Raw genomic sequence first — 71497 nt, 5'->3', positions numbered from 1 at the left:
TATTTTCCATAGTGGCTGCACCAGTTTGCATTCCCAGCAGCAGTGTATGAGGGTTCCCTTTTCTTTACACCCTCTCTAACATCCGTTATTTTTAGTCTTAGTGATTATAGCCACTTTAACAGGCACAAGGTGGTATCTTAGTGTAGTTTTGATTTGTATTTCCCTGATGATTAGTGATGTTGAACATCTTTTCATGTGTTTATCAGCCATCTGTATCTCTTCTTTGGAAAAATGTTCACATCCTCTGCCCATTTTTTGATCAGGCTGTTTGTTTTTTTATTGTTCAGTTGTGTGAGCTCCTTATATATTACGGAGATTAACCCCTTATCGGATATATGATTTGCAAATATTTTCTCCCAACTGGTGGGTTGTCTTTTTGTTTTGATCCTAGTTTCTTTTGTCTTGCAGAAGCTCTTTAGTCTGATAAACTCCCACTTGTTTATTTTTTTCTTTTGTTTCCCTTGTCTGAGAAGACATGGTATTCAAAAAGATCCTTTTAAGTTTGATGTCAAAGAGTGTACTACCTATATTGTCTTCCAGAACTTTTATGGTTTCAGGGCTTATCTTCAAGTCTTTGATCCATTTTGCATATATTTTTGTGTATAGCATGAGATAATGGTCTACTTTCATTCTTTTGGATGTAGCTGTCCAGTTTTCCCAACACCATTTATTGAAGAGACTGTCTTTTCTCCATTGTATGTTCTTGGCACCTTGGTCAAAGATTAGCTGTCCACAGACGTGCAGTTTTATTTCTGGGTTTTCAATTCTGTTCCATTGATCTGTGTGCCTGTTTTTGTACCAGTACCATGTGTTTTGGTCACTATGGTTTTGTAGAACATTTGGAAGTCAGGGATTGTGATGCCTCCAGCTTTCTTCTTTTTTCTCAGTATTGCTTTAGCAATTTAGAGTCTCTGGTTGCCCCATATGAATTTTAGGATTCATTGTTCTATTTCCATGAAGAATGTCACTGGGATTCTGATTGGGATTGCATTGAATCTGTAGATTGCTTTGGGTAGTATGGACATTTTAACTATGTTTATTCTTCCAGTCCATATGCTTTGAATCTCTTTCCATCTCATTATATCATTATCTATTTTTTTAAATAATGTCTTATAGTTTTCCTTGTATAAGTCCTTCACCCCCTTGGTTAAATTTATTCCTAGGTACTTTATTCTTTTTGTTGCGATTGTAAATGGAATTGTATTCTTGACTTCTCTTTCTGTAAGTTCATTATTAGAGTACAGAAATGCAACTGATTTTCCCTAGTATAAATCCCACTTCATCATGATGTATGATCTTTTTGATGTATTGCTGTATTCGGGTTGCCAGTATTTTGTTGAGGATTTTTGCATCTATGTTCATCAGTGATATCGGCCTGTAGTTTTCCTTTTTTGTGTTGTCCTGGTCAGGTTTGGTATCAGAGTGATGTTGGCCTCATAGAACGTGTTAGGAAGTGTTCCATCTTCCCTATTTTTTTTGACTAGCTGGAGAAGAACAAGTGTTAAAGCCTCTCTGAAAGTTTGGTAGAATTCCCCAGGGAAGCCATCTGGTCCTGGGCTTTTATTTTTTGGGATGCTTTTGATTACTGTTTCAACCTCTTTACTTGTGATTGGTCTATTCAGATTCTCTATTTCTTCTTGATTCAGCTTTGGGTGATTGTAAGAGCCTAAGAATTTATCCATTTCCTCTAGATTGCCCATTTTGTTGGCATATAGTTTTTCGTATTATTCTCTTATAATCCTTTGTATTTCTGTGGTATCTGTTATTATTTCTCCTCTTTCATTTCTAATTTTATTTATCTGAGCTTTCTCTCTTTTTTTTCTTCATAAGTCTGGCTAGGGGTTTGTCAATTTTATTTAACTTCTCAAAGAACCAGCTCTTTGTTTCATTGATCCTTTCTACTGCCTTTTTCATTTCAATAGCATTTATTTCTGCTCTGATTTTTGTAATAACAAAAATCTCCTTATGCTCACTTTGGGCTTTGTTTGTTCTTTCTCTAATTCAGTTAGGTGTAGTTTGAGATTGCTTATTTGGAGTTTTTCTTGTTTGTTAAGGTGAGCCTGTATTGCAATGAATTTCCCTCTTAATATGGCTTTTGCTGTATCCCATATGCGTTGGTATGGTATATTTTCATTTCATTTGTCTCCAGATATTTTTTGATTTCTCCTTTAATTTCTTCAATGATCCATTGCTTGTTCAATAGCATGTTGTTTAGTCTCCACATCTTTGTCCCTTTTTCAGCTTTTTTCTTGTAATTAATTTCTAGCTTTATAGCATTGTGATTGGAAAAGATGCTTGTTATTATTTCAATCTTCTTAAATTTATTGAGGCTTGCCTTGTTTCCCAACATATGGTCTATCCATGAGAATGTTCCATGTGCACTTGAGAAGAATGTGTATTCTGCTGTTTTTGGATGGAGTGTTCTATATATGTGTATTAAGTCCAACTGGTCTAGCTTTTCACTTAATTCCACTGTTTCCTTGTTGATTTTCTTCTGGATGATTTATCCATTGATGTGAGTGGAGTGTTGATGTCCCCTACTATTATTGTGTTATTATTAATATCTTCTTTTAGGTTTGTTCCTAGTTACTTTATGTACTTTGGTGCTCCTATATTGGGTGCATAGATATTTATAAGTGTTATTTCTTCTTGATGGAATGTCCCTTTGATCATTATATATTGCCCCTCTTTGTCTCTCTTTACCTGTCTTATCTTGAAGCCTACTTTGTCTGATATAAGTATTGCAACACCTGCTTTCTTTTGTTTTCCATTAGCTTGGCGTATCGTCTTCCATCCCTTCACTCTGAGCCTGTGTTTGTCATTGGAGCTGAGATGTGTTTCCTGGAGGCAGCATATTGTTGGGTCTTGTTCTTTAATCCATCTCACCACTCTGTGTCTTTTTATTGGAGAATTAAATCCATTTACATTTAGGGTGATTATCAATATATGAGGGCTTAATGCTGCCATTTTATTACTCGTTTTCTGGTTCTCCTGCATTTTCTCTGTTTCTCATCCTGTGTATTTTGGTCTACCAGTCAACTTATGTAGTTTTTTATGTTGCGTTTCTTTGTTTTCTCCTTATTTATTATTTGTGTCTCTGTTATGCTTTTTTGTTTAGCGGTTACCATGAGGTTTGCATTCAAAATCTCGTGGATAAGATAGTCCCTTTTCTGATGGCCTCATTTCCTTAGCCTAAACCAATTTAATCCCTTTCCTCTTCCCCTCCTAAGTTGTTTTTCTCATATCTTATTCCATCTTGTGTTATGATTTTGTAGTTAAAATGACAAGATTATCTTTGTTTTTGGTGTTTTCCTTCCCTTTGTCTTTAATGCTATACTTGAGTATTTGCTATCCTGTTCTGATTCTGTCTACCTATTTATCTCCTTACTCTATGCTTTGTAACCCCTTTCTCCCTTTTTTTTCAGGTATGAGGGCCTTCTTGAGGATTTCTTGTGGGGGGGTGGTCTCATGGCTACAAACTCCCTTAGCTTATGTTTGTCTGAGAAAGTTTTTATTTCTCTATCATATCTGAAGGATATTTTCTCTGGATAGAGTATTCTTGGTTGAAAGTTTTTGTCCTTCAAAGATTTGAATATATCATTCCAGTCTCTCCTAGCCTGTAAAGTTTCTTCGGAGAAATCCGCTGAAAGACTGATAGGGGTTTCTTTGTAGTTTATTTTCTTCTGCCTTGCTGCCCTTAGTATTCTTTCTTTGTCATCCACTTTTGCCAGTTTCACTACTGTATGCCTTGCAGTAGGTCTTTTTACATTGACATATTTAGGAGATCTGATAGCCTCTTCCACATGGATTTCCATCTTCTTCCCTAGGTGTGGGAAGTCTTCTGCTATTATTTCTTTGAACAAGCTTTCTGGTCCATTCTCCTTCTCTTCTCCTTCTTGAATACCTATAATTCTGATGTTGCATTTCCTAATTGAGTTGGCTATTTCTCGGAGACTTTCTCCATTTCTTTTTAGTCTTAGTTCTCTGTCCTCCTCTATCTGGAGCCTTTCAACATGTCTATCTTCGATTTTGCTCATACATTCCTCTGTAATATCCACTTGAACATTCAGGGAATCCATATTTTGTTTTATTTCTTCCATTGTGTCTTTCATCTCTAATGTTTCTGATTGATTCTTCTTTATAGTTTCAATCTCTTTTGTGCAGTAACTTTTGAACTCATTGAATTGTTTCTCTACATCCTCTTTTAATTCGTTGAGTTTTTTGATGATAGCTATTTTGAATTCTTTGTCATTTAGATTACATATTTCTGTGTCCTCAGGACTTATTTCTGAGTACTTGTCATTTTCTCTCTGGTCTGGAGACCTAATATAATGTTTGATATTGCTAGAGGGAGTGGCTCTGTTTTTTCACATTCTAGTGTTATTTGGTCACAGTTACTGCCTATTGCCACTGGGTCGGGGTCAAGAGCAGTGTATTCTGAGCCCTCTGACTTCAGTGGAGATCCCAGGCACAGGAGCCTGGGTGGGTGGGTGGGGGGAGGGGCGCTTCCTCCTGCATGCTTTCAGGTTTTCTTGGTCTGCTCTCGCTATCTGCTTTCTGGTGTGTTGGCTTGATGCAGTCACCCCGGTGAAACCTTTCACCCTGGTAGAGGGGTTCCCTTAGGCTGCAAGGGCCCTTGAATGAATTCCCATGAACGAATGTCCCCTCCCCTGTTCTTTCCCTCTCGGAGGCCTCCCATGGTCCTGGATTGCAGTCTTTAGGGAAGGGAGTGAAGTATTCTCTTACCATTTCCACCTCCTCTGAGGGGACCTGCAGCCTCTCTGCCCTCCATCATATGGCTGCGTGGGTCTCTCGAATGTTTTTTGTGTTCTGTTTTGATGTCCTCTGGTGGAGTATGAATGTCCTTTTCGTTGTATGGTGGAGGGAAGAGATTACCGGGAGAACTTACTCTGCCATGATGCTGACATCACCTTCAATCACACTCAATTTTTATTTCTAAAGTGAAATGTGAATTTTCACACTATAAATAGTCTCATGTGAGTTTGGATTAGGTTTAGCTACTGAAATAGTTTTCATCAAAACTACAAAAAGAGGTTTTGATGTTCAGAGCATTTTACATATCTGAACAGTGAATAAAGGAGTGTGGAGCTGTATAAACAGTCCTATGAAAGCAAGTACTTCCAACTCAAGGAGTAAAGGAAGGCTTTGCAAAGGAGATGGTACTTGAGCAGGGTCTTGAAAGTGTAGTCTTTTGATTAGCAGAAAATGGGGATTAGAGATAAGATAGAGAAAAGAATATTCTAAATAGCGGGAAGAATTTGAGCAAAGGCACAGAGTCATGGAAGTCCCTGGCTTGTCTAGGTAATTATTGGTAATCTCAAGTTACTGGACCACAGGCTCAGAGACGGAATGGCAGAAGATCAAGCTGGAAAAGTAGGTTGGAACTTGGACACCAAGAACTTTGAATACCATTCTCAAGGTTTGAAACTTTACTGTCAGTAGGGAGTGACATGGTCACATCTCTGCTCTTGTTAAATGAAATCTGGACTGGTTGGGTTCTTGCTTTGTGCCAGTGCAGAGGATTGATTTGAGTAGGGGGAGACTGAGGCCGGGAGGCAGTTGCAGTCATGGAGGAGAGGTTTGATGAAAACTGGTGCAAGCCCAGCAATAGGGAGAATGGAGATTTGAGAGCCAAGAATGGGCAGTTTTGAGAGCCAAGTTAGAGTCAATGGGACTTGAGTAATTGAATAGAGGGGTTGGAGGAAAGGGAGATTCAAAGATGGGCTCCTGGTTGAACCTCGAGGAAGGAAAGCAAGACAGTATATGACTGATGAAGATTGAAGGCTCAGGTATCCATCCACCTGGGTTTATACCCCAGCTCCCAGTTCCTACCTCTGAGAAGTCCTGCAAAGAGCTTAACCTTCTCCGCTTCTGCAAATGAAAATAAAAATAGCATCTTCCTGAAAGGAAAATAGTGTAGCTTAAACGAGTTAATCCATATAAATACCAATCACAGGCTGACACATAGGAAACATACCACAAATGCTTGTGATTCTTGTTGATGATTTTGATGATGATAATATTGAGTAAGACAGGGATCCCCAAAAGGTGTTTTAATTCTGGATTGTCTGTAAGATGAATTGTAGTTATAAGGTCATTACAGAAAGTTTCTCATTTTTACCTCTTTGAATATTTAATATCCTTGGTTTCTTCTAAAAAAATTATGGAGAGTAAAACAAAAACTTGTTGACATTCTTCAAAGTGTGATCATAGAGAGATGTTTCCTGGCCTTAAGATAACATATATACTCTACTCCTCTATCTATTATTGGTACTTTAGAAAAGCTATCAATCACCAAAACAGTGCTATTAACTGAAAAAAAAAAAGGTTACTAGAGACGATGGGTGCTATAGGTTGAAGGTGCAATGAAAGAAAAAGAACTGCCCATGGATATAATTTTATCAAGGTGAAATTCAGAAAACTAATCATAGATATTTAAAATGGTATTGATCAATATGAGAAATTTTGGAAGATTATTTGGAATTTCAGTCTAATTGGAGAGCTGACTATCAATTAGGCTTCCACAAAAAGCCCCACATGGCTTGGTCTCTTTAAAATTGTTCAAAAGAATTGCTTAGTCTTCTAAATAAAAAATATATCATTCGACACCCTATCAAGCAGTGTCCAACTCTCTCGAGCTTAAGTCAGATGACTTTTTCAGCTCTCTCCAAAGCAGAGATGCAATTTAGGCCTTGTGAACATCCTTCAGAAAGCATTTGTTGCGGGAAAATGGGGAGAGTTGATATAGATGTTGATCAAGGTGTGTCTGAAGTGGAACTTAAGCAAATTGTTGAAAAACTTCAAAAATCACTGACCATAATTAAGTACTTAAGAAAGAGTTGCGATTGCTGAGACTCTCTAGGTAGAAAATTCAAGTGCAGATTGAGAGACACGAGGGCAAATGTCTCTGTGGCAGTTAAGCTCCATATATATTGAGTTATGTAAACTCATAAACATTTAGAATAAAAAACTAGTGTTATCTATAAAAGACTTTCTCTTATGTACCATGTTGATTGTATAAATTTTTACAAATCTCGCATCATTTTTAGCAAAGTTTTCTGCATTCGGAAGACTTAGTTTCTCCTAAGTGAAGATAATGAAAGCTTTCTGATAAAGAGAACCATTATGACATTGTCTGGAGTTAAAAGATGTTTGAGAAGACAATTTTCTTTTTTATTTTAGGATATAATTCATGAACCTATTTTATAAAGAAGCCAGTGGTGACACTCATGTATTCAAAGTTAACAAATGTGTGTGCCTCCACTTGTCCAAGACTAAGATGAAGAAGTCACCAGTGTAGGGACAATGGATCGCCATGAAACAAAATCATTTTGGGGGATTACTAATACAATACAGTAGTAGGAAAGTATAATACCATGTTATATTTCCATATGGACCCCTGCATTATGGAGGAAATGTATTCTTCAGTGCCTTTAATATCAGAGAGTCATATTAACTCAGACTTGTCTCAGTTATTCCAAATAGGGCAAAACCCAAATGCTTTTGAAGCTATTTGATATAGCAGTTCTTACTAGAAATCCAAAGGCATCATAAGAAAAGCTACATTCAAGAAGCACTGTGAACATTTAACTTTTCACATTCTACACAGATGCATCAATATTAAACTAGAATAGCCATTACAAAGTCAAGTGGTATATCTTTTAATAAGCTATGTCTACCTATGATAAGTTAAGGTAAGATCTGTACCAATGATCCCGTTCATATAAGCAGCACTCTCCTTTCTTTCCCTTCTGTCTTAAAGATCTATGTCAATTTTCTTTTGGTCTCAAATTTGTTTCTTCATTATATTTTGCCTGTATAGATAGAATCCAAAAGAGACGATTAGAGATAACATTATTGAAATTAATATGGAAACACGCACATACCAACCAGGGGAAAAAAATCAACTGACTCTTTTGAAAGCTTCAAGACTATTCATATAATATCTAATTTGAAAATATTACAGGTAACAGGATTAGTGTACTTAGATTTAAAAATAAATCTCTAATCTTAACGAGAAGTCTCAGCAATAAAAAAGAAATATAAAGAAGCCTCAAATAAATGAAGACACGTGTTTTAGGGAAGGCTGGCTAAATTGGTAATGACAACTAATTCTTCTCAAATTACATAATTTTTTTTTTTTGGTGAGAAAGATTGGCCCTGAGCTAACATCTGTTGCTAATCTTCCTCTTTTTACTTGAGGAAAATTGTCACTGAGCTAACATCTGTGCTAATCGTCCTCTATTTTGTATGTGGGATACTACCACAGCATGGCTTTATGAGCCGTATGTAGGTCTGCTCCCAGGATCCAAACCTAAGAACCTCAGGCTGCTGAAGTGGAGCACATGAACTTAAGCACTATGCCACCAGGCTGGCCCCTCAAATTAGATAGTTTATTTAAGTCAATATAAGGTTCATTTTTGAGGACTTTGAGAAAATAGTTCTAAGGTTAACCTGAAAGAGATAAAAAAAAGGGCAGATATTGTCCAGCCAGTGATAGGAGATCCTCTATAAAATGTAAAAGCGTGCTTTAAAGCCAAGCTATGCAAAACAGAGTGGTTAAGGCGGCAAAGTAGATAAGGGTAGCAGAATAGATAGCTACGTGATTGTGATTGTACAGGAAAACATTTGATAAGAGAAGCAGCATAGATCAATAGAGAGTAGATGCATAGTCAATAAACGTCTTGAAAAAGCTGGAAAACTATTTGGGAGGAAAATATAGATTCTCCTTCTCTGCCAAAACTTTATGTAAATTTCTGATGAATTTAGAGTTAAACATAAAAAAGTAATAGTACTTGAAAAAAGTTTTATAAATATTTAATTGATCTCTAGAAGGGGAGACATTTTCTAAGCATAATGAAAAAAAATCACAAAGAAAAAGATCAGTATTTTTCAGCTTATAAACTTTTATCTCTAGGTTTAAAAAATGGCAAAATACTAAAAAGTAAACAAAATATATGAAAAAATAAGACTTCCAAATAAGATAGCTTTAAATTACAAAAAATTCATACGTTAGAATCCCTATAGACACATGGGTAAAGAACAAGAAAAGATAATTTTGCAAAATAAATATAAATGAAAAATAAATATGTGAAAAAGTTCAGTCTCATCTGTAATGAAAGAAATGTCAATTAAAATAGCTATGACTGACTGGGATAGCCCCTTGGCAGAGTGGTTAAGTTCACGTGCTCCACTTCCGTGGTCTGGGGTTTGCATCCTGGGTGCAGACCTACACACCACTCATCAGGCCATGCTGGGGAGGCATCCCACACAGAGCAACTAGGATATACAACTGTGTACCGGGGCTTTGGGGACAAAGGGAAAAAAAAGAGGAAGTTTGGCAACAGATGTTAGCTTAGTGCCAATCTTCCTCACCCAAAAGCATTAAAAAAAACCCAGTTATGAGATACCATTTTGCTTATTAAATTAGAAAAGACTGAAAATTGATGATGCTGTTGAGGATGTGTTGAGGCTGGGGCTTTTATAATGGCTGGTGGGAGCGTGAATTGGTACACCAACCTGGAAATGGACTTGGCAATGTGTACTGAGAGCAGAAAACGTTAATAGCCTTTGACCTGGTAATTCCTCTTCTAGGAAGGCATAGTGAGAAATAATCCAAAATGCAGTCAGAAATAGAGTTGTTCACAGCAATGTTATCATTATTGTTGTCCTATTAGCAAGTGTCATTATTTGGTTCATTAGAAATGCAACATATTATCTTTGTGTTTTACCAAATAATCAAATATTAAAAAAATGAAATTGTAGGGCTGGCCCTGTGGCCTAATGGTTAAATTTGGCATGCTCTGCTTTGGCGGCCTGGGTTCAGCTCCCAGGCACGGACCTACATCACTCATTGGTAGCCATGCTGTAATGGCAACTTCACATACAAAATAGAGGAAGATTTGCACAGACATTAGTTAGTCCAGGGCAAATCTTCCTCAGCAAAAAAAAAAAAAAAAAAAAAGGAGAAAAGAAAAGAAAAGAAATAGTTTGCAAATTTTGGCTTAAGACTTACCAGACATAAAAGGCTGAAAAACTCAGTGAATCAGTGCTGCTTTACAACCTTTCACACAGTGCCAGTTAGCATTTGAAAGTAAGTTTCCATGTGTTCATGCTTCTTTGAATTCAATTCAGTCAGTTAAGAGTAGAAGGTATGTTTAAGTCTAGGCTAAAAGTGATTCTTCTAACCAAAGACAAAGAAATACCCAGGTATCAACTTTATTAAACCATAGGTTTTAAAAAATATTTAATGGTATTTAAAAGTACATAGGATCTCATTGTGATCATTTCTAAGAAGTATTTTACTCTTCTTCCTGTTTTCCCCTTCCTTTGGATTTTCTCTTTAGCCAGAGATGAGAGAAGGTATGAGGGGGCAATAAATACCTCCAATCCTTTCTCCTCCTGCTCCCTCATCTTCCAACTGGGAGCCAGAGGGCACAGGAGCCCCGATAACATGGCTTATAGAGCTCAGCCTCCCAGGGCACAGAGCAGAGCCAGGCAGAGCAGGGGGGAAATGTGCCTGGGGGAGGGCCACACGGAGAATCCCCAGCAGCAAGACGAGGGACAAGGATTGCCTCTTCCCTGTGGATAGACACAGTTACTGTTCCTTTGTGCTCCACTCCACAGGCTCAAGCTATGCTGCTGATCGTTCTCAGCAGAAAGACAATCTTTGTGTCGGGGCCTCTAAACTCCAGGTCTTCCTCTCCTTCCCCCTTAATCTAGATGGAGAATAAAGCCCCGGACAGAACCCAGGTGGCAACTAGCCTTCGGAAAGGAAACTCATGTGTCTTCCACAAAAGGGACCCGCAAATCATTGAGAAGAAAGTGCTAATCCACAGTGCTTCAGGGAATAAGGTCTGACACCCAGCCAAGACACAAAAACTCTGACCTAGTAACTCATTAATGCACGTTAATAAGGATTATATGTTGCTTAAAAATTCTAATCTGGAAAAGCAAATAAGATGAAAATAGTGATCAATATATGCTCCTGTCCCAGAAATAATTGAAAGTTTTATTCAATACGAAGTCACAATAGTACTGGAAAATAAAAAAGGATCAGCAGTAATGAGTGAAAGCTTTTTCCAAACATGACTGCAACAGCTCCCTTCTTATATGCTCTTGTACAATGTGGTCTTAACATTCTTCCTGTCTGGTGGCAATGTGTATATCTCTTTCTGATGCACCTGGATGGGCTTTTGTGACTTAACCAATAGAGACAGAGTAAGGGATGTCATATGATGTCTGAAACTAGATCATAAAAATGCCAGGCACTTCTGCGTTGCTTTCTCTTTTTTTTTTTTTCCCGCTTTATTTCCCAAACCCCCCCTGTACATAGTTGTATATCTTAGTTGCACGTCCTTCTAGTTGTGGGATGTGGGACGCCGCCTCAACGTGGCCTGACGAGCGGTGCCATGTCCGCGCCCAGGATCTGAACCCTGGGCCACCACAGCGGAGCACACAAACTTAACCGCTTGGCCACGGAGCCGGCCCCCTGCTTTGCTCTCTTGATAGAGCTACCAAGTTGTGAGGAACCCAAGCAGCCTGTGGAGAAGTCCCTGTGGAGAGGAACCAAGGCCCCTCACCCACAGCTCTGCTTCAGCTCCCAGCTGACAATCAGTACCAAGTTACCAACTATGAGAATGACCGTCTAAAAGCAGATCCCCCAGGACCTAGTTGGACCTTCCTAGCTGATGCCACATGGAGCAGGGATGACCTGTCCCTCACCAACTGTATGCACATTGCAGATTCCTGAGCAAAATAAAATCATTATTGTTTTAAGCCATCAAGTTTGAAATGTTTTTTTATGCAGCAATAGTAACTGGAACAATGACGAATCCAAATAATGAATGTTTCCCTCCCAGCTTTATTGAGATATAATTGACACATAGCATTGTATAAGTTTAAGGTGTACACATGATGATTTGATACATGTATATCATGTATACACGATACATGTATAAAGGCGGAAGGCAAGTGGAATTGACTGAAAGAAGGAAGCATATCCCAAGGTATTCCTCTGGGGGCCTGCACGGGGCCACCTGAGGTTCGGAACCGGAAGCAGCCAGGGAGATCTGCCGCTCGCTTCTGCAAGATGTTGGGTAGCAGAGCAGAAGGAAGGAAATAATGACAATAATTAAAAATAAAACAGAGAAAACAAAACAAAAAACCCAAGAGAGTGGTTCAATAAAATTAAAAGTTCGTTCATTGAAATATTAATAAAATAGAGTAGTGGTCAAGAAACAAAGAGAAGATCTGTTACAAATGAGAAAGAGAATATAATTATAGATGCGTAGAACATGAGTTCTAAGACAATATTGTGGGCAAATTCATAACAATAAATAAAAAATCATAGATGACATAAATATTTTCTATAAAATAGGTGTAAAGTTGAATGTTTTTCTATCACCATGAACCTCAGTCTTCATAGAAATACAGGGAATAGAGAAACAAGTTTAAAGATGTCAATAAGGAGTGAACAGACAAATGTACCATGTGACCAGTATCTGGACAAATCAAGAGGAGGAAACAGAAAGGGGTGAGGGTGTCCTAAATAAAAGTTGTAGATATATAGCAACCCAGAGGAAGTGCTGGCTCCTTTGGATCCCAATGTGAACAAACCAATTAGAAACTGAAAGTTTTGAAACAAGAGGGGAAATACAATTATGGACTGAATATTAAATGCCAGAGCTGATGCTAGAGTGAGGCAAGCCAGGTGCCTCAGGGTGCAAATTTTAAGGAGGCACCTACTCTCAGGGGTTGACCCTGTGCCTCACATCCCTGAGAGCGATGCTTCCTTAAATTTTACGCCCTCTAGTGCCTTGTTTGCCTCACCTGTTCTCAGCCTTGTCAAATAATGAATGTTTCCCTCCCAGCTTTATTGAGATATAATTGACACATAGCATTGTATAAGTTTAAGGTGTACACATGATGATTTGATACATGTATATATTGCGAAATGAGTACAATAATGTTAGTTAACACATCTATCACATCACAGAAGTCTCTCCCTTATGCAGCCATCCCAATCTCATCCCTGCCTTCAATGGTTTCCTGTGCTTTTCAGACAATGTGCAGTCTATAAACACATTTATCTGTTGACAGCCTCTCTCATTTTGCTTGTTCATTCTGTCTGGTCTCTCTACAAACAAGTATACACAGAGCATTCAGCCATCCATGTTGAAAATATAATTTCAAGATCTTTTTACTTTTTTAACAAAGTATAAGTTTTGGAAAATTAATTTTGAATTGCAAAATCAGTAATGAGAAGAAGTCTTTTTTTGTTTTTCTGTGCACAAAATGAAACATTATGGAGAAGATTAGGTTCACCTTTGTTGCCCTTCCCACAAGCCTGATTCTCTCTCTGTCTCCTGAGGGGTCTCTAGACACATCAATTTGTCACGTGTGCTTTCAGACCTTTCTCTTGGCATGTATATATAACTTGTTACAGTTTAATATAAATATATGCTCACACACATTTGGTCCCTTGTTCTTTTCACTCAGTAGCGTGTCTTAGAGCTCCTTCTTTCTGAGTGCTGCATGACCAAAACCAAAAATAAAGTCAAAAGATAATCTGGGGAAGAAATAAGGATTTTTTCAGGTGTGTTAATGGGGACATTGTGGTTATGTAACGTGTCCATATTTTTTAGAGACGTGTATTACGGCATGGAGGGTGAAATGACATGCCTGGAATTTGCTTTAAAATACTTCAACAAGAGGGGCTGGCCCTGTGGCCGAGTGGTTAAGTTCGTGCGCTCTGCTGCAGGCGGCCTGGTGTTTCGTTGGTTCGAATCCTGGGCGCAGACATGGCACTGCTCATTAAACCATGCTGAGGCGGCGTCCCACATGCCACAACTAGAAGGACCCACAACGAAGAATATACAACTATGAACCAGGGGGCTTTGGGGAGAAAAAGGAAAAAATAAAATCTTTAAAAAAAAATACTTCAACAAGAAAAACTGGTTATGAAAAAGGACAGATGAAGTAAATGTGGCAACGTCTAGGTTACTGTGGAAACTAGATAATGTCTACATGGAAGTTTGTTGTATATTCTTCTGTCGAATGCTTGAAAATATTTGTAACAAACTTTCTTTTTAAACTGGATAACAGCAGTTGCCATGGCAACATAAATAATGGCCTCACCCAAATGGATGTATTTGCTGACCAAGTCTGACCAGGAGATAACATGACATTTCCTCTGTTAGTACAACTTATATTTTTAATCATCCTCATCACGATGAGCCAAGGCATACACTTTGATGTGAAAATTCCTTTTTCAGGCCAGTATATGATTGAAGCATCTGTGTGGGCAGGCAGTGAGGGCAAAGGTGGAGGGAGGATTATTGGAAAAGCTCGCGCCAGGAGAGGAGACCAAGCTTGAAGTTGGACGGAATCACTGAGCTTCTGCAGGCCTGCATGCTTGCTGTGGCCTGAAGCACCCCTGCTCCCTGGAGCTTTCCCCTGGGACTTCTGCAATGCCAGCCCCAGATAGCATGGGGTCCCATAAGCAGCAGAGTTATTTTCAAGAAATCCCAGTGCCCAGCCAAGGACATCAGAATCTCTGGGGTGGGACCAAGGCATCTGTATTTTTTAAAGTCCTCTAGTTAATCTGATGTGCAGCCAAGCTAGTCTGCTCTACATATTAACACTGTTGTCTTCCAGACCCTGGTTGCATATTCAAACCACCTTTGAAAAATTACCCAACATTCTAGGCCCATGCCCAGAGATTCTGATGTCATTGTTGTGAGGTGGGTCGGCCCAGGAGTTGGTAGCTTTAAAAAGCCCTCCGAAGTGATTCTAACCAGCAACCGAGGTTGGGGACCACTGTTCTAATGCTAAAGAGAGCAGCTAACAACTGAGGCCAGAACCCATCTCCCCACACTCTGCCCAATAAGTGGCAGAAATAGCTCAACAAACCCTCCTCCGAGCAGCCAGCTCTCTCCTCATTTTCTGCCTCAGGAGTACTCTGGGAGAGGAGAGTGATCCTTGGGGAAGGGAAGGGTTAGCAAGGTCAGGTTATCTTCTTCCTCCCTACAGTGGAGTGGAAATGCTCCCTGCCCCCAGGCCAAGCAAACAGGGAGGCTTCCTAGGACTCTGGCAGAGATGGGGGCCTGCAAGAAGGGAGAACGACAGGCAGTTCCTAGCGGAGTGGCTCTCCCGTGTCAGGAAAATTTGGCAGGAAGTGCTGCTGCTGGATGTGACCCACATCTACCCAAGTGCCCAATGAGAGCTGGTCCCTAGAGCCTGCCTCACTGAGTGCCTCAGGACCAGGTACTTCCAGCCAGGGGAGCAATGACACCGGGGAGGGAGAAGGCCCGCTGAGATACAGTTCTCTCTTCTTTCTTCATCCCAATACGCTTACCCACACAGACCCCCATACTCCATACAGCCGAAGTCCCTGCTGAAGCCCACTGGGGACAGGAAGGAATGAGGTTTCAATAGAGTTCTATGGACTGAATTTCATAACCAAAAGCAACTGGGGAAGTTTTTTTAAATTGAGCTATAATTGACATATAACATTGTGTAAGTTTATGGTGTACGACGTGTTGATTAGATACGTTTATATATTACAACATGATCGCCACCATAGCATTAGCTAACACCTCCATCATATCACATATCTTTTTTTTTTTTGGTGACGTTTAAGATCTAGTTTCTTAGCAACTTTGAAGTATTATAATACAGTATTATTGACTATCATCATAATGTTGTGCATTAGGTCTCCAGAACTTATTCATCTTATAACTGGAAGTTTGTACCCTTTGACCAACATCTTCGTAATTCCCCCACCCTACAGCTCCTGGTAACCACCATTCTGCTCTCTGTTTCTGTGAATTCAGCTTTTTTAGATTTCACATATAAGTAAAATCATACAGTATTTGTCTTTCTCCGTCTGACTTAACTCACTTAGCGTAATGCCCCCAAAGTCTATCCAAGGTTGTTGCAAATGACAGAATTTCCTTCTTTCTCATGGCTGAATAATATTCCACTGTGTACATATACTGCATCTTCATTATCCATTCATCCATTGATGGACACTTAGGTTGTTCCCGTATCTTGGCTGTTGTGAATAATGCTGCAATGAACATAGGAGTGCAGATATCTTTTCCATATCCTATTGTCATTTCTTTTGGATATATACCCAGAGTGGGATTGCTGGATCATACGGTAGTTTTATTTTTAATTTTTTGAAGAACTTCCATACTGTTTTCCATAGTGGCTGAACTGAGGAAGTTATGTGATGGACCTAAGATGTTAAGGACCAGAACAAAGGCATGGATGTAGCCCAGTTGGAAGCAGAGGCTGGAGAAAAATAAAACAATTTCTGTCCATGACGTACTGAGTAGGGACTACTTGATACATCAGTTATCCATGCATCATGTCCCTCCACCAGATTCTAAGGTCCTTCAGCGCAGGGAATGAGCCTAATGCTTTTGAAGCAACCGGAAGCCAGCTCTGTCCTGGACATAGAGCAGGGGCTTCGTGAGCACATGATGCTTGAGGAGGAATTCTCCACGAGGGTCCTGCTCCCCTTTCTGGATAATATCTACATTCTTCTTAGTCTATTGATGGCACAGATTTTTTTTGTTTGTTTTAAACTAGGGATTTCTCATCTCTGGGGTGGGGAAGGTTACCACAAAATAAATATATCTCTCAGCTAAGTGATTTATAGCACTTGAGCAATAAGGCATTGGCAGCAACAACAACAAAAAGTGAGCTATTTTAGAAGGTTATGTTTGTCTCTGAGGCTGGACATCTGTAAGTCCACAGATGTTCCTTGTCCCCAGACTTAGGTGCTCTTTGGCAGCCAGTGATAACGCTTAGGACCTGTGGACATCAGGTGTTTTGTATTGACCCGTGAAGTATGAGCAGCCCTGGAAGTCTTTATTAATCTCTTCAGTCAACCAACCTTTCTCCACTTAGAATACTGAAAGGATTCAACATGGAAAAGTCTTTATTATTGAGTATATATATTGCAATGACATACCTTGAAATCATTATGCTGAGGAATTAATTAGGTAAAACTTTGCAGGGCAGTTTATTGCTGCAACTCTCCCATATCAACCTTTGTTCTGAGAATCTTGGAAGTTCCTTGGGAACCGCATGGAGGGACTTCCACACTTTGGCCTCCTTAAGTCAAGAGGAGAAACAAGTGTGCTGTTTTCAGTGTTGAAATGAGTGCTGATTCAAACATTTACCCTTGTATTTACACTGATGATCTAATGAACAATCTGAAAATGTGGCCGGAGGGAGGAGGGTTGCCAGGAATGATAAGTGTATAATAAAGCAGTTTAATGTGCAGAAAACTGCTTCTAAGATACACTAGCTGGTGCTTAGTGAGGAAAACGATTGCTCTTAAGGTTAATCATGCTTCCTTCTTTTTTTACAAAAATATTTATCTTTATGGTATATTTCCCAATAGTCTTTTTTCATATTTATATTTTACCAGGATATAAATCAATATACATACAATTTTGCATTTCTTTCTTCATTTAATAGATAGCATAAATGCCTTCATGTTATTAGTCTTGATACTCATAATTCTAATGGCTGAAAAACATTTCGTTCGGTAATTTATAATAATTTATTTAAATATAAACTAATGTAAGAATTTGGGTTTGCTTCTAATTTTATTATTATAAAAATGCCATTTTTACTATAATAAAAATGTATTTTTATGATATGCATTTTTATTATTTTGAATTATTTAAGGGTAGATTCCCAGAAGTGGAGCTTTTGGGCACAATGTTTGAAGTCTTTTTAATTCTTGATAAAACTGCCAAATTTCTTTCCAAAGTGGTTATATCAATGTACAATTCTACTGTCTACAGCTTCTTTATGGTCTTGTGAAAGTCTCCTTTTATTTATTAAGAGAAAGGTGGAAGCCACTTGTCTGATGATATGCGTGATACCTCCCTGAAGATGCCCCAAAATAAAAATGTAATTCATACAAACTTGTAGAGAGAAGAAAAGGTAAAGAAATACGGTATTGGTCTATCACAGCAGTGTGTTGTGTTCGTGTGTGTGTGTGGTGGACAGTGTGCAGAATAGGGACTTAATGTACCTAACAAATGATTAAGCTTTTCCCTGAAAAATAGGCTAAGCTGACCAGATGGTGAGTGGGTGAAATCACTTCCCCACCATTGTGTGCAAGATTTCCAACTCTTTGTCACCCACTCTGTAAAGTCAATGGGGATGCTTGCTTGCAAACCACAGGAGGCAAAACCTCATTTCCGCCCTAATTCCTCATCACTTGCTCAGTACCTATTCATTTAGACTTTTGTTTTTAATACGTGTATTTTCCCTTGGTAATACCATAATGTCCCTTTTTTCTTTTTGGTCTCTCTCTTTGCCGTAATCATGATGAACACAATGTAATGGATGGAGTATTCCTTCGTTTGAGTCTCTCTTTTATTCTTTTAATTCTAAACTGCTGCTCTTCCTAAAGGAGGACTGTGTTACAAAAGAATGGAATTTTCCGGACAATGTTTAGTACATAATAGTTTTAAGAGGCTTCACGTTTGCAAGAGACAAATTAAGCAGCCTCCTCTAATATGTAGACAACATCCGTTACACAAAGTCACCATTAATGATAACACCGGGATCTCCTTTGTGGCTGATTTTCGTCCAGCTGCACCTCCCCATAAAAGGCGCCAGCAAAGAGGGCTACACATTTATCTGTCAGTTCAGAATGACTTTGGAAAATGGCACATAAACCCAAAGCAGATCTTTGTTAACCTTTGAAATCAGAGCCTCCATAAATCACCACAAAGGACAGCTTATAACCTCCTCACAGCCAACTCACCATCTCCATTTGGTGTTTTATAAGATGCTACAAATTTCAGATTGGTAATACAGAAGAAAGCCACATACCAAGAAACTGAGCCTTATGGCACCCCCTATAAAGGGACCAACATCCCCATTGATCTGTCAGTTACAAGTTCTCACTCCAAAGCTTTATTCAGAAAATATTCCCATTGGTACCAACAGGTCTGTTACCAAATAATAAAAACCCTACAAAATCCTTGATAGGGCTAGTTAGCTACGACTAATAGTTTGATCTGATGAATTGCCATTATTTGCTCTGATATTAAGTATTAATATTCTTAAATGAAAGTCATCCAGAAGACTAGTAGAAGGGCTCTACTTTCTTTACAAGACTGGGCTGTATAAACCCTTCTCTAATGTGGTTGCGCAATATACTCAGGTATACTTTCTTTTCTGAGTTTCTCTATGGATATATACCTTATAGTGTAACGTGTCAATTTACTCATCTAATACCTACTTGAGTACCTGCTGTTTCAGGCTTGGTGTTAGATGCCAGGGATACACTGGGGAACAACATCAAGACCCTCCCTCAAGTAGTTTTACCCACCAGAGGGAGAGAGAAACAACAAAAGACTAAAATGACTAAAAGAAAACCAGAGTGATTGAGAGGTGGCACTTTAAATGTAGTGTTCAGAGAAGGCCTCTGTGTGTACAGAATTGGAAATGAAGCAAGGGAAGGAGTAGTGTGAATATGCGGGAAAAGAACATTCCAGGCAGAGGGAACAGCAGTTGCCTAAGTCTCAAACTTGGCAAGCACAAGAAACAGTATGGAAGCCTGTATGGCTGGATGCAAGAGGGAAGGTAGATGAAAGCAAGGTTGTGAAAGTGGGCAGGAATCAGTTCTTGGAGCGGCTTGAAGGCCACAGGAAGGAGTAGGATTTTATACTGTGTGAAGGAATGCCTCAGGAGGCTTTAAAGCAGTGGAGTGTTGTAGTCTGGTTTGTATTCACTTCAATTCAATACCGACTTCAACCAAATGCATAAATCTTACACCAGCTGAAAGAGCTCTTTGAGGCTTCAAGAAATCATTATGTAACTCAGTTTCCCTACTGAAAAGGTTGCCTTAAGATGCAGTTTCAACCTGGGCTTATGAATTTCCAGGGGCTCACGGATGGCTTTCAGAGAATCCACAGAACGCTTATGGAATGTGTACGTTTATGCATGCATGTAAGAAGAGTCCACACCTCATGAAGGCTGAGGGTCACTGGTCTACAGCGACCCTGAATTCAGTTCCAGCTGCACTATTCTGTGCTCCTCTAGGACCTAAATATACATGACAGTCTTCTGTTAGAATTTTTTAAAAAAAAATGTGGGACTTAATTGTTCATTGACTCATTTTCTTTCTTCATCATTAATCAGGGGTATATTTTTAAGTCTCTTTGACCCATCTGGTAGATTGCATTAAATGCTTCATCCATTTTTGCATCTGTGTCCTTTGCCATATAACTTTGCAGTGTGGAGTATACCTCCACACACCTTGACTCTGGCTAAATAACTTGCTTTGCCCAATGGGATGTTGGTAGATGAGACACAAGCAAAAGCTTGGACAGCGCTTGTGAACTCTTGCTCTTTTGCTTCTACCAACATCATGAGAGGGATGTGCCTGGACTAACCTGCCAGTCCCAGGAGGAGAATGAGAGTTCTGTGGAGCAGAACTGAGTCACCCTAACCAAACTCAGGCTAGATTGGTCTATGCCCAGACATGCAGATTTGTGAACTAAGTGTGTGCTTATTGTTGCATGCTGCTGAGACTTTTTGAGAAGGTTTAGTATGCAGCAATAGTTAACTGATAGGCCATATTGTTACCATACTTGGAGGACTCTTTTTAAAAATACCAAATTGAAGATCCTGAAAGTTATGTTCATTTGTACCTATTTTGGGCCCTGCTTCAAAACTGAATTCCCAATTTCAAATTTCATAACTCTGTTAATCAAGCCTGGTTGTTTACATTTCCTTATTGGCACCCACTCCAGCTTTCCCTTCAAAAACTGGCACAGCTGCTCAGAGGCCAAGTGCTAGAGGGTTCCACTAGTGGCAGAAGGGTGAAGTTTGCAGCCCTAATCTTATAATGCTGTGACACAGCCTGACAGTGGTATATGCCACAGCATCCTAGCTTGATATGGGAATGCTAATGAAGGATACAAATCCTCGTTCAAAGCAGGGTGTAAGCTGTAGAACCTTGCTAAATGGCTGTAATTAATGTAAACTGCAGCATACCAGCTGAACCTTGGGATACGCTTAATTGCCCAGGGTGGCTTAATCTTCAATCCTGCCAGGATTACTGGCTTTGGTGAACTCAGTGGAGAGTTGAAAGCAAATTTGGTTAAATGATAGTAGAGTTTAGAATATGCATAACAGAAGAATCATAAATAACTGCTACTCAAATGTAAACTACGGCCAAGCCTAAACCTGCTCTTTGTCTAGCCAAGGACTGGCTCCTTGAAGAAAGGGGGAGCACTAGAATCTCTTGATTTAGGCTTTTATTAAACTATAATATGAGTCACGAGGAGAACAACGGGTTCTATTTAAACATGTAGACATCTATTGTAATAACATGACCAAAGCAACATCACCGTCGTGTTGAAGCTACGCCTCCCCGCGTGAGCCATCTATGGTGGAGGGGGCGAGGGTTCTGCTGTCCATGAGCTTCACCAACCCCAAATCGCTCAAATCCCACTTTTCTTCCAAGTAAATGGAAACAAAGCAGACTTGGTTCTTAATCAGCTCACGCATTTTTTGTTTGAAAAAATTGTTCTTGGAAAGATGATAGAGGTAGATGGTAAAATTTCTTTGAGATGGTAGGAAAATAGTGAAAATTAAGCCTTCCTCATTTGTCCTTTATCCTTAATCCCTCAGTTCACCTGAGGTGAGTGGGGTGTCTTATTCTTTGTGATACAGATAGAATTATCCAAAATTCATTGAAAAATTGCATATTTCTCTCCATTATTTGGTCTTTGAGATTTTGTGAGTGCTAACATAAAGACTTAGAGATTATTTTCTCAATATTGTTATCAGGACAATTGCCGAGCTTCAACTCCACAGACTCAGTTCAAGTACAAAATAATTTGAGCATCTTTGACATATATGGACAGCTGAAAAAAGGTTTTTAAAATATAGGTAACTCTATGAATAGATAAAAACACGTACTGTGGAAGAAATTATTCTAAACTCTTCATGTCTACTGGCTTCTGTGGAAGACTGTTATTTGTCTACAAGAAACCTCTTCTTTCTTTCTTTCTTTTTTAAAATTTATTTTTAGTTTCTTTCCACATGGGTTGTGTGCCCCAGTTCCGTGCACTCTCTGTATGGGGAAAACCCTTCCTAGGAGGCTTGGCTCACTCCATGAAGGACTGAAAGGTGATGGGGGAGTGGTCTCTGTCTGGAGTGATTCCTGGCCCCTCTTGGCTGGGGCCACTCTCAGCTGCAGCTGCCCCATCCCCAGCTGGGGCCCAGGCTACCCAGCTGAGCTTCTGTCTGTTTCCCTACCCAACCCTGCTGGTATGTGAGCCAGGCTCAGGGGTTCTGACACTGAGACTTCTGTGACCAGGCCCTCCCCATGGATCAAACCCCATTCCCTGTCATTCCCCAGAGGTCCTCAACAGCTGACCAAGCCCCTGAACCCAAGAGACCCTAACACCTAGTGGGCTATACCCACCCACTCACCTCCCCCACACACATGCACAGCTTCTACTTCCTCCCTGCCAGCTCTGAAGGCTAGGACCATCATGGTGATGCAACTACACTCAGAGACCCAGGGATGCTTTGGGACAACAGTTTGGCCTCAACCCTTAGCTGAACTCAGACCAGTCCCTGGCAGGGAACCAAGGGGAGTCCTTCCTGAACACAAGGCAGGAGGGACTCCAGTCTGTTGAGCCCCTGGCTACATCCAATACCTATGCAGCTCATCAAATCCCCCCAACAACTTGGCAAAGTTGAATAGCAGATGTCTGGCCAATGAGGAAACTGAGGCTCCGGCAGGTTAAGGAATCTGAACCACACAGCTGGAAATTTGAGCAGCTTGGATTAAAACATCAGACCTGGCCCCAATCCTGGATTCTTCCTACTAGAGCAGACCACTGCCTTTGGGATACCCCACAACCCCAAGCCCTGCTTGTCTCCCTCTGCCCTCAGTGTGCAGGAACCCAGGGGAGCGTCTGGGGTCCAGTGCTCAGATCCAGGGCCAGCCTTGCCTAACAGGCCTGAGGGAGGAGGTGGCCAGACCCCTGACTAGCAGGTGGAGCAGCCTCAGAAGCAGTCAAGGCCCGGCTGCTGGCCGGGGACCCTGCTGGGTGATCCCCCACAGTCTGCGTGGCTGAGCGGCCCCCCTCTAGCCCCCTCCTGCTAGCACATTCCTGGCTGCACGGCCCCTCCCTTGCTGGCCCAGCCAGTGTCTGAATCTCCGTCTTTATAACAGAAGCTTAATTTTATTTAGGACAGACTTGTGATCTGCTAAAAGGCTACATTTCCCAATTTCCTAGCTGAGTGTGTCCATGTGACTAGGTTTTGGCCAATGAGTTGAAAGTAGAAGGGTCGCGTGAACATCTTTCTTTGTTCCTTACTTCGCCAGCTAGCCTGGAGCATGAATATGATCACTAGGCCTCCCACCACCACCTTGGATCATGAGGACAAGGATCATTATAGGGATGGTAGAACAGAACTTCAGAGAGCCTGGGTTCCTGAGGAATCTGTGGGCTACCCTACTGTTCCTGGACTGTCTGCCTCTAGGTTTATTTTGCGAGAGAGAAAAATAAATTTCTCTCTGATATAAGCTACTGTCATTTGGAATTTTCTGTCACTCCCAGATGAAACTAATCTTTACTGCTATGCTTCCATATTGCTTCTGAGACTCCGAAGCAGCAGCAGCAGCAGCAGCAGCAGCAAATAATCTCATGGCACCTCTTTCAGCCCCTGGCAAATGTGGGCTTGGCACAGTGTCAGAGAACACTACTCCTGCAGAGCCTATACTTGCACGCAGTGACACCGAGCATGACTTTCAAATGGTGGTATAGGAAAATTCCTTTTTCTTTTTGGCTACTTGGTAAATATGTCCCTGTTTTGGCCCTGCCATTACCATTGGAGGTATTTATGAGCCCCAGTGCTTTTATAATAGCTTTTTCATTCTCCTGTTTTCAAATTAGTTCTTCTTTTAAGACCTCATTCCTATTTAGGATGTGGACTACTGGATCTGCCACTTCTAGCAGCCCCAGGAGCTGGGCAAGGACACATTCCAGAGTTTGGTCCTTTTTTTATTTCTCATCCTTTCTTTCTCCCTTGGTCCCTCTCTCCATCCCCCCACCCTGCCTGTCTCTCTCTCTCTTCCTTCCTTCCTTTCCTTCCTTCCTTTCTTTCTATCTATTGAACTATTACTAATGCATAGTGCTTAATCTTAAGCATACAGCTCCATGAATTTTTACATAGGTAAACACCTATATATAACTACCACTCAGTTCCAGATAGGGAACATTTCCATTACCCTAGAAGATTCTCTTAGGCCCCCTTCCAGTCCATACTGGATTCTCACCAGAGGTAGCCACTACTCTGACTTCTATCATCATAGATTACTCTTTGCTTGTTTCTGAACTTCATATAAATGGGAACATACAATATGTATTCTTTTGTATCTGGCTTCTTTTACTCAACATAATGATTTTGAGATTCATCCATGTTGTTACTTACATCCAGTAGTATGTTCTTTTTTATTGCTGTGTAGTATTCCATAGTATGAATATATCATAATTTGTCTAGCCATTCTCTTGTTGATAGATATTTGAGGTTTTTTTTGCTAGTATTTGGCTATCAGGAACAAAGTTGCTATGAACATGCTAGCACATGTATCTTAGTGGATAGAAGCACTCATTTATACCTATAAGTAGAATTACTGGGTCATAGGATAAGAGTAATAGTTTAATAAACACTGCTAAACAGTTTTCCAAAGTGGACTTAACAACTGCTACTCCTGCCAGCTGTGTATGAGAGTCTAGATGCTCCATCTCCTTAAATCCTCGGGTTTTTTGGGAAATACTCTTAAATTTCTACACCCTCCCCTCCCCTTAAATATACATTCAAAATATATGCACACACACAAGACCCATAAAGACCACATGAGTATGGGTAAAAAATACAGAAAAGTTTTATGCATTTTTATTTTAAATAGTTATTCAAAATAGATAGCAAGTACTTTTGGTAGTCACTAGCTGAGATACTTCTGGTAGTTAACTAACAACACCATAGTGTTCTTTTCTTCCCAGGATTCAACCAAAGTTCACCAATTCAGCCTAGAGTCTTCCTGTCTATTGTATGAGAATGTCTTGGAGCTCTCTGGTCAATACATGCAGGGCATTCATGCTCTGGTCACCTCCTCTGCTCCAAACACGTACCAGCAACAGTGAAATATAAAAAGCAGAAACCAAAATGATATAGCCAAGCCCAAAATTTTCAGCACTATATATAAAAGATAAAGAGAGAGAGAGAAAGCAATTATGGCTAAGAGTTAACATTGTTGATTCTAATTGGTAGGATTATGAATGTTCATTCTATTATTCTTTCAACTTCTCTATAAATGTGAAAGTTTTCCTAATAAAAGATGTGGAAAAATGAGTCAAATCCTCAAAAATAACTAATAATGAAACAAGCATAAATACAATGAGAGTTGGTGAATATGGTAAAGAATTGATTGGAAACTTTGAAAATAAAAATATAGTCATAATAAAAAATCTAGTAAAGAGAAGAAAAATAAGTGAATTGGAAGCTAAAATTAAGGAATTCACCCAGATGTAGAAGAGAGGTAGAAAGAGATTTTAAAATAATTATGAATATGTGAAATGCATATATGTGAAAAAGCAGTTGAGATATATGTAAATGACAGACTGTATGACTCCAGCAGTCATATAATATGAAATGCAGAAGAAGAGAATGGTCATGGCAGAGAAGCTACATTTGGAGGGATGATAGCTTAAAATTTCCTAAGATAAAGAAAAGTCAAGTGTCTTCAAGTCAAAAGGTCACTTTCAAGTACCAAAGAGGATAAATAAAAATAAGTCCACATCTAGACCCACCATAATGAGACTGAAGAAGAGCAAGGATAAACCAACGATCCTAATATGCTCTGAGGTTCTGGACTCCAGGGTGATAGAGATGTTCTAGATCTTCGTTAGAGAGGTTGTTATATGATGTAGACATTCATCAGAACTTAAATTGTACACTTAAGATCTATGTATTTCACCGTGTGTAGTTTACCTTGCTTTAAAAAAGATGTGGAGGGCAGGGTTGAGGGGATCCCTTGGTTATCACTCAGGGTTATGACTAGACTGACAGCAGAATTCTTATAGCTATAACAGATGTCAAAGGTGGTAGAGCAATATCTTCAAGGTGCTGAGGGGAAAATAACTATTTACCTATCTTTCAAGAGTGAAGACAACATAAAAATATTTTTAGTTATAGAAAATTATTTTCAGATTCTCTCTAACATTTTAAAAAGTATACTTGCGTGAGTAAAAAAAAAAAAAATTGAAACCACAGGAGATCATGGGCTATAAGAAATAAAAGTGAGTATTTACTGTCCATTAGTAAAATATATTGGTAGAATTAATTATCTATTGATTATAAAACTAAAAAAACCCCACCCAACTCTTTTGGGGTGTAAGAAAGATAAAACCCAAATTCTAAATAATAATATGAGGAAGGGAATGTTGACTAGAATTCAATGGGTAAAGTATGCTAAAGTCATTTTTGTGGTCTATAGGAAGTGAGAAATATTGAATAACTGTTAGAAAAAATGTACAGTTAATTGTGCATGGTAATATCTGAAGGGCTACCATTAAAAGAATAAAGCTTCCAAATGAGCAAAGGGTCAAAAGAGGGAATATGTAAATTTTATCAATACAGCATAAGCCAGAAAAAAAGAACAAAAAGAGGCAAAGGGAAAGGATGGTAAGCATAAAATATAAGGTGGTAGGTATCAGTCCAAATATTTTAGTAATCACAATATGTAAGTAGGGATGAAGAAGGAAAAAGACTTACCATGTAATTATTTACCAAAAGAAAGCTGGTATAGCAATAATGTCAAAAAATAAAATTTAAAGTGAGAAACATAAATGATGATAAAAGTGACAATCTATAATAACGATATAAAAATCAGGAACTGTATGTTCCTAACAACATGGCATTGAAAAAGATAAAGCAAAAACTGACAGAATTACGAAGAGAAATTGACAACCAGACATTTTGGTAGAGATTTCTGATTTTCACGTCATATCTAGGAAGACCCTCCCATCTGCACAGTTATAAAAAATCCATGCTTTTTCTGAACGCCCTTACCTTATCCAGGTGCATTGGGCTGAAGCCTTGCCCATGCCAACCTCACCAAGGATTGCTCAGATTCCCTAGAGGAAGGAAAGTGCTTCATTCCCACCCTGCACCTGCAGTTGTGCCATGGTTGTTCTTGCTTACTGGTGTTGGCTCTTTACCATGGGGCCTCCAGCTTGTGTCTGCATGGGATTGAGCAGTGTGGACGAGTCACCTGTCCTTTGCATCACTTTGGAATGGCCTTTCCCACTAGCTTCCTTTTCCTCATGTCAGAATACCCTCCAAGGAGTCACAGCATTTTTTCCTCCACTATGCCCATCCAACCAACCACTACCTCAGACCCATTCTGTGGGTTAAAGATTTCATTTTAGATGTTTTCATAGTTAATCCTTTTTTCCCCATGTTTTAAAAATGTTTGATGGCAAATTTACTATAGTTGGTCCTCGATTTTTTTGGTTTGTCAATGGTTTTATGAAAGTGTTGGAGACTTTGTTCTAACCAGGATGGCCCTGTATCTGTAAATCCATGGTGAAGGGTCCTGTTGACTAATAACATTTTCATTTTCTCAAGGTGAGTGGGGACAAGGAAGATGTGTGTGAGTGTGCAGAGCTGTGTATAACCGTCTCTCCTAACTATACTCCTGTCTATACTCTGGCTATCCAGTGACAACTCATGGCTCCTCTTCTCTCTCATTACTCTATGTTTTGAATACGGCAAAAGCACATGTAGCAAACTGCCTGAAGTGGTACTTATTTGTGTGAAATGTAATCTTATTTGAAAAATTTGGGACTTTACTTTCTTAATAGAAATAAGCACCTATTTTTTCTTAAATAGAAAATATTACCTACCTCATAAATCAAAGGGGATGATTTACCAAAAGGGATATTCAGTGAACATTCTCTCCTGCTATCCCTTTCCCCAGCTTTCATGTTCTCCTCCTCACAAGGGATCACTATCAGTGTCTTATGTGGATGTTTTATGTAAATTCAAACAAATACTATTATATATTTCCTATATGGTAGCATACTGGAGTACTTCAACTTGCATTTTTACACTTCATCATCTGTCTTACAGATTTTTTCACATTAGTTCAAAGGGAGCCTCCTTGTTCTTTTTTTTTTAAAGGAGTATAATATTCCATTTTAAGGATCTGCCATCATTCACCTAATCAGCGTCCTGTTGGTGGGCACTCTGCTGCCGAGAACAACCTCACTTGTGTGTCGCATTTAGAAGAGGGGTGATGATATCTGCTGGATTAATGTCTAGAGTTGAGTGGAACTAATGGGCCAGAGGACATGATTCACTGGTGATTTGATAAGTATTATCTGTGTGAAATATTAGGTTCTCTGCCTTTAGTGGATTAGGGAGTTTGTTGCGCACAGAATAGTTCTCAGAATACAAATTTCAAAAATTATTGCGTTAAAATTTGCAATGGACTTGCCGGGCAAGAACCTGATGGCTGTTTTTCAGGACAAGTGGCTCAGTCAGTGCACCCTCTCTTCCGTGTGGAGCTGATGCTGATGAGGTGTCTCCCATGGAGACACCTGGGGGACCTCAGGCTCATTCTGCCTTCTCCTCCCCTGTGAAGCTTGTGTTAATGGCAGTATGGCTCTGGTTTACCTTGGCCGGAAAATTGGAAGCAACTTAAACATTTCATGGTCAGGATGAATTAAACCTGGGGCGGCCATTAGAAAAGATTGATGTGAAAACTTGGAGAAATATTTTCAATCTATTAGGTGATAGAAAAGAGTAGACTATAAAATTCCACTTACTTTATAGGGACAAAAGTAGAAGGAAATATGCACTAAGATAGTCCTGGTAGATGGGGATTTATAGGTAATTAAAAATTTTATTAAGGATACTTGACAAGAAGTTGCAACAAACCAGCAGCTGCAGTTGCCGCAGTTCTGTCTTCAGCCCTCTTTCCTTGGCCCCAAACACACTAAATCATCTCCCAGTTTGAAGCTTTCAGCAAACAATGACAAGGCAGAGCTACCAGAAATAGACTCCTGACTTCCATGGCCAATGTGGGAATGCTGTGTGAGCTGGTACAGCCACTTTCCGTCCTGCTGTATGGGCCTCTACAGGAGCACAAACTGGAGTAGAAGGGATCCTGTCCCCTGCTGGCAGAGTCACCCCAAAGGAGTGGAGAGATGAGAGATCATCCCAGCTGGTGTGAAACTGAATGGTTTCAAAACCAACTCATAATTGATGCCAAGTGAAAGCACTGTGTACCTATTAAAATGTGACATGATTGAAGAATAAAGTACATTTGAAACCTTCAAAAACCTTTTATTATTATTTTGCTATTTAAAACATTTTATTTTGAAATAATTTAAGACACAAGAAGCTGCAAAAAATAGTCATTTTACATAACCACAGTACACAGTCAAAACAGGAAATTGACATTGGTACAGTACTATTAAGGCAACTATAGACCTGGCGCTGTAGTGTTTTTCTAATAAAATGTGGCTGAAGTTGGTCTATGTTTACTATGTGATAATTTGACACAAATATAAACCACCTCATAATGTATATATGCATATGTGCAGTATATATAATGGACTGCTCCCTGCCCCTAACGTGATTAGAAGTGAAAACTGCACATAAAGTAGCCTGGACATTCAGAAGTCTAGTTTAATCCATCATTAAAGGATAGAATTTGTTTTAGTTCTTTGAGGAAAAGAAGGTAAATAAGATGAACCATGCTCGGGAATGATAGTTAATTTTTTGTGGGCATGCATAAAAATACACTCCCTTCTTTTCTTTGGGACCTGTAATTTTGAATAAACACTTTTAAATTTTATTGTATCTGTGACATTCTTATTTTAATCCATCACAAATTCCTTTTGGAAATAGGCGATATTTAAAAAAAAATAAGCAAGTCTAGCAATTCTATTCCTAGGTATACTGAAATGTAACTGAAATGTATAAATCTGTTCAATAAAATACATAGACTAAAATAAATCCATAAAATATTCATAAAAATAAATAATCCATAAAATAATCCATAAAAATATTCATAATTGCCCCAAACTGGAATCTACCCAAATGCCCATCTACAATACAATGGATAAGTAAATTGTGCTATATTCGCATACTGAATGCTGCAATGAGAATTCATGGACCACGACTATATGCAGCTATACAGGTGAAGCTCACAGTTATAATCTTGAGTGGAAGAAGCTGGACACAAGAAAATACATGCTGTGTAATTCTATTTACACAAAGTACAAAACCAAGCAAGACTAATCTGTGTTTTTGGAGCTCAGGATAGTGGTTACCCTTGGGTGGGTAGTGACTGAGAGGGGCTGGGGGGCTTCTAGGGGTGTTGGAAATGTTCTCTTTGTTGATCTGGATGCTGGTTTCGTGGGTGTGTCCACTTTGCAGAAATTCATCAAGCTATACACTTGTCATATGTCTTTCTTTTTGAGTATTAAACTTTAAAAATAGGAAAAGATAATAGGTAAGCATCTGTTTGTTCTCTGTCTTCATACTTCAAGGACCTTTAATACTGTCAGTGTCCAAGATCTCATCTTCAGGGTCTGCTGAGAGGTCCTTGTCTTTCATTGGTTCCTTTTTATTTGTATTCCTAAGAATTCCCAGAAATACTGTCAAGTTCCACAAATGCATACTGGTGGTCACTTGGTGCCTCTTGCATGGGGCTTCAACATCCATCCCCTCTGTCTATCTTATTATTGCATCTCTATCAAGCAGCATTTCTGCCAGAAATGTTTTGTCTTAAAGGGTGGACCCAAAGAATGCCAAAGCAACAGAAAATAAGACTAACACAACTAACTCAAAATGCTTGCAAACTTCTCTGAAGGAGAGAGACGAAGCTACAACACAGAAAAGGAAGGTTTGAAAGGGAATATTACTACTACTATTCCTATGGTCCAGTATACGATCCTTCACACACAATTCCCTCCTGGGCCTAGCTTTGATGGCCAAACATTGTATCCCCTGAAACTGGGATTCCCTTCTCTCTGTCTTCCTTCTCTGTGTCCATGGTCCCAAGTCCCAGGAAATAAAAGACCAGTTTCAGTCTTCATAATCTCAGTGGATATGGTCTCTGTTCTAATAAAGACAACACTTTTCAGGATTATATAGGATATTTAATATCTCAATCGGAAAGTCTTCCCTGATAACAATGAAATAAGTTATTTTCTTGCCTCACATGTGCTTGATAGAAAGGGCTTACCAAAATGATCCCTCCTAAAACAAAGGAAGGGCCTCACCATGAAAAAATACCACCTTCCACTTTGGAGTCTAAAAGTCACTTATGACCCCACCCCACCTCACCCTGCACACAACACAATGCTACTTCAAATATATACACATGTTGTATTATTCCTCTTCTCTTTGATAATGCAGCTTAACAAATTACTCCAAAATTTCAGAGGTTCACAACAAAAAATATTTATTTTTCTTGCTCTGGATCTGTGGTTCAGTTGCAGAGGCTCTGCTTCAGGTTTTGGGGTTTAACAGTACTTTGTGTGTCTTTCATTCTGGGACCCAGGATGAGGAGCAATGCCTACCTTGGACACGTTCCTCTTATGGTAATAGGTAGGAGTTCAAAAGTACTGGCAGAAAATTCCAATATCTTTTAAAACATCTGCTTGGAACTGGCACACTGTCATTTCTGCCTACATTCCATTGGCCAAAGCCAATATAAAAATCATATAGCCAAATATAACATCAAAAGAAAAGGGAAGAGACGTCTCTTGTGGGGAAGAAGGGGAGAGTGAATATTTGCTGAACAATAATACAAATTAACACACACACACACACACACACACACACAAATGCACCCACATCACATAATGTGGTATTTTACAGTGTTACCTGATGTGTGAAGCAGAGATACAGAAACATATAAATCACTTCCACTTTGGGCAATATGGTGGGCCAAACTCCCTGAGATGCCCTTCTACTGTGAACAATGAGACCTTTTCTGGGCTTTCAGGATGTAAGGAAACCTCCAATGAAGGTAGGAAGGAGTAGCAAAAACAACAGTGATCTTAAAGCAGAGTGGAGGACAATAAGCTAAGCATACATACACACAAAGGCCATTACTAGTATTTCCAAGGCTAAAGGGTACATATGTGTGTGCTGAGAGGAGAGGGGAGTTGGTGATATGGGAAGAGACCTTGAGACCCCAGGAAGGGGACAAAAAGGATCCCAGGTTATTAGTACCCCTGGATCTTTGCAGAATCAATTACAAATCCATTCTGGAGGAAAGAATCTTCAGTTTGGACTCTTAGGTTTTCTACACATTAATGGACCAAATATGAGATTAAAATCAAAGATTATCAAACATACAAGGAAAAAAGTCTCCATGAGTGAGAGTACGCATTAACAACAAGTAACAGATTTAAACTCCAGGACATGAAATCTCGAAATTTCACATACAGAACATAGAAAAGCTATGTATGAAGGATGGACTCACAAAAATAAGGAAGCAATTGAGACTAAAAACTTACAGGGTGGATTTGAAAAAGAACCAATTAGAAATAAAAATTTAGTTGTGGAAATAAAAAGAAACTTATTGGGTAAGCTAAACTAAAAATTACACATAGTCTAAAATTAGTAAACTATAAGATAGAGCTAAAGAAATTTCCAAAAATGCAGCACAGAGAAACAAACAGATAGAAAATATGAACAAGAGATAAGGAGATGTGAAGGATAAAATGAGCAGATTTAACAGATATCTAATAAGAATTCCAGAAGAGATAAGAGACAATGAGTGGTAACATTTGAAAAGATGGTGGCTGAGAATCTTCTAGAACTGACCAAAGATATTAATCCGCAGGTACAGAAAATGCAACCCTTACCTACCAAGATCAATAGAAGATAAAACACACTTAAACACATTATAATGGAACTGCAAAAATCCCAACAACCAAGAGGGGATCTTAGAAGCAGCCAGAGAGAAAAGTGAGACCACCTGCAAAGTAATGGTAGTGTACAGCAGATTTCACAAAGTCAACAACAGAAACCAGCAAAAATAAAGTAAATGCCAACCTAGAATTCTATCCCCAGCCAAAATATCCTTCAAAGATGGAAGTGAAGTGAAACAAAGAGACATTTAAGTAAAAACAAAACTAAACAGTTTTTCACCAAGGAACTTTTAAAGCACATTCTCTAGAAGAAAGGTCAGAGATAGAAGAAGGAATGATAAGCAAAGAAGTTGGTGGTAAGCATGGTATATCTAAACTTTGTTCTGCATAAAATAACAAAAATCTCTAATTTACGGGGTCATCTTAGTTCAGGTTCCTCCCCAGGCAGACTCTGAGACGAACGCTTGACTGCAAGTCATTTATTTGGGAGGTGGTGCCAGAAAGCACTGCCACGTGAATGGAGAAGTGAGAGAGGAAAGAGAAGGAAGCCAGCAGAAGGCAGGTTAATGAGCAGGTAACTGCTGTTGACAACTGGGACTCAAGCCTACTAGAGATCCTCTGAAAGTCTGTGGGTAGCACTCTGCAGAATTTTTTCCCCATGAGGTGAGGAAGTTGGAGTATGTATCCAGTAACTTTCGTCCTTCATTGGCTGAGAGTTGCTCCTTCGTGTCACTCTTCTGGCCTGCTGCAGGTGAAGTGTACTCTTGCAACCGGTGAAAACCCTCAGAAGAGCAATGCAGGTGCTTGAGATAGGAAGCCCTCAGTGCATGTAAGAACTACCCATTGAAGCTGCTGATGACCTCCAGGGTGGACTGGGAGATACGGCAGGGCACTCCACAGTATCTGTGACAAGACTGAAGCCCAAAATGTGGAGCACTAAAATATGAAACAACAGTAGGATTTCAGTCAAGAAGTGAGTGACCGAGTTAAATGTTCTAAGGTATTATCCAGGAGAAATGTTAAGGTATTAGCGTTAGACTTTATTAAAGTAAACAAGAAAGGTAAAATTTTGAGGTTTCCACTAGATGAATAGAAATAGGTTGTGTAACTTCCAAACCAATTAAGAGGGAAAAAAGGATACAAGAAGAAAAAATAACAAATAATAAACCAGAAGTATCAGAATGACCTGGGTGCAGATTACAGGCAATAAGTAGACCCAGAAGAGAGGAGCTCTGGGGATGCATCCGGAGTATGTGTACTTTTCATGAGCTCCCAGCAATTCTTATACACTCTACAATTTAAGAACCACTTGAATATACCCAAAGCAACAGTCTAAGTGGCTTTCTGGAACATTCTCATGAGAAATAAACATGTGGCAGAAGCAGTCTCTGGTTTCAAAAAACACCCCATTGTGGCAGCTTTAAAATTTGTGGCCACAAATTCTTTACTACTTCTTCCATCAAGAGGTGAGGCTTCTCTTCTTTCCCTGTGAATCTCCCTGTGAACTCTGACTGCTTCAACCAGTAGTGCTTGGCAGAAGTGAGGCTATGTGACTCCCAACTCCAGGTCATAAACATCCTCAAGCTTCTGTGTTTCCCTGTGGAATGTTAACTCTTGGAGCTCTGGGCTACCATGTAAGAAGTTCAGTTACTCTGAGACGGCCTTGCTGGGGAAGCCACATGGAGGCATTCTGGTTGACAGTCCCAGCCATGCCCATCCTTCAGCCACTCCAGCCCAGACGCCAGACACGGGAGTGAAGAAGCCCTCTTAGAAGGGGGGTCCTCCAGCGCCAGTGGCTCCAGCCTCAGCTCAGACTATCTGAGGCTCCAGACGTTGAGGAGCAAAGGTGAGCTGTCCCCACTGTGCCATCTGAACTCCTGACCAGCAGAATCTGTGAGCAGGAGCAAATGGTGATTTATGCCACTAAGTTTTGGGGTGATTCATTACACAGCAATATGTGACCAGCACACCCGAATTAGAAATTGGTCACACACACAAAGAATATCACTGTGCTGCCCTACTCCATCCTTCCAAATTCAAACCCAAAGGCTACTGGTGACCCTATGTGCATGAGAGACAGCGTGAAGAAGTCCGAGTACTGCGGACGATGAAAAGAAACCCATGAAAAGCAGGCAGAGCTCGGTGTGTGGAGCTCAAGCCAGGAGGCAGGTTCTGGCACAGAGCTGGTGTCTCTCTGTGGTGGGATGTTCTGTATACAATGCGAGTTAAGTCAATGATGCTACATTCCTCCTGACGCCTCAGAGAGCCACTGCTCCAGGGAGAATAAAAAATTTGAAAGAAACATGAGTGGAAATCTAGGTGATATTTGTATGGACCCTTTGAAGGGTGGGCAGGATAGCTATCTCCTCTATCCCCCCTTTCCTCCTCTGATTGCCTCTCTTTAGTCTCCCCACTCCCCCGCCTCCCTTAGGACACTTGCCCCTTCTTAGAAGAAGGAAAAGAGTCCCAGATTTCAATTCCTCCCTCTTTCTTGCAAACTCTGGTGGCTCCTTCTTCAGTGGGGTATTAGTGGGATTTTCCCCGCCCAGGGCTCTGCTGTTGCAGAGTGAGGGCCCCACAGGCAGTGGGCCCAGGCACTGGGGGCATGCTATGGGCACTGCCCTTCCCATTTTGACTCCCTGACAGCGATGCTGCTGCCGCTGCTCTCCTATTGAATTCGCCTATGAGAAAACACAACAAGCCACAGCCAAGGGCTATTAGTTTTCTTCCAAAGACTCCAGTCTACGTAAAGAATATATGTTCCTTCTAGTAGCATTACTTTGACTTACTCCTGTCCATAATGACACAGATATGACTGTATTAAAAGACCTTTTGCCTGCTTTGGGGCTTATTTTCATTAAAAGAGCTCTCAGGTTAGCTGAGATTGGCTTTGTCTGGAGCCGGTGGGGACCTTGCATGCCAATGACAATGGACCCTTTCTGATCCCATGGCACCTGGAGGGAAGGCAGGTGGGGAAGGGAGTTTCGTTTCAGGTAAGCCTGCACTCAGGTATGACGAGGCACCTTTGCTTCATGACTGCAGTGTGGCCCATGGGCCAGTGTGATGGCTGTGAGGTACAGTGGTAACAGCTAAGAGGGACTACTGCTGGTGCTGCTGGTGGTTTTTCTAAGCATCTGCTCTAACATTTCACATTACGAGACATAACATTCACCTTTTTCTGATGCTACCTGATGAGCCACTTATTCTGTAGCTGCTAGAGCAGGAAGGTTAAGGTATGAGCTCTGACTTCAGACGGCATGGGTTTGAATCCCATGCCTGCCACTTACTATGCAATTTCAGGCAACTTAAACCCTCCCATGATGTGGTTTTTCTATCTGTGAAATGGAGGCGCTATGTGGTACCTCCCACATAAGGCTGTTGTAAGGATTAAATAAGGCAATGTATGTAAAGCGCTTGGAACGGTGCCTGAATAAAGTAAATACTAAGCAAGTACGAACTACGGTTATTAAAATTCGTTTTCTTTTAAAGATTGATGAGCAATTGTCATATAAAATTGATTCGTCGTGACCTCACCATCCCTCATTACAAAGACTCTAAAGACACAGCCCCCTTCACAATGCAGGAGGCTAAGTCAGCACCCACATCGCACCCCTCCTTCAATAGCGAGAGCTCACCTGACCAGGTGAGGGGCGCTCTGACAGCAAGAAGATTACTTCAGAATCAGGCTTTGGAGTTCAGCTGAGCTGGGCAGATCATATTTTAAACAACCCCTTTCTCAATCTCCTTTGTTTCCACGTCTACTCATGACGATCAAAACCACCTTTACTTTCCCCGTGGGTTTTGAGTAACTCAGCTCTTGGACAGCCTTGACCTTTTTATAACACGTTCTTTCTTATAAAGCCTTTTATATTTGAGGGTGGAAGACTGCTTTATCCTCCATCTCCTGGGCAAACAACCCTGACCCCTTGACCATGTTTCTTCTGGAAGCCAATCAAAGAATAAGCTACTCTCCTCGAACATGAGGACTCAGAGCCATCATGGAAACAGGGCAAAGCGGGAGTTTATGGCCACGCTTGGTGTATTCTTAGTTGTTTTGAGGACAAGCTGTTATATTCTTTGAAAGAAGTTTCCAGTTAATAAACACAAAAATAAGTACCCACAAATGTAGACATAAACAGCACATTTTAAATTTACTTCATTTTAAAAATCATGTCCGCTTCTCGAAAGCATATAAAAACTGGGGGAGGAATGGTGGGCATCCTGGGTTGGTTGCTCAGCATCAACACGTTCACTTTGTCCTACCCCCCTCGCTGTTCATAATGCATTTTTGTAGCATTTCATTTTGAGGTTACTTTAATGTTCAGTTTAATGAGACCAAACTTCCACTGTGAGAAATCACAATTGGGGTAAAAGAGACAAGGCGATACCTGGAGCTGACCTTGGAGATAGCTTTTAAGATCTTTGGAAGTTACTATTAGGAAGAAATCTTCAAGTACGTGAACTTTGTTTTGAAATACCTACAAATCTGTTCAAAAGTGTCCTCATGAATGAGAGAAGTACACAAGCACCACGAGGCCAACATCACAGTAATAACTGCAATAGGCAAGATCCCTCGCTGGATGCCAAAATCAGAAGGCAAAAGTTTGAAGAGAACCAGGTTATCTGCATAGTCTAAACAGTCCTTCTCCTAAGATACTTGTGAATTACAAAGCGAAAACTAGTAACTACAGTGGAGGAACCAGGCAGACGCCAAATTATCCACATGATCAGGGTTAACATCACCAGTGATAAGATACATCCACATCTCTGACACCATGTTCTGAGGGTATCTTACTTCTGTAGTATTCTTGCCCCAAATGCACAATTTCAATCTCATGAGAAAACACCAGACAAATCCAAATTGAAAGACATTTACAAGGTAACTGATCAGTACTCTGTAGAAGTTTCAAGATTGTGAAAGACAAGGAGAAACTGAGGAACTGCACAGATTGGAGAAGACTAAAGAGACGTAATACCTAAATGGAAAGTGGGATCCTGGACCAGAAAAAGGATGTCAGTGGGAAAACTGGTGAAATCCAAATCAAGGGTGTAGTTAGGAGTATTGTTTCCAGGTTAATGTCTTGGTTTTGATAATCATTCTATGGTTATGTGACAGGGAAATGTTAGGGGAATCTGGGTCAGGGCAGATGGCAACTCTCTGAACTATTTTTGCAACTTTCTGAAAGTGTAAAATAATTTCAAAACACAAAGTTAGGGAAAAAAATAATTAAAAAGTGTTCTCTTCAATAGGTAGTCTCCAAAAACATATAGCTGCTTTGGCAGGTTTCATTGGCCTGGCAGATGTAAAGCCATAAAATTGCTTGAAAAAATTATATATAGAACTATTCAAAATAGATTCTTCCACCTTAAGGGAACAATTGAAATACCAAAAAAGTAAACGTTTTCCTGATGATGAAACACTTCACAGCTTGATTTGGTAAATGTAAACACACGCTGGTGTATTGCCAAGTGTGATGACAGCTGCGTGGAAAAGAACTCTGTATCTGTCCAACTGACATCCTGTCATGGAATATCCCAAATCCTGACTTTTGAAAGCACAGTAGGAAACCCGGTGGTGTTCTCTTCAGTTAAAGCTGTTTTAACTCCAGAAAGCAAGATAAACAGAGGCTAATACAACCTGTTTACATTGGGTACTGACATTAGGGGGGACTGGAAAATGTATGCATTTTGATTTGAAAGCCTTCTTTCCTTTTCACACGTTTGGTCCAGAGCTTTTTAAAGAGGGCGCTCTTTCCCCCTGGTAATTCCTCCAAGAGAGCTCAACACAGCCCAGTACTTGGATCGATATTAAACCAGAGTTCTCACAGGCTAAACATTTAAGATTCATTAGGTGACAAATGCCAGGAAGAAAGATGGATCACCTGCAAGGATCCTGAATTCCACTGGTGATGCACTTTAGAGTTCTTTCATCGAGATGATGATTAGTACTATACGCAAAAGTGGCATTTTAATTAACACCTTCAATTTCCACCGGGCTTTGTGCGTTTTATAGCATTTTCTCATTTTATTTCAGCAGCAACAGCAAACCTTGATTGAGGGCCTACGGGAGTGAGACTCAGATCTGGCCCAGAGTCACTGCCAGCCCGGCTGAAGAGCGGGATGCATGTAAAGAACCAAACCCCGCCATCAACCAAAAGAAAATCTAGACACTGGGTATCAGCACAGAAAGAGGTGCTGAGTTCTGGGGTTGATGAGAAAACTTTTGGGGCTAAGGCATTAGGCTGCAGAGGCCAGTAGAGGTGGAATGGCTGGAAAGTGGGTGGGCATCCAGAGGGGCAGGCCTTCCAGGTCCAGATGCAAAACTTGGTATTTTATTGAATAGATAGTGAGGAGCTCTTCAACTTTTTAAAGCAAGTATTTATAAAACTATACTTATGAAGATTTATTTGAAACAACATGTAGAATTAGTCAGGACTGGGGGAAAAATTGAAGACAAGACCAACTGGTAGCTAATAAAATGATCCAACATTCACTGAGAGCTTACTTAACCAGGGCCACGCTAAAGGCTGTAAATGCATAAACACGTTTAATCCATCCAGTGTTCCTGTAACTAGGCTGCTGTTATCCCCATTCTACAGAACAAGAAAGGGAGGCGTAGAGGTTTTGAGTAGAATCATCACAACACCATCACAACAGCAAGTTTGACCCAGAAGGTTAGTTGACGGCAGAGTCTGGACCTTAAACCAGCACTCGGCATGCAGATGGCAATACTGATGGTGACAATGAGGACACAGCTGCAGGGAATGACCATGTATTGAACATCTGTGGCAGGTAGGCACTATTCTTGGTGCTCTGCACACATTTGGTTCTAGGAGTGGGGTTGTGGGCTGGGCCTTCTCATCTTCAAGAATGCAGACTTTGATCCATGATAAAGGCCTGGAAGTGAGAGTGGGCTGGGGAAGAAGTGGGTTTGGCGCTGTGAATGTGGGGCTCCTCGGGAAGAAAGGGAGGAGCGGAGCAAGAAGCCCAAGGAGGCAGCTGGCAGATAGGGAGGAAGGGGCACTGTTTTGCTTTTAGTAAGCTGGAGACCACTTCCTGGTCTTGCGGTGGGGGGAAGATAATACTCTTTAAAAGAAGAAAAGGATGAATTTCCTTAAATTTCATCTAAACAATGTTAGCCATAAGTTTTGGAGAGTGTATTAAACTATAGGGTGGTCTTTCATAAGTTTGAAATCATTAAGAACCAATAATCCAATTAAAATAGATGGGTAGGTTTTAGTTAGCATTATCTTTAATTTTCTGAAGTCATATAAAAGGAATTTTCATTCACATAATAATCATTTGGAACAGTTTGAGAATTTTTCTGCTCAACTGTGTATTTGCAGAGCCAAACCTTTAGCTATCATTGTTGGAATTATCATTGGTAGAGGTATTACACATATAGAAATATATATTCAAACAGTGTAGAAGGTACAAAATGAAACCCTGAAATATCTTAGTCCTTCTCCTCAGTGATACCATATTTGATCATATATATTCTTGGTTCCGGCAGTTATTAAAACTGCATCTAAATTATTTATTTACTCAGAAAGGGCACATATTTTGAAGCTTATCAAAAGCTTGAATTGTGTATAAAATGGCATGGCGCATTTTGTTACTTTCGCCAGCAGGAGTTGACCCATCGTACCTTTTAGAAACAGACTTTATTGAGATTTTCAGCAGAGAGCTCTAAAAGGTTGGTGTTTAATGTAAAAGTATGTTTTTAGTACCTGACACAACCACAAACAGCTACATTGCAACCATTACTAAATATTCAATAAAATGTTCATGCAAATTCTATTTTAATAACTTTAATGCCTTGTAAAATCTGAAGAACCTTTTAAATTGATGTGGTGTTAGAATGTTTAAAGAAATAAATTTGCTTTTAAGATCTGCTTTATCAGAATCCGTGAAGTTATATTGTGGCATAAACACGAATACTATAAATGCTGGGAGAACAAAAAGAAAAAACCAACCTAAGAATGGAAAACATCCCCGTGAGATGTACTGTTACCAGTTTATTATTCCGGGAGCATTATGAAAGCATTCATCAGCATCGCCTTCCCTTACTTTTCAGCCACACAGTTGAACTCCATCAGAGCATGGTCCTCCAACTTTACAGTCACTACAGGGATCCAGATAAGAATGGATTGCCTTGTTTATTCTGCACCTTTCGCATTTGAACGCTCTGGCTTACTGCTGCAAGATGAATTGGTATCGCGTTTCCTCATTTGATTAATTAACCCAGCTGCGATAATTGTGTCAGCATGCCCTGAACAAGCAGTCTCCCCAGCCGTCCTGCCCAAGTCTCCATGAGAGCCTTTCATTTTAACCAGTGGGTCTGGGGGGGCTGACAACAGCGTTCGTAATTGCTCTGTCTAATTGCATAGGAGCAGGGAGAAACTTTAAAAGGGTGTTTGCATCAAGAGTGGCATTCAATTTGCCTTGTTATTTTCTCCTGTTGCTGATATCATGCCTAATTTTAGGAAATGTCATTATGTCCACAGAAAAGAGCGAAATGGGAGTTGGAAGGGTTAACAAGAGAGCAATCGCTGCAACCCATCTCCTAGCCCCTCACTCAGCTCACATGCCCATCAACACCAGAATCCTGCCTCAGGCAACACTGTCCCTCGATCGTCTCACCATGATGTCCATGGTCCACACTCTGTGGTGACTTCAGACACTCTTCTCTGACACAGAAGGCAGTCCTTCTGCCTTCCAATGTCATGAATTCCAGGGAAGAAGGCAAATCTTGACGTGTCTTCTTGTCCTGACTCACTCTGAGTCAGCAAAGGCAGCAGCTGGTGAGAGAGGCGACAGCGGTGGCCAAGGAAAGGATCTCAGTCACTCTGCTTAAATTAAAGAGCTCTAATAAGTTCCTCATTCCCAAGGGGTAGAATCATATTTCAATCTAATTTCCTTTATGACCTAAATTCGTTCTTCTGAGAAGGGTTCTATAGTATTCTCCAGCCCGTCAAAGGGTCTTTGGTGCACAAAAGATGAAGAACCTGTTGTAGGTGGCTCCATTCCTCCCTCCAGCTGAGCAGTAATTGGCATTTCTGAGTGTCCCCACATGTCCCACTCCACCCATCCCAGCCAGTTACATAGTCAGGAATCAACCAAGGCTCCTAACATATTTTTTAAAAACCTCCTCATCTTTTATGGAATTTTATCTAGCCTGAGGCATTTGTGATTGAGGGTAGAAAGAGTGTGTGAACAGATAAATATACATCCCCACTCCCAGCCCATTCCCTAACCCTTGCCATCATGGCTATTCATTTCAGAGTGAACTGAAGGTTTCATAAGAGCAGTTGAAGAGCTGTGAATAGTGGTTAATTAGCAGGTTAATTGCAGTGATGTTAATTAGCATTTATAGGAAGGAAGAAAGGCTAACTTATTTTTCCTTTTACAGCTCCAAACAAATGTTCGGTATGATCTAGCTCTTCCCTGTTCAACATGGGAATCATTGGCCACATGTGGTTATTTGAATTTAAATTAATGAAAATTAAATAAAATTTAAAAATCAGTTCTGCAGCCACTCTAGCCACATTTCCAGTGCTTGATAGCCACATGTGGCTGGTGGCTACCGTACTGGAGAGCACGGGCACAGGACCCTCACTGCAGAACTATCCACCGGCAGTGCGCCCCGAGTCCTTTACCGTGTTCACCCGACACTCCAGAGCCTCGCCCCGCCTGTCCCTCCGGCTTGCTCCTCTTCTCCCCACCTCCTCTGTCCTCACCCGTTCCTGGGTGTGCAGCCCGTCTCCCTCATCTCACTGGAGTCCTCTGCCATGAGAAGGGGTGTGTGCTGGGACTCCCATTGGGAGTCCAGCTCCTCCATTTCCAAATGATTCGATACCTTCACGACCTCCTTGTGATGCCCTTTGAATCAAGAAGGGCAGGTATATCCTTTTTAATTTTTTTTTTTAGCCAGTGAGGAATCAGGCTCAGAGAGCGTAAATAACTTCTCCAAGGTTGCGCTTGACGCAGACCGTCTTCTGGCTTCATCTTTCTGAGGTAAAAGTGTATTGCGGTCACGCGGTCTTCATTCCGAAGACAGGGAAGCCCACTCGGCTGTGCCTCTCGCAGGGTAACTGTGGGAAGGGCGTGGGCGTGGAGCAGGGATCCTCCACATGGCTGGCAGCCCTGGGCAGCGTGTTTCCCTCTGGGCACCTCAGTTTCCTCATCTGGAAAATTCCAGCAGGGAGTTGTTACAAGTTGATACTGAGATTTCTTAGCTCTAATGGTCAACATATATTTTGGATTACTTTTTACTCACATGGCTCTTAATTATTTATTTCCCAAATGATTCAAAGATTATTTTACAAAGTTTCCCTGCCTTTGTTTTCGGGGTGGCCATCATTCGAGTAGGCTTCCTATTGATAATTTAATAGGGTCATCTTTAGCAAGGCATTTGGCATTGTCATCCAGGCCCTCACAACCCCAAGGGTGGTCCTGCACCAGCGGCAGCAGCAGCAGCCCCTGGGAGCTTGTTAGAAATGCAGAATTTCAGGCCTGCCAACTCGGAACTTGCATTTTATCAAAATCCAAGGTGATTCAAATTTGAGCAACTCTGCTCCAGGCCCTGCAGAGACAAGAAGAAAAGCAACTCACCTATGAAGAAATATGCCTCAGGGGGACCAGGCACACACAGCGAGCTCGTTGCTCCAGACACTCCCGGCCACACTGGGCCACACGGGCCACTCTCATCAGGGGTTTTCCAGTTGGCGTTTGAGCCCTTTCCGGGCATGGATGTATTCTTTCCCACATCTGTCTCAGAAACATGAGAGAATCCATGCACCATACTTTCGGCCCTGGAGTCCACTTCCTTGGGGACTCGTCATCTGCTCTTATATCCTCTTTCTTCCATCTCATTAATACCCTGACTAAGGCTCTCTGGCTGGGAGCAGCCTTTTTGTGCACACCCTGGGGGACACAATTCAGTCCATAACATGCCATCTCCATAGCCTCTTCTGGGTAATGAGTGGCTCTTTCTGCATGTTGATGTCACACTCTGTGCATGGGCGGTGTGTCCCTGTGTCCTGCGTCCCCAAGCCAAAAGTCAGGGTGCAGGCTGGACTTCAGGGAAGCCAACTGTCCATCAGATGTTTTGAACCCAGAACCTGACCAATGAGGACTGTGCAAACTGGAGGGTGCCTGCCTGATCCAAGGAGATTCTCTTTCCTGGGAGGTAGGAAATGTGAGCTGTGCTCAGAGCAGCTGGGAGCTCCCTTCTGATGGGAAAAGTCTGGCTCACTGGCCTGGAGGATGGATCCTGAGGGAATGAGAGCCATAGGTCCAGCTCTTCATAAGGGTGTCTATACATCCCAGCCTTGGCAATGAGGAGCCAGATGGCTGGCCAGCTGCTCGTTAGCCTCTGTATCCCTCCTCACACTGTCGCCTGGGCACAGTGACTCCTTGCCACCCCAAACTCTAGGACAGAAAGATGCATGAATGGTGGACATTCCCAAGAAACACGTAGGGGAGTAGGGCATTGGGATGGGCCATTAGGTCTTGGGTGACCTCTGAGAGACCAACGCCAAGTCCAGGATGAAGGCAGAAGTAAAATCCCAAGTATCTGTATCTCAGTTTGGGGTCCCCCAGAAGCTGCCCCTGAGACAGAGACTTGTATACAAGTACTTAATAAGGGAAAGGGACCCAGGAAGGACCAACAAGGGAGGGGGAAGTGAGACAGGGAAGGGAAAGAAGGAATACCAGGTGTGTTAATGAGCAGATTGTGACTGAGGGCAACTGGGCTTCAGTCCCACTGCAGACCTCTGGGAGATGGCGTAGGACGTCTCCAGTTCTTCCACCTGGGGTGAGGAAGCTGCCATTTATCCATCAATTTCCACCTGAAACTGGCTGAAGACCATGAACTTCGTAGCACCTGCCGACTGTCCAGGGGTCTGACACCCTTCTGCGCCTCCTTCAGGCAGAGACTTGCAGGCTCTGGCAGTAGGCAGCCCTCGGCACAGGTGGGAACAGGGAGTGCCAGGGGCTGTGGGCGCTGTGCTGCAGTCCGTCAGAAACCCTTCCTCCTACCCAGAGCCACGTCTTTTCATGCTCGGAGGACGTGGCTGGATGAGCTGGTGGAGAAGGGCTGGCCATTTCTGAAAGGTGCCTTCAGGGTCAGACCATCAGCTGTCTGATCCTCTGACATAGGTACAAAAATTGGATTTCTTTGTCTTGACCTCATAAATCCAACTCTCCCTTTTACATCAGGCGATGCTGAGACAATGCTTTGATGTTGTAGCTAGTAGAGTTAAAGAAACATGGAAAGGTCTGGAAGTAAATACTCAAGTAAGAGTACTTTTAATAGTTCTCTAAATTTCTCAGATTAGGGAGCCCACACTATACCCAAAAGAATGATAACTTATTTTCCATTTCTCCCACATCTGGTAAAAGACAAGCAATCATCTAAGGATAGAACAATTCACAATTTAAAATCTATTTTTCTTGTTCCCCTTATCATCCTGGGGGGAGAGGGGAGTTGCTCATGTCACCAAAACCAAGGAGATGGCAGGCCATGGCCTCAGGAGTAAGAATAGACTCAGAGTGTGCCACTCAGGTGGCCCCTCGGCCTGTTCCCCCTTTGCTCTCCGGGAACACTTGCTGGCTCAGGATGGCCTCTCGGTACCCAGTGGAGGGGCTGGTGTGCAGGTTTCCTGGAGGAAGTCAAGGGCCTGGCACCACGCACCCAGACCAGCCGGGCTGGGCTCTGAGCACACATTGCTAGTGGGAAACGGCTGAGTCTTGCTCTGGAGAAGCCCGCCACCCAGCTGCCTCCCGCAGAACAGGAGAGAGTCTCTGCCCCCCAACCCCCTCTTCTGAAACAGGATAGGGCACCCTGGCGAATCCCACCTCCACCCCCAGGACTCTTTCTCTGTGAGGATACTGCCTTCTTCGGATGCACAGGGTGCTTAATTGCTCTGAGACTCGGTTTCCTCATTTGTAGAAGGGACAGATAGGCTGTGACAATCAGATAAGATGACACAGAAGTGCCCAGCAGGCGCCTGGCCATAGTGGATACTCAATAAATGGTGATGGTTGTCATCCTTCAGGTATGGGGGCTGGTGTCACAGAACCGTGGCTTTCTTTGTACCATTTTATGAACGAAGGCAAAAATACCACAGGTGAAAACAGGCAGCCAGGAAAGGGCTGGGATTTTTTTCATCTAAGTCTTTCAGTCGGTGCCTATAAATATTCTGCAGGAGGCAGTATTTTGGGTGATAGAAATATTCTATTACTTAGTCATGGTGGTGGAGGCTACATGGGTGTCAGCCTGAAGAGGGGGGCGTATAAGGAGTTGGCTGGGATTGATATCTTTAGCCTCTTCCATCACACTCCAGGAGCCAAATTCAAGGGCCGAGAGTTTTAATTCTTCCAGAATGAAGATTAAGCAACCTGTCCTTTCTTCTCTAAAATAAGCGGACAAGACGTGCGCGCGCACACACACACAGACCCCTCAGCCCTGGTGTAAAAGACACCTCACCGATACATGTCTTAATCCTGCAGGTGCCCGAACGCCGCTCCAGGACAGTGATCGACGGGGGAGTCTTTTCTTATCCAATCGCGCCACCACGCGGACAACTTGGGCACTGCAGAGTCCCTAATCTGACATTGATTCGCTAGCGTTGAAGGCCGAGCACGGAGGGGTGGGGTGGGGTGGGGTGGGGTGGGGTGGGGTGGGGTGGGGTGGGGTGGGGGAGAGAGGCGGGCTCAAAAAAGCAAAGGGATCAACCATTGGAGGCAAGAATGCCTTTGATGGGAGGCAGTTCCACCTCGTGCATCCACGGAAAAATCAGCGAAACAAGGTGGAATTGCAGGCCCTATTTTTGGGGGGGGGGGAGGGGGGCGCAGACATTGAGGAATTTAACGCTTTCGGCCCCTAGTCCGCTGCTCCAGACCCAGCCTCTCAGAAAGGCACCAGGGTGGGGTTGGAAGTAAGAGGCATCTACAATCTGGCGCCCTTTCCACTCTCAAATACCCCTGCGCCCCAATCGAACCCTCAGCACAAGGAGCTCTTAGGTAGGGGGCGTTCTTGCCTCCCTCCCCGAGACCCCAAGGCCCCGAGTCCGCGTGGCGTCTACCCCTGGTAACCAGGTGGCGCCACTGCACTGCTCGCCAATGGCCGGGGAAAAGCGTGAGGAGGCAGAGGGCTTCTCTTGCGTCTTCCTTCGCTGGCAGCAGCACCGGCACCTGATTGGGATTGGGGATGAGCAGGAGTAGCTGGAGCGCCGAATCGATGGCGGGCGAGAGGTGAGGCCTCTTCTTCCTGGGACTCCCTCCCTTCTCCCCCAAACCTAAATCAGAATCCCTCTTCGGCATTGTTCTCTCGCTCCCTGAACCCCCTGGACACCCACTCACCGCAGCCTTACAGAACTGCTCACTCTGCGTTCACTCACAGGGGCCGATACGGACACGGACGTGGAGACCGCTCAGGATGGCAGAGACCGCGCCCTGGTGCCCGTCGTGGAGCCCTCCCAGCTGCCAGCGCGCGTCTGGACCACAGGACCAATTTGCTGTTGTTTGTGACCATTCGCGATGGAAGTTGGGGAGGGGATGGGAGGTAGAAGGATGGGGGGGGGGATTACAACGGAGGAAAAAGAGCGTCATCAAGAGCAGATAGATGGCTCCTGTCGTCGAGCACCTTCCAAGCCGCCCGTGCACCGGCAAGTCAAGGTTGGAGCGGGTGGCTCCCGCCGCCGTCTGACTTGCACGCTCTTATCCTGGTTCCGAGCCGCCGACTCCTCCTCGGCCCCCTCACCGGCCTGGGGCCGTGCTTCCGTGGAAATGCAGCCCTGAACCTCCGGAGCAGGTCTCCTCCCGGCGCTCTTCCGGGACTAGGCCCGGCGCGCAGCCACGCGGCTGGAGCGCGGTGCGGGGGCGCCTCCTGGCGGCCGAGGCGGCGTGCGGGCCTCGGCAGTCTCTCCCACTCCAGGCAGTGCGTCTGCGGGACTCCGCTTCTGGCGCGGGCGGGCGGCCCTCTGGTCTGCGTTTCCCCACTTGCTCGGGTGGGGGCGCCGAGGCCTATGCGCCTCTTTATTAATAACGATGCCCCGGAGGAAAAAAAAAATTAGAGCCTTTAAAAACCAGACGGGGGAGGGGTGTGTGTGTGTGTGTGTGTGTGTGTGTGTGTGTGTGTGTTGGGGCGTTGGTGAAAGCAATAAAACTCAGATCGCTTCCTTGGAGAGATAGCGGCGGCTATAATGCGCCGAGGGGATCAGGGGTTTATTTGCAGATCCTGGATAAAAGATGATATATCGACACGGTTTAGAGTGTCATTGCGCCTGGCCTCTCAGGAAGCCACAAGTACATATTTCCTGAAATACCGGCCAACACAATATCTAATCCACACACCACTTAAGCACAGGAGGGGAACCTCAGCATCTCACAAGTTCGCGCCTGGTTTCCTAGCTCTGGGTGGGGAGAGTCCACCCGGGGCGGGATCTGGCGCGCCTGGACGCCCCCTTCCCTGGCCTTTGTCTTCAGTCTAAGTAATCACTTAGCGAGGGGCCTTAAATACGTCTGAGAACTGTCCTTATGCTCGGTAAATATTGGATTAGCTTTTCAATGACCAGGCTCTTGAAAAGGCTCGAGAAATCCACACCAGGTCTCAACTAAGCCCAACAGTCAATAGGTAAGGAAAATAAGTAGTTTCCTGGCGGGGCTGGGGAGCGTTGAGAAGGGGGTTCCTACTCTCACCAAATTATCCGATTCTACTAAATATGACAGTAGTACTAAATAGGAAAAGGGGGAGTGCCCATATGTTGGATTAGCTGGAATTTCCACCATCTCAGTTGTGGTCATTAAGGGCTGAGTGACTTTGACCAAGGGGACACGCGCAGGCTCTATTTTTAGTCCCACCGAGCTCAGCATGAGCTCTTTTTGTTTAGCACATATTTTTCGTTTGGGGGATGCTTATGGGGGTTTTTGACTCGGCTATTGGGGAAAGGCATGACCCAAAGATCAGCGACTGCCCCACGCTGACTCGGACTGCTTAGGAGAGGCAAACGGCAGGCAAATTCCTGGGAAGCTCCGCTCTGTGTCTCTGTCATTGCCTTCTGCTAGCCAAACGGTGCAGGAGACATTGAGAATCAGAGAGGAAGTCCCTCTTTCCTCCGACATGAGGCGTGGGGGGCTGGTGAAAGAAGTTCTTAAACTGGTTTCTTGTCGCACCGAGATGCCCGTGGGATCCCTGCGCATAATTCGAATGACAGGGGATTGGTGGTCTGGCTAGGTGGAAGGGGCCTCAGAGCCGCCCGCAGCCAAAATCCAGCTGGACCCAGGACTAAGCCGTCCCTCGGCCTCTCCGAGCCTTTCCCGCAGCGCGTGGAAGGGTGGCTCTCTACGCTCAGGCGTCGCCACGGTTCCGGTTCCGGTGCCGGAGCAAGAGGACTGGATTTCATCTACCGTGGAGCTGCGAAGCCTGCGGGGTCCGAGCATCCCCCAGGGCCAAGCACTTCGGATCTCCTCCTGCAGCGGCACGGTCCGAGGGCTTCGACGCGGGGCTCCCAGGCAGGAGAAGCTAACTGCCAGTTCTGGCTCACAGCAACATACAAAGCGCGCTCAAGGAGCCGCAACGCTTAGGGCATACGGTTCGCAGACCCGAGCCTGAGCGTTAGAGCCAGTATTTGGTGGAAGAGACAGAGAAAGAGAGAGAGGGAGAGAGGGAAGAGAGAAAGGTATCCAGCTCTCGGCGTGTCATGGGGCCTGGGCGGGGCTAGCGCCCTCTGAAGCCATCAAAGACAGGGGTGGCTTTTTTCCCCTCCTCCAACCTCCTCCCCAATAGATATAGCACGAATTTTTAATGCGTCTTCCTTTCACAGACAACAATACAGGGTTTGAAAGCCGGACACAATTTGGGTTTTGTGCGGGTCCCTCCTCGCGCTCCCTCGGCCCAGCTGGCCATATGGAATCCAGCATGGAGCCCGCGGATGACAAAGGGACCCAGTGACAGGCCCAACAAAACCCCAAGGAGACTTCTGCCTGACTCCGGGATTCACTGCCCGCGATAAGCGCGCTGAATGGTGCGGGGGGCGGCGGGCCCTTTCTCCCTCTTCCCCTCTCTCTGTCCCCCGCGATCCTTTCTCTGTCCCTTTTTAATATGCACGCCTCTAACATCCCCGGCTCCCAGCTCTCCCATTGTGCCGTTTTGTGCGGCCCGCTGTAGATTGGGCGAAGATAGACTGCCGTAGCAGACCCTGCGCCGGGTGCGCTCCCAGGGCGCTGAGGTTAGGGCCACACAGGGCTCTGCGGGCGCTTTTATTGACTCTATAGGGACCCGAGGACAGAGAGAGGCAGGCGCTGGACCCACCTCCCCGGCTCCCGGCCGCGCGAGCGCACACCCAGACTGCGGGCTCGCGGGCCTGGCTACCGCCCAAAACGCGCCCTCAACGAGCATACTGTGGAAGCCTTAGAGAATTTGGACCTTCCAAGCTCCTTCCCTCCTCTTTGGAGGTCTGGGGGGTTCCTATGATCATTCTTGGCCCCCAGAAGTCCTGGGGCCTGAGTCTTGGAGCTGTGCCTCAGGCCTTGTGACAACTGCACTCCAAGGGGCTAGGAACTCTCACCTCCCTTCTCCGCGGATTGGGGGTTACAGAGAAGTTACTAGTGGGAGGGGGAGTGGTTGGTATTAGGGCAGGTTGAACATTCGACTTCTGCACAGCAAACTATTCGGGGGAGAATTCTCCTGGCCTTTACAGACAGCAAGAAATAAAACTCCAAACGTTTCCAAGCTAATGTGGGGAACAAAGGGAGACTCTTCTGCATTTAGAAAAACCTGGATGAACCCGGATGAACCTGGAGATGGGAAAGGACATTTAGGAGGGTATTAGAAAGACTCCAGCGCCCTCAGTTATCCAGGGGCGGGTGCGGAACGCAGGAATAACGTGTAATCACGTCCCTGGGCGTGTTGCGCTGAGTGCTACTGACGCGCAGATTTGGTCACACGGATAATCATGTTTGCTTTAGATATTCAATTAAATTTGATCATCAACTAGACGGAGCGAGAAAGTCAGCTGGGACCGCTCCCTTTCCTCGGCCTCCTCGCCCCCGACCCCCACCCCCACCCCCACCCCCACCCCAACCCCCACCCCCACCCACGAAGGTGGAGCTCGAGAGAAAACTAGAGATACAATTTCCGAATGGGGCCAACTTTCGATCCCAAGGCGTCGCAGAGCACCTGCTGGGCCCTGAGCTACAGAGCCTGGGTGTTTTCAGAAACCGAAAAATAGAGGAGAGGGGCACCCCTTCCCCCCAAGTCCACATGGCCCTCTGAGACGCTCCCCCGCGCCGGCGAGTGTGCGCTAGCATCCGCCAAGGAGATCTCCCGGCGACAAGGGTGGGAGGGAATCAGTTTTCTACCAGGGATGGACCATGCGCCCTCCCCCAGGCGAACCGGGGGCTGTTTGCTCACTGCCCGCTCTCCTCACCCCAGCCCCGGAGGCCGGGGCGCACTACCCTACCTCCAAACTCCTACTTTCTAGCAAGCAGTTCACCCAGCTTCATGCCAAACAGCTGGCCTGGGCGATCGCGCGCAGCCAAATGCTAGGAGGGGACGAGGCACCGGACCTGGTCCAGGGAGAGGGGGCTGGAAACCGGGAAAGGATGGGGGCGGAAGAGAAGGGGGAAAGCTCCGTTTGCAGGGATTGCCACTGACTCCGAGTCCTTAGCTCTCCCGGCCAAAGAGCCTAGAGGAGGCCGCTGCACCCCCCTCCCTCCCCCGCGTCCCTCCTTATTGCCTCGAGCGCCCCGAAACCCGCCTCACCCTTCCTCCCTTCCCGCGCCCAGGTCTTCTACCTGTCTCCTGGGCCGCTGGCGTCCCCCAAGTTTGAAAAGGGGGTGGGAGCGGAGAGAAAGCAAACCAGTCTCAACCTCAGCGCCCCCGCCCCCTTCTTAGCGCGAGGTAAATCAAACGCGACAAAGTGAAAGTTATCGAGGCTTCAACAGCTTCTCAGGCTGAAGGAGCCACTCGGAGATTTGGGGCAGCGAGGAGGTTTGCTCTCCTTGCCTTCTCGTTTTCCACTTTTCCTCCCGGATTCAGACAGCGCGCGAGGCCGGGTGAGAGGCCCAGGAGAGGGCGGGCGACCCTGGCCTTTGGGTCTACAGCTCGCAGGCCCGAGGCCAAGCGCTTCCGCCCCGGCCCGGGGTCCGGGGCTCGGAGTGAGGCCTGTCCGGGGAGTCTATCCAGCGCCTCGCGCGGCCCTAGCCCCCAGCTCCGAGGGGAAGCCGGGTGAGAGCGCGGCTAGCCGTTTGGCCGGGCTCCTTTCCCAAGGCCTCCGGGCCTGGCGCAGGGCGACAAAGTAAGACAAACAGGAGGGCTGGGCTTGGTTTTTTTAAACACAGGATTTTTATTAAAATTCTTATTTAAAAAAATCGAAAGCTTTCAGCGCCCGGCGCTCTTGGGGAAACGCACCGAACCGCTGAGCTCCAACTTCCGGGGCTCAGGACCCGGAAGATGGGGCAGAGGGCTTCTTGCCTACACTTTTTCCTTTTTCATATTTAAGAAATGTTTGCACTGAACAAAATAAAAAAAGAAAGACGAGAGCAGGAGAAACCAAACGTAAGCAAACCGAAAAAAACCACAAAGAAAGGAGTTAGGCCCTGAGGGGGAACAGGCCTGTCCTGAATGTCATTTTGGCAACAGTCACCACCGATATTTACAACGAAAATCGAAATCTGCCACCAGTTGTCTGAATGTTTACATGGCCATAAATATTTAGTATTTTCTTATTTAAAAAAAGGAGAAAAATCCTCGATATTTTTAAAGTGTTCTCCACTTGCTTTAAAAGAAGACGGCTGACAATATCGCTACTCACACAAATATATTTTACAAAATTCACAAAAGCAGGGGGTGGGGAGTGGGTTGGTCTTTTTCTCTTCACAAGTGAGGAGGTTAACGCTGGGACGATTCGGTCCCCGTGGGGAGGGGCAAAAAAGTGAAGCTGCGCAAACATTCTGTAAACACGGCTTATAGTTCAGCCCTCTCCAAAGGTTCACAAGGAGAGGACGGGGCAGAGCTGGGTGGTGGAATCTGCCGCTCCAAGGAGGCACAGGCAACCTCCCGCGCCTCCCCAACAGAGCCGAGAGTCAACTCGACTCCATAATAATAATTATAATAATAATAATCACCCTAAGGACCGAGTCCGCGTCGCCGCCGCCGCCGCCGGGGTGGGGCCAGGGCCTAGGGCCGCGAGTCTCCGGGCGGCGGCGCTCACCAAGTCCACTGCTGGGCCTGGACCAAGGGGTGTGTTGTCGGATACTGGGGGGTGCTGGCCGAGCTGTACTGGGCGTTGTACTGCATGTGCTGCAGAGACTGCGCGCTGTAGGCCGAAAAGGGGATGCCCGCCTGGAAGGTGGCGGCTGCCAGGTCCTGGGCTTTGAGCGCGTGGCACGGCTTGCCGTCCCTGACCAAAACGGGCACGGCCACCCGGCGCGGCGAGGGCAGGGGCGTCACCTCCATACCTTTCTCTGCCCGGGCGCGCTTCATCTTGTAGCGGTGGTTCTGGAACCAGATCTTGACCTGCGTGGGCGTGAGGCGGATGAGGCTGGCCAGGTGCTCGCGCTCAGGCGCCGACAGGTACCTCTGCTGCCGGAAGCGCCGCTCCAGCTCGTAGGTCTGCGCCTTGGAGAAGAGCACCCGCCGCTTCCGCTTTTTGCCCGCGTCCCCCCCGCCGCCTGGGGTCTCCTTGTCATTGTCCGGTGATTCGTCGGCCGAGGGCTCCGGGGACTTGGAGCTCGAGTCCTGGGGCGCCGCGCCGGCCGCCAGCCCGTGCACTGGGGGAGAGAGAAGCGCGTCAGGCTACTGGAAGCCGCGCGCAGGCTGGGCCAGACCCTGTGCGCCCGGGATCCTCGGTGCGCCCCCAGCCCTCTGCACCCCTCAGCCCGGCCCCACTGTCTTCGCCTTGACCCCAGCCCTGCTCCACGCATGACAAAGCCATCGGCCTCCCCCAGGGGAAAGAGGAGAAGCGGCGGGAGTGGGGGCTCGGGACGTGCGTTACTAGGGGTTCGCACAGTGTGGGTGCGTATTTCGGGGGAGTGACGCACGGAGATGATCATCGCGGGTTCAGGGCTCCGGCCCCCTTAAGCAGTTTCCTCTCGGGAGAGACGTGGGCAGATTTTTAAAAGAAAAATCCCACAATCCCGGCATTGATCGGCTCAGCCATTTAAGGCAGGTTTTTGGGGGCCTTCGTTTTTGCTTTCGACTTTCTCGACACCCTCCGCGCCGCACAAAGCGTCCTCTATGATCGCGCAGGGGGCAGGGTGAGCCATTTATACGCGGGCCGCCGGGAGCCTCCCCCACCCTCTCCCCATGCCCCGAGGCTTGCTGGCTCGCTCCAGTGCTCCAGGCCAGTCCCTCCCGGCTGTCCGAACGGGGGAGCCCCAGCTAGAGCCATCAGTCCCAGCTGACTGCTGTAACCAGCCCTTGGGAAGTAGTCCCCCCCCCCCCAACTTTCCTCCTAATTTCTCGCTTTGAAAAAAATATCCGAGACCCAGACTTTTTCTGGGACTAGCAGGGCTCGACGCGGAGGAAAGTATTAGGGGCTTCTAAACAAGTGCTGAAACGCTTTCCAGGGGTGCAGGGTGAGGGATCGGGCGTAAATGGCTCCGTCCCCTTTCTCCCCCAGCGTCCGGCCCAGGCTGCGGCCACAGGAAGACAGGCGGCGACCGCCGCGGCGGCCAAGTTCCGCTACTTACGCGAGTACTGGAGTCCCTCGGTGCTGGCCAGCCAGCGCGTATATGGGTTGTCGCTGCTGTCGTAGAAGGGGTTCTTCAGGGGCAGGCTCTGCACCGTGTCCAGGGCGCCCTGCCCCAGCGGCCCGGCCTTCTTCGCGGGCTCCGGCCCCTCGCTCTCCTCCTCCGGCCCTTCGGCCACCGAGCCTTCCTCATCGTTGGTGTCCGGCAGGTCCAAGATGTCCTTGACCGAAAACCCCGTCTTTGTGTTGGTCAGCGACATGGCTCTGGACCCCGCAATTTATGTCGCAAAGTTGTAGCTTCACTTGGTCAATTCGTGGCGCTCCCCAATTGGGGTGGGAAGGGGGTATGGGGGGAAGGATTGGGGGAGGGGAGGGGGGATGGGCTTTAATTATTGAGAAAATTATTATTTTTAAAAAAGAAAGAAACTATAGGGAAGGGAAAGGGGGGGAAAAAAGTCCAATGCAGCGTCTGTGTCTTCTCCGAGAGCGCGGGGAAATGAACGCAGGGAGCTGGCGGCCTGCGCCCAGAGCGCCGCGGGCCGGGCCCTAGTTTGTAACTCCAGGAGGGGTGCCAAGGCGGCGTCAACTCGGGCTCCAGCGGCCGCTCGGCGCGCGGTGGCGGCTGGTGGCGAGGAAAAAATGGGCCATTGCCCGAGCGATCAGTCCATATAAGGCTGGGCTCCACTCACGAACCTGGTGAGAGGGGGGAGGGGGAGAAAGAGAGGGAGGGAGTGAGGGAGGGGGAGCGAGAGAGGGAGCGAGAGAAGGGTGGAAAAAAAGGGGGGGAGACGTTAAAACGCAAAGGTTGGACACGTGTGGGCGGGTCTTGGAAGTCAAGTGGATGAAGACAGTATTTGCAGATGTGAAATTGTGGGTTTTGGGGAGCTCCGCGCTCCCAGCCAACGGCCCTCTAGAGCAAGATGAGAGGTGTAACGTGTCAATTAATTGCAAAGACGGGGCGAGCCTTTTTTTTTTTTAACCCAGTATTTACATACAAAGGACCACCGCGTCGCTCGCGAGTCCATACACTTGAAAGGGCTGTTTTAACGAATTGCATCTTAAAAAAAGCTGAGGAGGAGAGAAAACAAAACAGAAACCAAGAGGAGGGAAAAGAAATCCTCCTTAACATTCACCGGTTCCTACCTCCCCGCCCCCGCGTGCCCACCCCCAGCAAGCCGGAAAATTGGCGATTTGTGGCGCCTGTGGAAAAGGGGGAGGGGGCGAAGTCTGAGCCGCAGAAATCTCTCCTTTCCATCGCTGGTGGTTCCCTAAACAAGATCCGGTTCAAATGGCAAGAGCCCAACTTCTGTAAGCCTCCTAGGTCAATATTTTGGTTGAGGCTTAAGGTTGAGTACTAGAAATGACAAGGCAAGTAATTGATTCTAGTTAACGCCGAAAGAGCCCGAAACCCAGGAGAGGGTTATGGCTCGGGGCCGGCTGGAGCCACCACCAAGCGACACCCCCTCTCCAGCCACCCTTTATTTGCTAAAGACTTATTTATTTCCTTCTCTCCGCCTCCCCCCTCACCCCCTCACCCCCTCCATTTCTTTGCGGCCGAGGAGCGCTGCGCAGTTCACTTTCGGCCTTGCAGGCGGCCCAAGGGAGGGGCGGGGTGGGGGTGGGGGACTCTAACTGGGGCGGCGTTCGGACCCCGGCCCCGCCGCCTGGGACGCCGAGGGCCGCGTACACCGGGTGGAGGGCAGGGCGGACGGCCCGGCAACCTTCCTGCCCCCTATTATGCCTCCGGGAGAGGTGCAGCGGCGGGAAAGGAGAGGAAAGGGGTGGGGGGCGGGGGCGCTGTCGTCACCCCGGATGGGGACCCCGAAAGCCGGGGGAAGGTACGCGGGACGGGCGGAGGATGCTGCGTTTTGTCCAGAGTTTCCTTCTCCCACGCAAGTCCTTTAATTTCGTCCCCTTTAGGCGCGATTCGAGGACACGCTCCAGGCTCCCAGCTCGCCTTGGGTTTGTGTGAACTTCCCAACCTCTCGCCGGCCCGGGAACTGAACTTTTCTGGGACAGCACCTCCTCCTCGGCGCTAGGAAGGAAAAACCCTCGCCGCACTTCCCACCCCTGATTCGAGGGGTTTTGGGGGAGGGGGGGCGGTTGCTACCTGATGCTCGTCCCCGCCAGAAGAGCATCAGGAAGGTGCTTGGCCTGGGGGCGGGGAGGGGCGCATAAGGCCGCGCGGGGGGTCCCGGCTCCCCTCTGCCCTTGGCCGGGGTCGCCTCAGCGCTGGCGAGCGGAGCGCGCGGGCGCCGCGTCCCCCTCGCGCGCAGCTGCGGCCGCCGCAGTGCCCCTGCCGCCCCCGGGTTGCCAGCGCCTAGCGAGGGCGCCTCTCCCCGAGCCGCTCGGCGGCTTTCTGCGGCCCTCGCCGCCTCGCCCCCAGTATGTGACGTGGGTGACAATGGCCCAGGTTCGAGCGAGCCCCTCGTCGGCGCGTCCTGGGTGGTCGGACCCGGGCAAACACAAATACAAACCGATTGCTAAGCTGCGGACAATGAGCGAAATGTAGACAAATGTCCCGCTCCCGTTGGAAGCCTTTGTCCCGGCGCGGTTTTTGCATTTATTTCAGTGGCGAAATAATACATGATTGACGCCCTCTTTCAATGTGTCCTAACTGTTTGGAATAAATCTAAGGTTGTTCCTAGTTGTCATGGCATTCAACCCTTTTCAATGGACTATCTCTTCATTCATTTCTGAATCCGTCCACAATATTAAGGAAACCCCTTCATGTCGACGCTCCCCATTCCTCTTTCTCCTCCTTTTTTTCCTTTCTACCCCTCCTTCTTTTTTTCCCTGCAAGAATTAGAAACTGGTTTGAATCGTGTTCCTCGAACCCATTACTTTTCGTGCTTTTTCCTCTCCTTCCAGCCTCCGTCTTTCTCAGCCTCCCTTCTCGTTGCCTCCCCTCCCCCCTTAAACGGGGGCGTTCTCGGCCGGTCCAGTCTGAGGAGGGAAGTTGGTTCTTCAGGAGTCGCAGAGGCCCAGTTTGGAAACAGGGGCAGGGTGGGCCTGCCCCAACCATTGTTACCGAGCGGCTAAACTGGTGAGAAAAAGTTCCTCAACCCAAGCATTGCAGAGAGCTTCCTGTGGTTCTTTCTCTGATTCTTCCGTCCCATGGGGGAGGGGGGTGTCTCTTGGGGACCAGGGCAGGCTGCAGGGATGGGGAAGGGTCAGAAATGAGTCTACTTGGGCCAGGCCAATTCTTGGGTTGCACATAAAATGGTCTTTGGGCAAGAAGTGTCCCTTTTTACAAACCCTCTGATTCCTCTCTCCCAAAGGGCGGGGGAGGGGCTCCCAGCCGCCTTCCCTGGAGCCCGCTCACTTCCTCAGCTTGGAACCACCCAGTTCCATTTAGTTCCCAACTTCTCCCTCCCTTCCCCCAACATTGTGGGCCTTTCTCCCAGGATCTAATCAGCACTGCCACTGTTGACCACGTCCCCTCCCCTCCCCCTGGGAGCCTGCACGGTGGGCAGAGCACCTGAGAGACAGACCTCTGTTTTCCTACCGGAATCCAGGCTCCTGGGAATTAATCACTGGGGGGTGGGGGTGGGGGTGGGAGGGGGGGAGTGCTGACAATGGGCCTTGAGAAGGAAGCCCCCAGCCCAATTTAGGGCAGGCCAGACTCCCACGCGGCTGCCCCTTGGCCTCAACCAGATGGAGTCTTTGGCTCCTCAGGTCGCAGGATCCCCTTCCAGGGGCACTTGCGGGGCCACACTTCCCGTGCCCGCCCAGACCTGATCTCGGCTCCTTCCTGCACCATCACTCCAGCCTGTGCCAGTGCTTTTCCTTCCGCTGGCCTTGGGTCAGCTGGGCAGGGAGGGAGCTGGAGGGAGCCTCGCCTAGTCTCCTGCCGCCCGGCTCCGCACCCTGGGGAGCCGAATCCGCTATGCCCAGGGTCTGTCTCCTGGGACCTAGCGAGTCCATTTTCCCCCATCCCTTCGTCGCCCGCGTGGTTCCCGCGTCCTCTTCCAAAGCGCTGACATTTGCAATTGAAAAGGCGCTGGGATACCACTGGGAGGCCCGTAATTGAAGGGGAGAAACTCGGCTTGTTAGAGGAAGATCATAAAATGCAAGTCCCCCAGGACTGGCCTGCGGACGCCCGGAGGCCGGCGCGGGACCAGCTGGCGGCCAGGGGCAAGTCCGGCGCCCAAAGCATGCTTCTCGATTTCGTGCAGCCGGGAGAGCGGGGGCCAGGCCACACGCGCACCTTAACACGCAAATTAAACCGGTGACTGCGTTCAGAGGACTCCCCAAGAGGTCTGGCCAGGATCACGACGGCCTGGCCTTTTCAAGCCAGGGGTCTCCTGTTACGCGAGATCCTGCATAGCCAGCAGGCTGAGAGGACCCAGCACCCGCCTCCTCCTGAGAGCCCTTTATTAACGTCCCCTGTCAGTTCTGAACATATCAGTGTCCTCTTGCACCAGTTTCAGCTCTACCTGAATGTGCTGTACTCTCCCCCACTGGGGATTCTTTGGTAGATTCTTTCCCGGTTCCATCTTGCAGCCAGGAGAGGAGGACAATGTCCTGGCTTCCACCATGACTGGGTTTGGGCTTTGGGCTCTGCTGCCGGCGTCGGGGAGCTCGTGAGCACCCTGCAGTGGGCCTTCGGCTGCTGCAAAGTTGGGGACGAAGTCGAGGAGGGTGCGGGAAATTTGATCCCAGCGTGTTCTAGGCCGGAGGGAGATGCTTTTGGTTTTCTTTGGTGAAGCACACACCACCTAGCACCCATGCCAGCGTCGCCAGAGCAGCCAGAGGTCTTTATTCTCAGCGTTGGGGCTCCAGGTTCCTTACAAATCTCGAACTCTGTACTCTTTCTTCCTACTTTTAGGATGGGCGCAAAGGGAGTCGCCGGGCCGAGGGGAGGTGAGGGAGTGGAGGAAGAGAATCTTTCTCCTTGGAGGCTAGAGGGAACCTCCTTTGGGCAGCTTCCCAGGCCGCTAAGCTCCTTTCCGCCGCTCTGGGTTCCGGAGGGACTGAAGCGCGGGCGGCTGGAGAGGGCGGCGGGGGAGCTGAACAATCGCCGGAGGCCCAGGAGGGGAGGTAAATGTACACAGGCTAAGTGGCCCCACTCCAGGACAAGTGGCCCTCCAAGTTGGCCCACTGTTTACCTGTTTACTTTCCCAGGTAGCTCAAACACGAGCGCCTTTTCTGAGCTCCGGAGCACGGGGGCGGCCCTGGCGCGCCCTGCGTTCCCGGCTTCTGGCTGCCCCACACCGTCGCTTTACGCCCCCTGTTGGGGGAGGGGTGAGCTCCTAAGGGCAGCAAACATGGCAAGAAAGGAAGATACTTTGGGAAAGTAAGGAGAGGCCTGGGCACACCCCACGCCTGGGAACCTGGCTTGGTGCGCCTTTGGATGAAGTGGGCTTGCTGGCGCGGCATCCAGCGCCCTACTCCGCGCCTCTCTGTTCAGGGCTTGAGGGCCTCTTGGGAGGCGCTCTGCTCACATCCGTCCCCTTGCAGGCTGGTGAAAGCTTGCTGGTAGGCGCGTCCTCGAGGGCAGTTTAGGACAGGAAAAGTCCTGGGGGGGGGGGGTGCACCTTGGGGGCTGACTCTAAAGGGGGGGGCAGCCTTGAGCAGCCCAAAGCTTCGGCAGCAGTCCTAGGGGCCACCCCTCGCCCTCCCCACCCACAAACGCGCGTCCAATCACTAAAAATACAAGGTCTTTTCCCTTTATTTGGAAACACTAATTTGTTTGACTTCATTTCTTTTCTTTCTTTTTTTTTGGAATGAAAGAGGTTGAAAAGAAACTCCTTCCCTGGTACAGTATGTGGCTGAGCTCTCAGCCCCCCTCATATCCCATCTCAGATAACAACCTTCAAGTGGATTAGTTTATTGTCTGGTTAGCGCCAAGGTGCACGCGTTGGTCTTCATTCACTCCCGGAACAAAGCGCGTGGCCCCTTCCCGCCCAGGCGAGGACGGGCGCGGACACAAAGGTTCTGCCTGAGGGAACGATTATTTTATCGCGGGTTGGAGACTCGAGCGTGGCATGCACTCCACATCAATGCGGAAGGAAAATGTCGCCCAATCTGTTCCCTGACACCCGGCGATAAAGACGCTCGCCTCCAAATCGGCCCGATGGTGGCTTCAGCTTCAGGTGGGGAACAGGGGCTGCAGGAAGCAGGGGGTCAGCTCTGGCGTCCCGGGTGAAAGAAGTCCACGAGTGTGGCCCAGGTACCAAGCAGGGACTGTTCCTACCCAGAAAACTGAAAGTTAGGCTTGTCTATGGTGGGTCCAAGCCCCAACTGACATTGCCTTCTGCCCCGGGGAGAAGGAAACAGGTCTTGGAAATCTCTGCAGCCTATGGGGCAGAAGAGTGGAGTAACTGGGTTGGGAAGGCCTGTCACTGTGCAACTTTTGTGGGGCTAGACCATTACAGGGGCAAATCTCTGGTAGGGGAGACCCACAGCCATTGCACAGAGGGACCAGAACGCGGGGGCTAGTGGGAAGGGAAAGAAAATCTCAGCCCACTTTGGGTTCTGGCCTAAAGTGAGTTTTTTCTTCTTTGGTCCATATTGTGTTAACTCTTAACATTGTCTCAGGTGGGGAAGAATGACTGGGTGCCTCCCAGAAGGATAATCCTCCCAAGTCATCAAGAAAGTATAGGGCAGATCTGTTTTCCAGGCCCAGAGACAGAGCTCAAATTCTGTGTCTGGGGAAAGGCCCCGCTGCCTGCCTTCCTCCAGAGCCCCAAGAACTCTGTGAAGCCATGGAGAGAAGAGCTGATCTTGGGACCCAGAACCTGGAGGCCCCCCTGCAATTAATTGTGAGTGCAGGACGCAGGCATCCACTGAGCTACCTCCCCTAGTCTTTTTTCAAGGCGAAATACACAACACTTTCCCAATTATCTACCCTCAAAAAAGGGAAGGGGGGACCACACATATCTCCCGGGGACATAAATTGTGATAGAAATTAGGATTTCTATTAATCAGCCTCATTGTGTGGGCGTAAGACCCCGCGGACATATGTTAGGACTTTGATAAATGCACTTTAATAAGATCTTTGAAAATGCATCCAATAAAATAAAAGGCAAGAAAAGCCGTTTAACTTTCATGGATGTTAAATTGAACACGAAATGTGGCTCGGGGCACGCTGCAAAATGGAACCGGCTTGCCTCCAACATTTGCTTTAAAAACGCAGCTCTAAGCCCCCCTTGGGCCAAATGAGCCTGTCCCAGCCAATCCATTGTCACCAGTTTATTGGGGGAACCAAGCACTACGTCCCTCCAGGCAAACTCCTCTGCTTTATTCGTTCGCGGTGCTCTAAAGATTAAATATGTTACAATGAGATTACGCATCGTCAGTGTTGCCTTCAGGAACGTTCTTCCAGCCAAGCCCGACCTTCCCCCGATAAGGGCGATTTCAATGCAGGAGATTTGGGTTTCTCAAGGAAACAAGGCGCTGAAAGCGTGTTCTTATCTGAATTTACTTAACACGTGACACAATCATTACTACAGACTTCGAAAAACAAGCGGCCTGTCCTAACGGTTAGTATTCGGCGCTTAAAGCTGGGCCAGGCGGGCTGATGTGAAACGTGGCCATCGCCTGCGCGGGGAAGCCCTGCTGAGAGAAGGGCTGGGGCCTGGAAGGACTAGGGACCGACCCGCAAGGCCCTCGGCAGGAGAGGAAGCCGGGTCCCAGGGTTCGCCCTCTCACTTCTCCAATCTGAGCACCAAAAGTCCACAAATCTCCTCCAGACGCAACGCCCCCTTTTTACCCCCGAGCGCCACTGAAGTCCAGAAGGCACGAGAAGCGCGCCAAAGGGCCTCCTTACAGTGTTGCGTGTGGTGGTGGTGGTGGTGGCGGGGGAAGGGTTTGGAGCACAGGGGGAGCCCCTCTGAGACCAGGACCTCAGCAGACCCCACCGAGGTTCATTTCTGATCCTCTGGCGATCTCTACCGACGCAAATGAAGAACTGTCCGGCGCCTGGCGCGACCCGCGCGACACTCGCCCCCTCAAAGTGCATGCTTGAACCGCTTCCCCAGAGACCCCCGACCACTGCTCAGCCCCCAGCCCTGGTCCTTCCTGCCTGCAACTCCCGTCACTTACCTTCCTCCTCCTCCTCCTCCTCACTGTCCCCCACCTCGTGGCCCAGGTCTTCTCCATTAGGCGCCATCTCCAGATTACCTTCGGGACTTCTGCCGCTGCCTTAGCCCTCAATCCCGAGCCCCTCCATGGCGCCCAGGGGGAGACTCACCGGGCGGAGGTGGGTGCAGAGGAGGCCCTTCCTTGCCACGGCCGGCCGGCCGGGGCAGCCGAGGAGCATCCGGTACCGGCAGTGGGGAGGGGGCTGGCGAGGCGCTCCGCGCGCCCGCTCCGCCTCCCACTTCCCGGCGCTGCGGCGACAGCCCCGCCGCCTTTCAAGGCGCGTCTTTATCTAGCCCTCCACCTACCCGGACCCCCCTCCCCGCGCCCTTCCCCCACCGCGCGCCCTCCCGGGCGGGGCTTGCGGCACGGCCGCCGGCGTCGCGCCCCTCCCTCCACCCGCTCCTCAGTCCCCAGCACCTGCCCAGGCCCCAGGGCAGTCCGGTTGCCCGGGCGGTGCCGGAAAGCGCGCGGCGGCCGTAGCACCTGGCCTCGGCGGCAGGTAAAACTTTTCGTGTCCGCGGGCGTGACGGGCGGGGCTCGGTCCCTCCCCGAGTGCCCCCCTCGTGACCAGCCGAGGCAGCGGAGGACTTTAGACGCCCAGCACTTGTCCACCTGCTGCTTTCGGACTCCGCGGCTTGGGGACCGAGCCGAGTCGAGAGCGGTGAGAGGGCGGGGCGCGCAACCCTGGCACAGCTCGGAGGGGACTGCGGTGCCCCGAAAGCCGCTCCCCTGGCCTGCCGCACGGACAGCGCCCGGAGCGCGTTCCGGTCCCCGGTGGCTGCGGCGGCCCGCGCGGGGGCTGGGGCGGGAGGCGCCGACAGTCCGCGCCTGACAGCGAGGGGCGACGCCCGGCTCCCTTGCAGCGCCCAGTTTCAGCCGCGGTCACGGCGCCCCCGGTGCCCCCGGCACCGCGAGCCAGCGGGAGGCTCACCTGGAGCGCGGCTGCGTCGCTGGAGCCCGGGCTCGGCGAGCGCGCACAGCCCCGGCCGCTCTTTATCCCGCGCCGCGGGCGGCTGCCGGGCCGCGGGCGCTCGGGCTGTGGCGCGGCGCGGCGCGGCGCGGCGGGCGAGCGCCCCCCTCCCGGCTCGGCCCGGGCCCGGCGGCCCCACCCTCCAGGCGCCGGGCCCCACGGCGGCCGCGCAGCCCAGCGGAGGGGGCCGCTCCCCCGCGCCGCGCGCGCTCTGTTTGTTTTCCTTGCCCGACTGACGTGAGTCAAAATATTGGCCATATGTTCAGCGGTAATAAATTGGGTATGAGCGCAAACACACTTGGGCTTCGATGGCTCTCTCAGTTGCCACATGGCCGGCTTGGGGGGAGGGCGGCTGCCACCTTCCCTCGGCCCCTGGCCCCCAAACAGGCGAGTAGGTTCCTTCTCCTTAGCGCCCCCTGAGCTGGAGATCTGGGACCCTGGTCTCTCGTCTCCCTCGCCCCTCCTCCGTCCCCAGCCGTGCCTTGGACCCTGCAGTCCTGGCGAGCCGGGCTGCTGGTTAACAAGGTCGCCATCTATAAATTGCTCCGTCGCTAAGAAGCCATAAAACCGAAGGGCCAGATGTGGCACGTTATTTATGTGTGAAAACCGCGTTTACACTAGATACGCCGACCAAGGCCGATAGCGCGACTTCGAGGGAGGTCACAGACCTCTCGCCCTGAGCTCCAGGCTCCTCCCCAGCACACTCCCCCCTTCCAGATTGAGGGGTGCTGGTCTTGCTGCCAAAGGGATTCAGCTCTCTGCAGCCCAGGAAGAAAGTGATTTCAGTGCGCTTGTGCCAAGGTGCCACCTGTCCAGAGTTAGAGGCAGCCGCGGTGATTTCTTTCTTTTCCCTTTTTTTCCACAGGGCCTGGGAGGCTGTTTTATTTTCCAGGCGGTTGATAGGTTCCGCGGGGCTTTGGTCTGAAGGGGAAAGGTGGCATTTGAACGCTGAAGACGTTCAACCCTGCGGGTGGGTGGGATTTGGGGGGGGGGGGCCTCCTGGCCCCTGAGGGAGGGTTTTTTTTGCGGGGGGCGGAAATGCAAGTGGAACAGCTCACCTGGCTGAGGGAGCAGCTGAGATGATTCCTACCTCAAGCCTGACTGTGTGCTCCAGTGTGGCATCTCACTGGCCTTATTTAAATTATATGGCTGCCAGGGCACTCAGACAGAAGCAATTCGGGCATTGGACATGAAATCCGAGTGGCCCTGTGTGCCTCAGGAGAGGGAGGTAAATACTCTATAGCAATGGAAAACAATTGTTTTGTTTTTCTCTTCCGGAAGGCGGCCTCGGGACTGCCTGTCCCCACACTGGTCACCGCACACTTTACTCACATGAATTCATTAAGAGTCATTGTCTCTCCCGTGCCATTATTTTACTATTTCTTGAAGTGAACCAAATTCTCTCTGTGGTTAATAAGCACGGGGCCAGGCCCCCTACCTTCCTTTTCATCTTCAGAACACCTGGGGTTCCCTGAATGACATCTTCCGTCTGGCCAAGGAAAATAAGAGATGAAAAATGTTGCCCTACTGCAGGGAAAAACATAAGCATTTGACTTCACTATTACCACTTCCCCTCGGTCTGTGTTCACTGGATAACTGTCCTTAGGTGGCAGTTAAGGGTGGAAAAATGATGCTGTTGAAAGAGGGTGGGAGAGACAGGGAGAATGGATATGGGGTGGGGGTGGGGAGGAGGACCCCTTCAACAGGTGCAAGAAAAAGCTATGAAATGAACCTCTTACCCTTAAGTGCTGAGCACAGACAGCGCCTCTTCAGGTCTGCTCTCCTGGGCCACAGAGTGAGCCCCAAGAAATCTTTAGTTACTGCAGAGAAATCTGTGGCTACACTCGAGCCTGCAGGAGCTATTAATCTTGGAAAATTACTACTGCACTTTCACTCTTTTTTCTTAGATTTTGTCTTTATTTGTGGTTATAAAGCTAAACCTAGAGTGTATTTGTGGGTTTACATCACCTCCAAGCATAAACTCTGGGATCACTGATGAATAGCTTCTTCAGGTCAGAATATTGCTTCATGCCCAAAACTGGCCAAAGGGATTTAAAAACAGACCTCACATTTGTAGTCCTCGTGGGAATGGGTATCTTTGTCTAACAAGTGCCTTGTGGAGAGGCTTGTGTTTTTTCCCTGCCCGTATCGCTGACACTGTCTATACAGTGAACTGAGATGCAGACAAAGAGTTTAGAAAGTCAGTGAGTGGTGGTTTCAGGGTGGAAAACTGAGAGATGTGAAGTAAAGAGCACATCGTCAGGCTTTTTATGACTGCCTATTGAGGAAACCTTATTTAAAAATAGCAAATGTACCAGGGCATCAATTAGGTAATTGATACTAAAAATCCGTGACAAAGAAGATACAGTGGGGAGCAAGATTTAAATGAAATGCAACTGCTTAGATCCAACTCACATGTCCTCTCTTTGGGCACATCTAGCAATCCAGTGCTAAACTTGATACACAGAGACATCCTCAGACCTAAGCAGATTTCATGCAATGTCTTTTTATAGTTCCATGGTCTCTTATGCTATTGTCACTTCAGAGCCATTCCTGTCCTACCCATGGACTCAAAATTCATGGACTTTTCACACTGAAAAAACCTTCCTCCACGAAGTTCCCCAAAGGTATCAGCAGCAGCAAGGTGCTTGTGTTGTTTCTCTGTGGAGTGAGCAGTTCTCAGTACTTATAAGGAAACAATCAACCCAAACAAAAACTTTAGACTGCTTTGAACCAAGCTAGGATATAACTGCATTGTCTTGAGAAGAGTTACATAGCGGTTCCCACAGAGAGAGTTTCTTCCTTCTTAAAGCTTCTTGGTTTCCTACACAGTACACCCAGTCGAGGAAGGCAGGTGCCTTGTTTGTGCTTTACCTGGGCATCGTGTGGTGGCCAGAGTGGCTCTGTGGAGGTGAGAGCTGAGATGGACTTGAAGGAAAGTCAGTGCCCACCTACCCCGATAACAGGATGGGAGCTGTCAGGAAGCTCTGTGCATCTGCAGATATCATCAGAATGCAAAATGGGCTGTGGAGGAGGCCCTGCAGATGGGCGATGCTCCTTCAAGTGCCCTCAACCACTGAAAGTGTCAGTTGAGCTCCTCTGATGTGGAATCCTGGTCCACTTTATTTGAAAGCAGACCTGCTTCTTTTCCTCCAGTGCACCCTTAGCAGAGCCAGAAGGCAGCAGCCATGGTCTTAGGAGGCTTCTGTGTTCCCAGAGGCTGAGAATGATACCAGCTCCCTCTTATCCCCTGCAGAGGACTGGGATGAATAAAGAGAGCAGGGCACAGATCATTTTCTTAAAGCATTGGCAGCAGCCAAGGAGTTTGGCAACTTGTATCAAATCTTCAAGAAGTAAGTCAAATGCGTCTAGAGGCAGAAACTAGATTAGTGGTCGCCTTGGGTTGGGGGGCCATGGGGAGGGGTGTGGGATTTCATTTTGGGGTGATGAAACTGTTCTAAAATTGATTGTGTTGATGGTTGCACAACTCTGTGAATATACTAAAAGCCATTAAATTGGGTGAATTGGTTTTCACATAAATGGTGTATGAATTACATCTCAATAAAGCAGTTAAAAAATTCAAATGCATCTCTTTTTTCATCTGGGCTGGAAGGGCTGGGCTAGCAGCTACAGCAAATGGAGGGGTTGGGGGGAGACAAGTGATCCTGAAAGTTGTTTTTCATTTTCCCAATTTTTATTCTGAGTATTTTCAAGCACACAGAAAAGTTGAAAGAATAGTAGGGTGAACATTCGTATACCTTCCGTTGTATTCAACAGCTGTTAACATTTTGTCACATATGCTTTATCACTCTATATAAATACATTTTCTTTTTGCTGAACTATTTGGAGTTAAGGTTGCGGACATCACAATGCTTCCCCCACCAAATATTTTGGCACGCGTCTCTTAAGAGCAGACCTTCCTCAATATAATCACAACACCATTACCACACTTTAGAAAATTAGCAGTAATTCCATAATATTATCTGATATTCATTCCTCAGTTAAATGTCTCAAATTTAACACAAAATGAAATATATATATATATATTTTTTTTTTTAAAGATTTTATTTTTTCCTTTTTCTCCCCAAAGCCCCCCGGTACATAGTTGTGTATTCTTCGTTGTGGGTTCCTCTAGTTGTAGCATGTGGGACGCTGCCTCAGCGTGGTCTGACGAGCAGTGGCATGTCTGCGCCCAGGATTCGAACCGTCGAGACACTGGGCCGCCTGCAGCGGAGCGCGCGAACTTAACCACTCGGCCACGGGGCCAGCCCCAAAATGAAATATATTTTTATAGCCAATTTAGTTTTTCCAGACCCGGGAGCTATTCAAGGTTCATGTGCTGCATTTTTTTTGGAAATTATGTCCTTATTCACTTAAATTTACAACAGTCCTCACTGTCTTTCTTCCTTCCTTCTGGCATTGACTTTTGAAAACCGGTTTGTGGGCCTTTTGTAGAATACCGCCCCTCTGGATTTGCCAGATTGTTTTCTCCTGGTATCATTTCCCTTGCTCCTCTCCCGGCTGCACAGCCATAAGCTGGATGTTAGATCTAGAGTCTGGATTCTGTCCATGCTACACATTTGGGGTAAGAATGCCACATGTGAGGTGTGTCACACTGCGTCTCATTAGGAAGCAAATCATGGCCCTCTGGGAGTGAGGCTGGGTTTCCTACTCCACTAAGGTAGTGACCACCGGACCGCCCCCTGTGGGTCAGTAAGTGATTAGTAAGTACTCGGAGGGGTGAGAGATCCTTTGGCGTTGTCTCAATATTCTTTATCGCTCTGTAAATATTCCCCATATTCTCCAGTTCTCAGTGGTTTTTAGCATCCACTGCCTGAATTCTATTGCTCCTTCTACTGTACTCGCTGATGTTTTTCTGCAAAGAAGAGCTTCCTTTCCCTCAGCCTCCATCATGGAATTGAAAATGTTAACACGTTATCATCAACTAGCACCATTATTTTGATGCTCAAATTATCCAAGTTGTCTGATGCAGAGCAATGCACCAGGAAGTGCTGAGGGAAAAGGGAGACATAGAAAATGATGAGGACCTTGGAGAATCCCACGGACCTGCAGAACGAGCCGTTCTCAGTCCTTCTCAGCAACTCAAGTTATCAGGGAAGACTTCTGTGTACATTTTGACCAACCGTGAATGACTCATCACCAACCACAGAAAAGTTCTTATGGGGCCAGCCCAGTGGCTCAGCAGTTAAGTTCACATGTTCTGCTTCAGGGGCCCGGGGTTCGCCGGTTTGGATCCTGGGTGTGGACCTATGCACTGCTTGTCCAGCCATGCTGTGGCAGGCGTCCCACATATAAAGTAGAGGAAGCTAGGCATGAATGTTAGTTCAGGGCCAATCTTCCTCAGCCAAAAAAAAAAAAAAAAAGAGGAACAAAAAAACTCTTCTTCCGCAGTTTGATGGAATTCAAATGTGTTACAGATTAAAAACAATAAAAATACTGAGTGTATGTCAAGTATCACACCGTTGAAACAAGACAAAACGGAAGAGACTGAGTTTAAGGAATTGGCTCATCTGATTATAGAGGCTGGCAAATCCCAAATCTGCAGGGTGGGCCAGCAGTCTGGAGACCCAGGGAAGAGCTGAAGTTGCAGTTCAAGTTTGAAGACCATCAGGCTGGAGGATCTTCTCTTGCTCAGGGGAGGGGTCCAAGCCTTTTGTTTTATTCAGGCCTTCAACTGATTGGACGAGGCTTACCCATGTTATGGAGGGCAATCTGCTTTACTCAAAGTCCACTGATTTAAATGTTAATCTCATTCAAAAATATCCTCACAGAAACATCCAGAATAATATGTGACCACATATCTGGGCACTGTGGCCCAGCCAAGTTGACACAAAATTCCCATCACACCCCCAAATCAACTGATGTTGGAAATTTCGCTCCAGGTGCACTGAGACTTTGTGGAAAACCTTGAACTAAGTTTCTGAGCAGCTCTAGCACAAGACACCACATGGTGCCATGTCCTCTGCTCCAAATCTTGCCTTTCCTGTTTCCTAGCATTGGCCTGGACTATTATTGTGACATTCCTGGTAAATATCTTTCATCACACCTCGGACTTTGAATCAGTCATTGGATGCACTTCCTGTAAGGCACATGGCCAGGATAATGCCATTTACAGCCCATACAAATATCCAGTTGTTTGTAGGTGGGAAAAAGATCAAGGAACTTGTTTTGAGGCTGGAGGGCAAAATGTGCCCTGTTGAGGCTGAATACACAGGACCCCTAAATCTTTAATCATCCTAGATTAGACCTGGGCTTTCAAACAATGGTATATTGTTCATGTTGGTCTCTGTCTTGATTCTCTGAATGAACTGAGAGGCTTGCCAACATTTTTAAGGCCATACAATTGCTTTCTTTCCAAATAGGGATATTGGATTCCAAGAACCACACAAATGTGGAGTAAGCCATCCTTAATATTGGGCTAATTCTTGGAAGAGAATGATGAGAACTATGAAATGGGAATCAACTACAATTTTGGGCCATTTTGAGTAGTTACCATTTAACTTCTAGCCAGAAGGGGATTGGATCCTAAGAGCATATGTTTTATTGGACACTTACTATGTCCCTGGCACAGTGCTAAGGTCCTTTATGGGTATCATCTCATTTAATTCCCACAATAACCTCATGAGTTAGGGGACACCAATTATTACCTTTATTGTAAAGAGAAGGAAACTTGTTTAGGGAGGTTACCCACAGATTCTGGAGTCAGAGAGCAGGGGCCTGAATCTACCCTCCTCCTTGCGGCTTTGGGCACATTCCTTAACTTCCCTGAGTGTCGTTTCCCTCATGTATAAAATGGAGCTCGTGATAGAACCTATTCTTAGTTTGTCCTAAGTAGGAGGTGAGATAATGTGTTTCAAGCACAGAATCTGCTGCTGCCTGGCGCATGGTAGCCACTCCATAATTTCTTGCTTCGGTTATCGTCATTATTGCTAACTCTAGTTACAGAAGAGCTGGAATTCCAATCCAGGTCTACCTGACCCCAGAAGCCATGCTCTCGACAGTCACATCATGGCACATGGCTTTGTCAGTGAGTGGCAGCTGGAGAAATTCTGGAGAGTGTTTCCTCACCCTGAAGGGAGCTTTCTTCGTTTTTCTCCTCCAATCCCTTTTCTTTTAATTTTTTTCTTTGTAATGTTTTCTTTCTCTTTGATTCTGGTCCATTCTATTGCTGGCAATGAAGGGCACTGTCTCAGTTGCTGGCATTCAGGCCTAAGTAAACAACAGGCTCCTGGGTTGTTTTATTGCTTTCCAGTAAAAGGATGCAGCAGAAGACTCTGGAAGTTTGACGTCGAAAATCATGTCACTTTCAAATAACGTTAGTTTAGAGAAGTTTTGCATTTGGAATGTAAGTTAAGTCTGATTCTTTGCTTTGGAGAGTTTGTCTCCATGGTGTATTTCTCTTACAGACAGGAAGCCACTAGACAGGAGTAGGATTGGGTTGAATCAAATCCTGTGGTTAGGTAGGGCCAGGCTCAAGGCTGTCTAGAGGGTGGGATGGTCAGCTCTTATCATAGTGGGTTCTCCTTAAGTAACTCCTTATCTCCCTTACTATGGATCCTAGTCAATGCCCCCACTTGCTCCTTTGTCCTGCATCGGTCTTGGGGGTTATGAGATCTGCTCTAAGGAAGGAATGCCTAGGGAGGGCATATTGCTCGGGCTTGTGCAACTTGGAGAAGGAACACTGGCTTCGCTTTTCCCAGAAGGCAGCTGGCTTCACTGCAATATTGGAA

General features: G+C 46.1%; 1 protein-coding gene across 4 annotated transcripts; it reads right to left on the bottom strand.

The window, feature by feature from the left end:
* Positions 1 to 29461: 29461 nt before the first annotated feature.
* Positions 29462 to 63838, bottom strand: NKX2-2 (NK2 homeobox 2). 4 transcript variants are annotated; one of them, XM_070485491.1, is made up of 3 exons: positions 54690 to 55078; positions 53457 to 53768; positions 29462 to 33926 (listed from the first exon to the last, which is right to left on the bottom strand). In XM_070485491.1, the coding sequence occupies exons 1-3, from the start codon at positions 54946 to 54948 to the stop codon at positions 33811 to 33813; spliced, it is 687 nt and encodes a 228-aa protein (XP_070341592.1). In that variant the 5' UTR covers positions 54949 to 55078; the 3' UTR covers positions 29462 to 33810. The 4 variants fall into 4 exon arrangements, with proteins under 4 accessions (XP_070341592.1, XP_070341591.1, XP_070341590.1 ...); XM_070485490.1 differs by lacking the exon at positions 29462 to 33926 and adding an exon at positions 63708 to 63838 and having other exon boundaries at positions 52330 to 53768; positions 54690 to 55381; XM_070485489.1 differs by lacking the exon at positions 29462 to 33926 and adding an exon at positions 62886 to 63063 and having other exon boundaries at positions 52330 to 53768; positions 54690 to 55381.
* Between the last annotated feature and the right edge of the window lie 7659 nt (positions 63839 to 71497).

The sequence above is a fragment of the Equus asinus genome, chromosome 15 (assembly GCF_041296235.1).
Source record: "Equus asinus isolate D_3611 breed Donkey chromosome 15, EquAss-T2T_v2, whole genome shotgun sequence".
NCBI lineage: Eukaryota > Metazoa > Chordata > Mammalia > Perissodactyla > Equidae > Equus > Equus asinus.
Note: the sequence above shows the minus strand (reverse complement) of the source record. Positions and strands in the feature narration are given on the sequence as shown.

Excerpts from the sequence above, each read along its gene's own strand:
- NKX2-2 (XM_070485490.1), bottom strand. The coding sequence starts at position 54,948 with ATGTCGCTGACCAACACAAAGACGGGGTTTTCGGTCAAGGACATCTTG. Across the intron at positions 53,769-54,689 it reads CGAGGGACTCCAGTACTCGC|TGCACGGGCTGGCGGCCGGC; the intron begins GTAAGTAGCGGA and ends TCTCTCCCCCAG.